Source organism: Pinus tabuliformis, chromosome Q (assembly GCF_031772625.1).
Source record: "Pinus tabuliformis cultivar Carrire ecotype Pingquan chromosome Q, CPIR1, whole genome shotgun sequence".
In the NCBI taxonomy this organism is placed as follows: Eukaryota; Viridiplantae; Streptophyta; class Pinopsida; order Pinales; family Pinaceae; genus Pinus; species Pinus tabuliformis.
This window is the reverse complement of record NC_142296.1, coordinates 1023997054-1024069142: the sequence shown is the minus strand read 5'-3', so window position 1 is coordinate 1024069142 and position 72089 is coordinate 1023997054.

Genomic DNA, 72089 nt, shown 5'->3' with positions numbered 1-72089 from the left:
TTCGGTCGAGCACGAGTCCTTTTGCTTCTTCCGTAGTGTTGGTGAAGAAGAAGGACGACACATTGAGGATGTGCATTGACTACAGGGCCCTGAACAAGAAGACACGAAAGAACAAGTACCCCATACCCAGGATCGATGAGTTGATGGATGAGTTGAGAGGAGCATAGTTCTTCTCAAAGATTGATTTGAGATCTGGGTACCATCAGATTTGCATGAGGGAGCAGGACATTCCCAAGACTGTCTTTAGGTGTCACTATGGGTACTTTGAGTTTTTGGTGATGCCCTTCAGGCTAACCAACACCCTAGCTACATTCCAGTCTTGCATGAATCACATCTTCCACAGTCACTGAAGGAAGTTTGTGTTGGTGTTCTTTGATGATATCCTCATTTGCAGCAGGACTTGGGAGGAGCATCTCTAACACATTGAGACAGTATTGCGCATCTTGGAGGAGCAGTAGTTCTATGCCAAACTCTCCAAGTGTGAGTTTGGATTGATGGAGATGTTATAATTGGGACACATCATAGGGGTGGACGAAGTGAGGGTCCACGAGGAGAAGATCAGGGCCATCAGAGGTTGGCCAGAGCCGAGAAACATGACAGAACTTTGAGGATTCATTGGCATTTGTACTTACTAACGGATGTTCCTCAAGAGTTTCTCATAGCTTGCTGCACCCCTGATAGATCTAACGAGGAAGGGGGCATTCAGTTGGTCGGATACAATGCAGCGAGCCTTTAACAGGCTCAAGGAGGTTATGAGCAGTTGCCCAATGCTTGCATTGCCGGATTTTACGCAGCCATTTGTTTTGGAGTGTGATGTGTCGAGAGAGGGGATCAGTGCAGTTTTGATGCAGGGAGGTGACCCTATAGCCTTTGATAGTCGGAAGCTACTTCCGCACGAGAGCTTGTATTCTATATACGATAAGGAGATGTTGGCCATCATGCATGCATTGGCCAAGTATTGACAATATTTATTGGGTAACAGGGTCAGGGTGAGGACTTATCACAACAGCCTCAGGTTCTTTTTGGAGCAGAAGTAGCTACAAGAGAGGAAACAGAAGTGGATCAGTAAGATCTAAGCGTATGACTTTGACATTAAGTATGTCAAGAGTAAGAACAATGTGGTAGCAAATGTCCTTTCATGTAGACCAACCACTTTGTCTCTTATGAGCTTGGACGCAGACTGGAGGGCTCGACTCTTAGTAGAGTACTCTAAAGACAGATTTGGATGTGAGGTTCTGGATGGCAGGTGGCAGATGACAGGTACAAGGTGGTCGATGAGATCATCTATTACAGGGACCAGATCTTCTTGACTGAGAAATCCTAGCTCAAGAAGAAGATACTTCAGGCATCACATGATTCGCCATTGGCAGGCCATCAGGGGTTTACCAAAACCTACAGGGCCATTAGAGAGAGGTTCTCATGGAAGGGCCTCAAGGAGGACGTACTCCAGCATGTCCGAGAGTGCAACGCTTCCCAGAGGAACAAGGGGGAGATGAGCCATCCGGCAGGATTATTGCAACCTCTTCCCATTCCGGAGGGGAAATGGGAGTGTATTTCGATGGACTTCATCACAGGGTTTCCCATGGTACAGGGAAAGTATTGCATCTTTGTCATCGTTGATCAACTGATGAAGTACTCACACTTTTTCGCCATATCTGCATAGTACACAGCAGCACAGGTGGCCGAGCTGTTCTTCAAAGAGATCTTTATGTTACATGGTCTTCCCAAGACCATTACCAGTGACAGAGACAACTGTTTCATGGACGGATTTTGGCAGGAGCTTTTCCGGTTGGTGGGAACGGAGTTGACACCAAGTACCAGTTATCACCCACAGACGGGCAGGCAGACAGAGATAGTTAACAAGTGGCTGGAGGACTACTTGCGTAACTATGTCAGTGAGCAGCAGAAAGCATGGTTGAAGTGGCTACATCTAGGGGAGTACTGCTACAACACTACACATCAAATTTCCATTGGTATGTTACCATTCTATGCTTTGTATGGATATCATCCCTTATCTTTTGCTAACATGATTTTTGGTGCTAGCAAGGCTCTGAGAGCCAAGATTTGGATCTAAGAGAATCGGGATATTCTCGAAGCTCTCAAGGATAATATCACTACATCATAGAACCAACAGAAGCTATATGCTGACAGGGGTCGGGTGGAGAGACTGTTTGAGGTAGGGGACTTGGTCTACCTATGGTTACAGCCATACCGACAATCGTCACTGAAGCAGAAGGGGGCTGAGAAGCTCAAGCCCTGTTTTATGGGCCATACAGGGTGATACGCAGGATTGGACAGGTTGCGTATGAATTAGAGTTGCCGCAAGGCAACAAGATTCACAACATCTTTCATGTATCATGCCTGAAAAAGGCATTGGAGCAGCATGTGTCAGTGACAGATGCGCTACCACCCATGGATGATGAGCGACATTTGGTGTTGTAGCCAAAGGCTATTATTCATACAAGGGAGAGGTAGCTGTGGAGCAGGATGGTCTGGGAATTCTTGGTGAGGTGGAAGAATTTACCAGATGAGGATGCCACTTGGGAGAGTGAGAAAATTTTGCAGCATCCATCACCTCAGTTGCTTGAGGACAAGCAACATTTTTCCAGGGGAGACTGTAATCTTCCTAATTAGCCATGGCTAATTGGAATATTCGATTTTGCTCAATTTTGCCTTATATAGTTATTAATAAATAAAAAGGTGAGGAAAAGAGGGACATAACTCACCGTTAGAATAAAGTGACTCCCTAGTAGCACAACGTTGTGACTTAAAGGGGAGCCAAGGGGGCCAAAGGACCACACAGAGATGGGGCCCATGCAGACACTTGGAGGGACTACACAGATGGAAAGGAACACGTGGCAAGAGAGGGACTACGTTGGAGGAGGTGAGCCTTGGGATTGAGAGAGGCCAACGATATAAAAGAGAGGGGAGCCTCCTCATTTTTTCATTCGATTATGTGCATTTCAGCTAGTCACTTCAACTTAGGGCACGCTGGCTATTTAGCTAGTTTGCAGCACTGTTTAGTGCACTAAGTGTCTCCGTTCGAAGATCTCACCCTCAGCCCCGGGGGAGTTTGAGTGCCTACTCGGGCAAGGTATTTTCAGCAGTCTTTTTGCAGTAGTTTTGATCTTTGGCATTGAGGTGGAGCTGAGCATTGGAAGACTGCGCAGTCTTGAGAGAGAGGGATGCAGTTCTTCTAGGACAGTTCCAGGTTGAGGATTTGTGGAGGAGTTGAGCTGGGATATTGAGCAAGGGTTCAGCACTTGCATATCGGAGGGGTTTGGCAGAGTCTCAGGTAGTACTTTGGAGGATTCTACTCAGTGGCAGCGTAGGACCTTGAGGGATTGCGTGATTCCCCAAGGAGGCGATTTTTGGGGGTCGGCCATTTTAGAAAAGCTTTCTAGGTTTTTCTGGGTTTTCTAAGTAGGGGATGATTCTAGAGTTTCAGCCTTTTCTGAGGAGAGCAATAGCCCCAACTCCTCATTTTATTTCCAGCAGTAGCAGCAACATGGCAATTTTCTAGCAACATCCATGCAGAGGCCATTTCTTTGTTATTCCGAGTGTATTTCTTCACTTGCTTGGTGCAAGTCGAGGTGCCATCCTTCTGATCACCTCCTGTACTCATTCCATTACTCATAAAATGGCTTAGCATTTCTCTCTGCATTTCTCGAGTATCTACTTATATTTCATGCTTATATTATTATATGTTACACCATTGTTATTTTTATCATTTTGAGTTTCCTGTTTATTTTATTATTTGTGCATATTTGGTTGGAGATTACTGGGGTTTGGGGGAAATCTCTGAAACGGGATATTACAAAGGTTCTCTTGGCTCTGTGGCGGGAGGCTCAGATTCCCCCCTGGAGGGTACTCCATTACGAGTACTCTATTCAGCGCTTGATGTTGGTGCCAGTGCTTGCAATTGAGATGTAGCAGGGGCGCAGTAGTCAGAGCAGGTTTGCCGTTGCAGAGTTTGTCGAAACCGTAAGTCGCCATTGCTTCCGTACTCCTCATCCAATTTTTCTCTAAGGTTACTGCTATTACTTCCTTCTAGAGGATCATTTTTTCACATTTCAAGTGTATTAAGTGTAGTATATTATAAAAATAGAAGTATATTAAATGTATTACATTTAAAGTGTATTAAGTATATTATGTTATACAATTAAAAGTATATGACGTGTATTAGAAGATAGAATTAGTATAATCATATAAATTAAATGACTAACAAATATTGATAGTGGTTAATACAAATATGTACCATTTGTATCACAAAAAATATTTTCACATTATTGAAGATATATTATTCATAATTTTTATAAGAAATTTTGGAAGGGTAAATTTAAACTATATAATCTCCATATTACAAGTGTCATAAAAATTTGAAAAACCTTTAAAATTATTTATGTCTTCCCACACACATTTTAAACGGAGTTGTCTATAATGCGACTTTTTGGAGATTCCGATGACGGAATCCGGCGGAATAAATTGAGGTTAAATCTTGATTTGTTGCAGTTAAAATGGTTTTTTAACTGCATATTTGGATTCAGCACCCTGGAAAACCCCCGGGACGCTTTCATTATGCAGAAACTAGCTATCAAACTTGCGATTCCAATAAATTCCTGCCGGATTTCGACTGGAAAATCCTGCCGGAAAGGCTTTCAAAAAGTCGCGTTATAGACAACTGCAAAAATAAATATCAAATAGTATGTGATTTTTTTTTATAAATAAAATAAAATGTTGTCTATAATCACCTCTCACATTTAACTCAGGACTGAATTACATTTTCCAAATATTTCATGATCTTCTTAATTTTTTTGGGTACAGTCAGATCGCTGACATTAATGATATGTGGTACTTAATTTAAGTAATTGGAGAAGTTCAGTGAGATGCTTTACCACTTTGGGATTGGCAATTGGTTTTAACAAGTTAATATTTTTTCTTATAAGTTGATCTAATTTAGGTACAATATAATATATTAATTTGAAAGAATTAATCATAAATATAATAAATTTATATTTAATGAATTTAGGCTTCTGTGATCCATATTAAATTTTTGAAGATTTTTCGGCAAAAATCACATAGAGATAGAGATACTTTTGTCGACGTGTTTCGAACCAACCAGTGTGGTTCATCGTCAGGACAAGTTGAATGAGCAGATTTTGCTTTGCACATTAAATAGACAGGGCAGAATATCCAATGACCTAATTTTACTAGACAAGGTAATGGCTAAAATGGCAACAGCTAGATTTGACCAAAAAACCGCTAATTTGAATATGATAAGGGGTAAAAACTTTATTTATTTAAATAAGTTAATACAATTATAAATGTAAGAGGACCATTATAAATATATATTAGAATTAATATATTATCATAAATTAAATTATTTTCAAAACTATTGTGAACCATATATATATATATTAAAATAAATTAAAATAAATTAACTTAAATTAGTTAGAATAAGTAAAACAAAAATACATTAATTTAAAATTGTTAGATAAAGTTCTTATATAAGTATTAGTTAGTTATAAAAATCGAGTAATAGTTAATTATATTTTAATTAAAAAAGAAGTTAAAATAAAATTATATATATATATATATATATATATATATATATATATATATAGCGAAAGAGTTTTTATAATTATAGGCGTTAGACAAATATAAGAAAATAATAGTATATTAGTTTTAAATAGATTAATTTTAAATTCATTTCATAAATCAATTATAAAATAAATTACGTTTAAATTAATCCTCAGAGAGTTTTTTTTATGTTATGTTGTTAGAAAAATATTTTAATAAATTCTTTTAAAATACAATTAATTTTATATTAATATAAATATCAAGAGTTAAAAATATTACAATATTAGAAATTAATTAATAGTCTATCTAAATGGTATATTAATTAATTATAAAATAAATTGATTCTAATTTAATTCTATCCATTAATTATAAAATAAATTAAGTTTAAGAGTGAATAAATACTAGAGAATTCAAAAAATATTAACACATTAAAAATTAATTAAAAGCTTATTGAAGGGAGGGGAAGAAAAGGAAGAGAACAACTAGGAGGAGAGGGCTGGGACACAACGACTGCGTATCTTCCAGCCATCCTCTCTATTGAGATTGTTTAGCCTTTTTTCAATCTCAAGGGCTTCCCTAAACTTTCAATGATGGAATTGTGGCACTCTAGCAATCACGCTAGCTTCCTCGATGTAGATATGATGAATGGTTTTCTCCACATGCTTTACTAAAGCGGAAGACTTGGTCCTCATACGCTTAAGGTCGGCAGCATGCTCACTAATCCTTTGATTAATTGAGCGACCAGTCTCACCAATATAGGGGGTCCCACATGAACAAGGAATAATATAAACCCCTTTCATGTCCTTGGGGTCAATAGGATCCTTCACAGATCTTAGGGACTTACGAATGATGTTAAGAGGCCTAAATGTTGTGGGGACATCATGCTTCTTAAGAACCCTCGCAATCTTGTCCGTGGTCCCTTGAACAAATGGAACATGTACACCAGGAATCCGATCTTTACGTCCTCTTTTGGTTAATGAATTTTTAGCAGCTTTAAGGAAAGCCTTTTGTCCCAAGTGTCTGCTGTAATAGTTCTCCACAAAAACATTAAGGAGATGGGATTTCTCCTCCTTGAAGCTCTTTTCATCAGAGATCCTTGAGACTTGAGTCGCAAGGGTGTTAAATTAAGTTACATTTTATTTCAAATGACATGTGATTTAAGTATGAATGGTTTGTAAACAATTTTATAAAGGAATAAGTTAACACATTCAATATATATTATATTTATTAATATATGTAATCATATTATATTTATTAATATATATAATCATATTAATATAAGGAAATTATTTTATATTAAATAGTGAAATTTAGTTTAGTTTTTATGATTACATTTTATTTAAAATTATAGATGATTTAATTTGTGAATAATTTTATAAAGAATTAAATTTTTTAGATAGAACAATTTTATAAAGAATTAAAATGGCTAGATAGAATAATTTTATTTTTTTTCAAAATAAGATTTATTATTTTCTATTTATTTTAAATAATTTATTCAATTTTTATAAATTAAAACTATTTCGTTTTAAAAATGGTTAAAAATTATGGAAATTAGATAAAATACTAAAAAATAGATATTTTTGCAAAAATATTATCAAATATTTTATAATATATATTATGAAGTGGTAAGATTAACCAAGATTTTTATACTATGAGTTTTTATCTTTCAAAATTTCCCTACGAAGAGATATTAACTTTCTTGTAAAAAGTATTGGTTAAGAGACTCACTTATAATACATATGCTTGGTTAAAGTTTATTTTTATTGGGCATAAGGAAATAGCTTAACAACCTAAGACCCATAGGCATCTAGCAAGAATGGAAGTTTGTCACCATAGAAACTACCAATGGATTATTTTAGATGATTAAGTATTAGCTATATCAACTACATTATGGTTTTAAGATTGTATGACCAACACCCTCTAAGTCAATAGTCTTGAGTGAGATTATATGACCAATATAGGCTAGGTTGATAATCTTGAGTATTGTAAGATTTTCCCTATTTTGGAAGGAAAAAAATTAATATAACCACTTAACTCATTTCTTAATTGCTTATATCAACCCATAATATCAATGTTAAATTGCATCATATTGAGCATGTGTATGTATGTCTTGAATAGGGATATTCATGTTTTTGTATATTTTCACAAATATTATGTGATTTTATTTAAATTTGAAAAGCAATGAAAACTCTTATCAATAATTTTTTAGTTATTACTTGATAATATTTGTTACATGATTAAATGATTTAGTATAATTCTTAGTATAATTTTTAAAATTATAATAATATTAAAACAATCACTAATATAATAAATAGATATTTGGGTAAATTAGAAAGAGAGAATATATAATATGATCTTTTATATAGATTGATATTACGCATATCAAATAAGTATGGAGAGAAACCAAAAGAAATAGAGATCTAATTATCTAGATGTTTAAGGGATCTATTAATTTATTGTATCAAAAGGTGTTCTACAACCTAGTGTGATAGAGACGTTGTCACATGGTCAATGATTGAGCCATCGTATGTAATACTCTTTTCCAAAAAAATCAACCATAGCTATTAAAAATTGAATAAAAATCACCTTGTACATTTACATGATATAGTAACAAAGTTTAAAATTCCATATCACTATAAATTAAATTTGTGTCTCATTGAGAAATAATACTCAGATCCTACCTTTTTATCTTTTCTTCTTTTCATCCTCATGTTATCCTTTAGTGAATATTCCACAATAAATAATGTTATTCCAAAATTTGACAATTAAGACTTATAAGAGGAATTATTGTTCAACCTTTGAATGATGTACCATTTTTTATTATCAAAATTATCACAAAGATCAAATTCATAAGTTATCTTCGTTACTTGGCTTCATTTGCAATGACCCCACCTTAAGTATTCTTGTATTATTCTCTATCCATTATACAAATAATGTTTCCTCAATTCTACTTTACATTACCATTGCTATCTTTCCTATAGTCTATTGATTTTTTATATTATGTTTATATTCATCATTTGAGATGTTGCTAAAATAATTACTATTTTTTGGTTTTAATTTATGTCATTTTTTCCTTCTTAGGATAAGATCATGTGTAAAGATATGTATCATTCAAATGTTTTTCCTTAACAAATCTAGTACTAGAATGTCATATTTTCATAGTCTACTTCCTTATCCACATGGAAACCCTCCTCTACAAACCTTTAATAATGTTGATATCCACACATATATGTATATATGTGAAAAAGCTAATCTTAATGTGCTTATATTTCTTTCTTGTTTACCCAAAGTATTATTGTCTTTAAAATAAATATCAACTCCCAAAAATCTAATATTTATAACAAATATTAATTATAATATTATATATTAGCTAAAAATAAATGCAATAGAAACAAAATATCTCTATTTCGAAAAATTTGAAAGATCCATTATTTTCAAGTGTGGTTGAAACCATCGTAAATTTTACTAATCATTAAATGTTTCCTTAAATTCTTGTTTATATTTTTGTAAACATATTCAAAATTGTAAGAGTTATATATAATTTTTATAAAAAATTTAAATATAATATTTTTATTTTATAAAAATATTTTAAATATTTAAAAAAAAATTGATGAAATTAATATTAAAAAAAAAAAAAAATTAATCCATAGACAAAATTTAATTTTAAAATTTTTTCCTATATATAAAATAAATAGATTTAACACATGCCTATAACATTAAAAAAATAATATATAAAAAAATTAAAAATAAATTTATTTTTAAATTTTTTATTAAAATATTATAAATATAATATTTACATTAAAAAAACCATATTACTACGCATAAAATAAATACATGGACGAAAAAACCCTAAAATTTTTAAATAAAAAATTAATTAATCTATAAATTAGAAAATACCATATCCATAATCACAAACCAATTCTTTTAACTCATTTGAATTACATTCTCGAATATTGATTTTAGAGGCTAAGGCCAATTCCTCCCATTTATAACTCCATTCTCTACCATGTCTCTCCTCTTCTACGTGCATAATCTTAAGTCTTAAAAGAGTCTAGTGGTCATTGACTATACTTTTTAAAAAAATCAATCGTTCCCCTCACACATTTTAATATTCAATGTTACTATTTAGTATCCAATAATTTATATCATTTTAGTATTCAATGTTACTATTTAGTATAAAATAATTTATATTATTGTAAATGTTTAAAGTGTGCAATTTGGTACGAGTATATAGTAAATTATTATAAATTCGAGGAGCATGATATTATGAACATTGTATTCCAAGTGCAACATCATAATTCAATAATAATATCACTAAATATGTTTTTAATTTGCAAACCACTACTAGCCATTTATGATAATTTTTACAAAGCGATGAAATTGAATCATCATTCACTCATGGTTTTTTTTTTTACTAATATATTATCATATTCAGTCATAAATGAGATATTTAAAATTAAAAAATATAGCTAATTTATTTTGGGGTTTTATGATAAAGTTTATGGATATTTATAGTCATAAAAGTGGTATTTGGTAAAAATAGGAGTATCTAATAAAAATACATGTTTCATTAGAAATATATATCAAGATGAAGATTTAATAAAAGGATTTTGGAATGTATTTATCAATATCTAATCAAATTATAGATATTCTTTATCCTACAAACACAAATACTATTTTATGGGTTGCATGAGTGGAAACCATGTGCATGTAACCTACATTCATTCTTACTTTACAACTGCCAATCAAATTAGAAAACTAATTTCCACAAAAAAATCTGTAATAGTAATTGTAAGAATCAATAATAAGTGACTCTCCAATAGAAATTTTGACATGTTTCAATGTGGAAAACACATTAAGATGCACAAAAATGTTGCATACTTCATTTAAACGACATCAACATCTTTAGGGCACTCAATTCTAGAAAATCCCTCTTTTATGCTTTTAATTGGGAAATATAAGTAATTTTGTAGAAACGGGGAAGTGTATAAAATTTGTCAAGAAATGCTTTTAGGTGTATATAAACAAAAATGATAATAGAAAACAATTTCTTTCATCATATTCCATTGTCAAGAAATTTTTAGGGGCAAAATTTTACCAATTCATTTTTTTTTTACATTTAATAAAATAATGTTAAATTTGCCATATATATATATATATATCTAGAGAGAGAGAGAGTTCCATGTAATAAATGGGCATCATAAAAGGAAAAAAATAAAACCAAGGTCATGGGACATGTTAATTTGGCAGCTCAGTGACAAATTCTAATCATGGAACTATATTCCTCTTTTTGAGAGGACACAAATTTAGCTTTGAAGCACTTTATTTGGATAAGGGAAAGTGTAATTTTTGAAGTGAATCCCACATGTATACAAAAGGACAGGTCGACCCTAAAAGGAAATTGGACACCTTTGGAAGCATGTAAATACAAGTCAAGTGACCCTCATTTAGACATTATCATCAAGCATCTTATTCTTCTCCTTTATTTGGATTGGTTCACATAGGTATGAAGTGAGTTTTGGGAATTTGGTTTGTACAGGTATGAAATTGCAGGGTCTGAAGCTTGCACATGTGATTAGGGATTTTGTTTCTAGCCACAAGGTTGACATAAGATTTTTTTCGCCTGTAATCACATGCATACAAGATTATCTGTGCGGATGGAAAGCTTCAACCTCACACATTATTCTCCCTCCATGTAGCTAGGAATTAGAGTTTCATTTTTACAGGTGACCGTATTTGACCACAATTGACCACATAATAGGAAAGTTAACTCTAATCAATATTGTTGTTGGGATCATATTTCTAGATATTGTTTGGTGGAATTCTTGATGGATAGTTTTGTATTGGCTCATTGTACTCTTTGCTAAACATTTTATGACAATCTAATAGAAGATGAATTTCAAAGGGTTTTCCCCTTTGTGGGGTTTTTCCCTGGTCGTTGACCAAATCAGTGTTTCTTGTTGATTGTATCCTATTGTCATTGCATTATTGTTCTATATTTAGTTACTATTGATTGATGAAAGAATTAATTGCTATTGAAAATATTTCTAATTGAAGAACAACATAGAGCAGTGTAAAATTAACATGGTATTAGAGCTAAGGTGAAGGACAAGCCCAAAGAGACAAGAGTTGAAACAATTATCTTTGAAAAAAAAAGTTGAAGGAGCCTATCTAACCAAGCCAATATGTCTACTTCCTTGAAAGATAAACTGAAAGACATGAAGATGAATAAAGGACATATTGTGCAATCCTATATCATGAGGATATCTCATCTTAAAGATCAATTGCAGAGAGTTGGAAAATTGTGCTTGATAGGGACATAGTAGTGGTAACTCTTACAGGTCTCCCTCCTATTTGGGAAACCTTCATTACCACCATAAGAAATAACAGTTGTTTTCTATCATTTAATGAACTTGTTGGAAAGCTCACTTAAGAAAAATCCAAGATGATTTCAAGAGGGAGAATTCATAAGCATGGAGAAGAAGATCATGTTGCATTTTTTACTCAAGATACGAAGAAAAAGGAAAAAGGAAGAAAATCTAGTTTGAATAGTTCCTCTCCTAAGTCAAATGATTCTCACAGAAGATCAAGGGATATTGAATGTTTCAATTTTCATAAGTGTGATCACTATGCCCAAGACTGTCCAAGAAAGAGAGATGCTCCAAGATCCAATCAAAGCTACAACAACAACATGTATGATGATAGAATAAGAACAAATGATGGAAGAAGAACTGATAATAGAATAAGGTGAGATGATATAAGAGAGAGAGACGATCGAAGAAGAAGACATATTCTAAATGATCATGAATAATTTCCTTGTCCTCAAAAGAATTCAAGAAACTCCAGGTATAAAAGTAATGTAACTATTGGTCAATCTGAATACATTTTTATTTCATCCCTCTCTAGTTCTTCTCCCCTGGATTCATACAATAGTTGGTTGGTAGATAGTGGGGCTTCTAGACACCTCACTAGGTATAAGGAAGTCCTCTCAAATCTAGTTGAAAGGGAGACAAGTTTGAAGATTATTTTTTGGGACAACTCTACATATCCAATGATGGGCTTTGTTATTGTCAAATTTAATTTGGAATATGGAATATCTATTATTCTTCATGAAGTGATGCATGTTATACAATTAAATAAGAACGTAATATTTATTTCTGCCTTGGAAGACAAAAGAATGATGAATAACCTTCATTAATGGAAGGTACTAACTTGGTTGAAGGGATCATGGATGACAAATGCCTTTATCTTGGGATCTAGATTGGGAGGACTATATAGAGTCACTAGAAGACCTCTTCTAGCAACATTCCATGACACCAATCATCAAAATGATCCATGGAAACTAAATAAAGAAAAGTCTAGGGGACCATTCTTCTCTAACATCATCAATACTAATGATAATTCTGAAAATAATGAAGTAGCTATGAGAAAACAAGTCTGGAAGGATGCTAAGGCCGATGAATGAATTATGAAGAATGATATATGGGATAACACAACTTTAAAATGGCTATACAAGATGAAGTATGAAGCAAATGAAAGCATTGAAAGGTTCAAGGAAGTGGCATGTGTTGCGAAACCTCATGGGTTTGGTGTACAAGACAATAAGACTTACATTTGCATATTGAAAGAATTATGTGGTTTGAGGCAAGCTCCCCAAGCCTAGTATGTCTGATTTCATGGTTACCTATTGAAGCTTAGATTAACGAGCAATAGTAGCAATCTAAACCTCCACTTCAAATTGGTCCAAGGTATGAATTTGATTTTTATTTTACATATTGTTGATCTATTCTTGATAGGTAGTGAGCCCCTAATGATCAAACATAAGAAGGATCGTGGTATGATATATACTTCCAAAGATATGAGACTATATGGATACATCGATAATGATTCGACTGAGATATTTCATCATACTTCGACTGATGATTTTCTTGTAGACACACAACAACATGGATTTATGGATGTGACCCTCCCCAGTACGGGTCTGGGTTGATCGATGACACTAAGATAGCTCTTCCCCCCATATGAGCTCATAGGGAGATGAATTGAGCCATAGAGATCCTAGGGTTGAGGGACCTTTGGATTTGGCATAGTATACTCTAGTTGGCATCTGTCTTTCCCACCCATCTAGCCAATGGGCATTGGCTACTTGGGTTAGGTGTCATCCTTACTATTTGTGGTAAGTGGTATCCTACTCAAGCTAGAGATGCAGGTGTTATACCACTCACTCTTGAGGGTTAAGTTAGGAAGATCGATATTTAATACGATAGGCATGATCCTTACCATATATGGTAAGTGATATCCCTCCTATTATCGCCAAGCAATGGGATAGGTGCAATCCTTGCCTTATAAGGTAAGTGGCATCCCTCCTATTGTATGTAGGTTTCCTAGGTCATAACATTGGCTCCCTGTTGGTAGAGGTTTCCTAGGTCGTAGCATTGGCTCCTTGCTCGTAGAGATTTCCTAGGTCATAGCATTGGATACCCATTGGCGGAGGTTTCCTGGGTCATAGTATTCGTTCCCCTCTAGTAGAGATTCATGGGTAGCAACATTGGCTCCTTGTTGGAAATTATTCTAGGTGGTAGCAGTGGATCCCTGATGGATAAAGGGTGGTAACTAAAGCTCCCCTATGATTCTTCTTCTTTAGATTTGAGAACGTTTCAACATATAGAGTTGAGCAAAGATGGGACAAGATATGATGACAATATACTTGTGATGACTACATTATGCAGCTGGAATTTCTCCCTAGCTGAGAGGGAGTGTTAATTTGACAGCTCAGTAACAAATTTGAATCATGGAACTAGATTCCTCTTTTTGAAAGGACAAAAAATAACCTTTGAAGCACTTGATTTAGACAAGGGAAAGTGTATTTTTGAGGTGAATCCCACATGTGTACAAAAGGATAGGTCAGTCCTAAAAGGAATTGGACACCCTTGGAAACCTATAAATACAAGTCAAGTGACCCTCATTTGGACATCTTCTTCTTCTCTTTTCTTTGGATTGGTTCGCACAGGTCTGAAGTGAGTTCATGGAATTTGGTTTGTATAATTATGAAATTGCAGGGTCTGAAGCTCACACATGTGATTAGGGTTTTTGGTTTCCAGCCTAGGGTTAACATGAGATATTTTTGGTTGCAATGACATGCATACATGCCTATCTATGCAACTGGAAAGCTGCAACCACACACATGACTCTCCCTTCGTGCGACCAAGACTTAGGGTTTCATTTTTACAGGTGACCACAGTTGAACAAAGTTGACCGCATATCAGGAAAGTTAACTCCGATCATTATTGTTATTGGGATCATATTTTTGGATATTGTTTGTTGGAATTATTGATGGATAATTTTTTATTGGCTCATTGTACTCTCTGCTGAAAATTTTACGACAATCTAATAGAAGAATAATTTCAAAGGGTTTTCCCCCTTACGAGGTTTTTTCCTATTCATTCACCAAACCAATGTTTATTGTTGATGTGTTGATTATTTCCTATTTTCATTTCATTAATGTTCTATCTTGAGTTACTATTGATTGATGAAAGAATTAATTGCTATTGCAAATATTTCTAATTGAAGAATTGAATTGGACTAAAGTAACTAAAACAACAAAGAGTAGTGTAAAAATTAACATGACACATATTCCAAGCTGAATGGGGGGGCATATTATGTTGGGATATACTTGTGGTTTATTTATGGCTATGGAAATTGGCATTGACATTGGAAAAGGAAAATGACAATAAATGACAATTAATATAATAAATAAAGGAAAATAAGAGAAAAGGAAGATGAAGGGACAAGAATATGCATGCAAGGGAAAATGAAGGAAAAGTAAAGGAAAAAGAAAAGAAAAAGGGGAGAGAACATTCACACATACTCTTGGACATTCTAGCATTCACTTAGAGAAGAGGAGAGCAAGAGAGAGAACGAGCACTTGTACAGAAGGAAGACACAAGCAAGCAAGCATGGAACAAGCAAGGGAGTGCAAGAGGAAGATTGGACAAGAGTAAGATATGGCATGAATCAAGCAGAGAGAGCAATCACCAAGAGGATTTTTCAAGTAACAAGGTGCATTTTTGGTTATCTTGCTGGAAATTGAATGCATGGTTTATGCATTGGTTTATTGGTCATGTTTGTTGTCATTAGCATGGGATTTGCATGGATTGATAGTGGTGTACAACCTTTCCTTTTCCATTTCCTAAATAGCCATGGTATAGTGGGTTTTCATTTTGGTTGAGCTTTGGATTAGTGGTGGATTTAGATTTGGTTGAGGTGGTCTCAAGAAAATCCCAAGGGTTGAGGGTGGAGATGATTGTCTTTGGGAAAATCTTGACAGGTTGGTGAAGACAAGAAAATTTCTTTAGGTATCGTGAAGAAATCTCGAGGCATCCGAGCTTGTTTTGGTTTTGGTGATTTCTGGACCAGATTAGGTGAAATCACTATGGCTTGAGGGTGGAGGTGGTTTAGCATCTGGATTCCCTAGTTGGTTTTGTTTTGGTTTATCCCATGTGATACCACATTCATGTTTAGAATATGGCATGAGGGAAATTGGCTAAAAGAGAGATTTAGTTTAGCCCAATATATGGTCGGGTAGTACGTGGAAGTCCCTCACTTGGTTGGTACTATACATATGTTGATACATGTTATTCTTTATTGATGATCAATAAAGATAATTGTTGGTTTACTGTTGTTCATATGACTAGTTTTCATGGCTTCATTTTGGTTAAATGTTGGTTACATGCATGGTATATTTCTTATTATATGATGTGCTCTTGATATAGATCTAATTCATGGTTTAATGGCTCATGTTTGATTTATATGAATTCATGTTCTATTATGTGTTTATTGCAACTAGTGCTAGAGGGCAATGAGCCATCTTGATGAATATCTGATGAATTAATGAAAACTGTGAACAAACTAAGAATTCATGACCTTACAAGTACCCTACTTACAGAGTGTTTGCATAAATGAATAATTTGGATCGCCAACTTCCTGGGGTCGTAACTCTGGTGTATGATTTTTGTTTGATTATCAGAATACCTCGTTTCAAAGATCTCCATGAGAGGGCCAAAAAGAGAATCTACTCAACAAATTTTACCACTTTTTGGTTTCTTCGTTTTCCCTGAAAATGCCGTTTAGGCCCTCAAAACAACCTCAGAAGTTTAGGACCTAAAAAACTGCCAATAATAAAAAGTTTTGTTGAATTTAAGGAAATGAAACTAAAAGGAAATAATTTTAAATCAAGTTAGGCTGATAACAGTGTGATCGCGTGTCTCTAGATAGTTTCAATATGTTGGCAATGGACTCCATTTCCATAACTGAATCTTGGAGGTTGGGTCATGCATAATAACTTTTAGCTCATGTTTACCTTGGTGATCTTGTAAAAGTGGGTAGAATTGGGGTGATGTTATATGTGTGTGTGTGTATAAAATATATATGAATTTTGAAACAAAAATAGCAGTATAAAATATTGTACATAGGAATAATATTTGAATCCTTAAAAGATACTATGTCCATTGCTTGGTTATTATTGACCCAAAATGGAAGTCTTTGTCAGATTTTTACATAAATAAATTTTTTATGATAATGATGATCAATGCTCACTAAAACCAAAAATGGTTTATTATACCTTAAGAAGGTAATATATTATTTGGAATTCATTAAAATTTTATTTTTATGCTTGAAAAACACTAAGAGAAATGCTCCAGCATCACCATAGCTTTGCTCAGTTAAAAAGGTTAGTAGTTTGAATGAAAAATATTTTGAAATTTAGATTTAGTCTTAGCAATGATGGAAAATCTAAGAGAAAGTGCTTTTCATCTTCGATGCTCTTAGTGTCACAAAGGTGAGAGACTATTTTATCTCTAAGGGTTTTGGAAATTAACCTTTCGTTCTTATATTAGTAATGTTTATTTTATGCTTTACACTACTAAAGACAAAGAGATAATTGACCAACGTCCAATTTCATTATAAAGCTCAAAAATAATAATTTGTATTTTAATAAATTTACCTTCTTCCTTAATAATGTAAAGAGAAAAAAATATAGGGAGGCTGAAGTGGGAAGGGTAGCCGTAAACGTCGAAGAAAATACAGAAAGAAAGTTTGCATGGGGACTAGGCACCACCACGAACAATCAAGCAGAAACTCTCTCTCGTTGGTAGGGTTTGAATATTAGCATTGCTAATCGTATAAAAAACTTGATTATCATTGGTTATTCTATGACGGTAATCCAAAAATTTTGAATTGCTCTGAGAATGAGTACCTCCTCGATGTTGAATCCTCTCCAATCATTACCAAGATAAATTATCTATTAAAAAAGTTGAAAAGTTTAAAATGTTCCAAGAATTGTGGGCTAACAACCAGATGGCGGATGTGCAAGCCAATGTTGAGGTGGCCTTGGAGCAAGGATCCTTAAGCATCAATCACTCTATTAAAATATGTAACATTCCTTGATTCATATTAAATACTCTAGGTCGACGTCATTCAATTGGGGTACAGGTCTACAACACATCAAATTGGTAGTTATTAAGGCTATATCCCCAATGTTCCTTTGCAGTATGTTGGGAGCTGAGGTGGTTGGTAAGGAGTTATGGAACATGTGTGGTAGTCATAGATCAAAGGTCATGTGATGTGACAGGTGGGCAGTGTGTCCTTGGTTATTTACCTGGTGTTTTAATATAGTTCTATTCGTGGGGTTGGTAGGTACCATCACAATTTGCTCCAAGATAGTTTTGGCGGTGGAGGTTATGGAGGGTAGATGCTACACCATGATGCAGAAACACTTCGCATTTATGAAGGGCAAGATGGGAAGGAATGTCAGAATTAACCAGGCCATTATTTATAGCAGCTAGTTGCGAACAGTAAATCAAAGGATTTTTTCAATACAAGGTAGAATCGCCACAAAGATGGCTTCTGCAAGCAACGGATGTGGTGGCGGAATAAGGTCGAAACGCTACTAGAATATAGAAGGTTTGGCTGACATTTCATGAAAGCAGGTTGTTAAGGAAATTGTTAAATAGATCAATGAGAACATGGCGGTTTTGTACGCCCAGCTGTTGGGACTCGGCAAAGACATGGAACTACTGCAAAATATTATGGAGAGCCTATGCATAGACATGATGAGTCTGAAACAAAAGGTGGAGAACATTGAAATTAAAGTAGAGACTACAATGATCGGGGTGTTAAAGGAAGTTTTCAGATTTGGGGACAGTTTTGTCCCTAATTTTGAAGGTGTTGTAGATGTTGCTATTGTTCGGGACTCAGAACCTGGGGTGGGCGGTGCTAAAGAATTTGTTACAACTGTGGAAGAATCTTCGCAATAAATTGGCCCTAGTAGTAGTGGGTAGATGTTTCTATTAAGTTATATCTATGTTTTGTCTATCTATAGAATATGACGGGGTTTTTTGGAAAGTTTACAACATAGGCTGTGTACATATCTCATATGTAAATAAGGCTGATAGCAATAGGGTCCTTCTCCAATTTAAAACGATGAATATTTATGAGAACTTCCTCTCCAAGATTATATGGGACCTAGCCCTTTCCAGTTTATCTAATAGAAATTCTACCATTTCTTTTTTCCTTTTTTTCTTTAAATGTAAAGAAACAATATACTTTTCTTTCACATTTTAACTTTCTTTTAATTCAATATAGTAATATAATTAATAATTTTCAATATTATATACTAGAATTATGGATACATTTCAGTAAATTTCACTACTTGACTCAATAAACTTGAAAGGAAAAAACAAAAATTAAGTTTAATAGCTAAGTGTAATTCCTTTTATAATTAATAAAATTATATAATATTAAAGCAACTAGTAATTTGTATGTGCTAATTTTCGCAAACTAAGGAGCATGCACATTATGAACCTCCATAGTTGGTTTGAAATATTGAGGATTTTGAGATTAAGATTGACTGCAATTTTCAAAGAGTCCGATTAAATACAATTCAAGCTCTTTTCTGACCACCATTGACAAGCAAATAAGGTCAAGAATCTAGCTATTGTGTTTCAATTGCTGGTCAAAAGTTTTGCATGGCTTATTTTAAGCATACGTTGGTTTTTCATATTTCGATAGGAATAATGTATGCATGGTGGGCCAATTTAAAATTGCATTTTAAATGGATTTGAATACATTTGATTTGCTTAATTAGTTGATGAAAAAGTCATCAATTCCGAGCGTAAGATGTTTTATTCTTCAAAATGTAAATGTTATGTTATTTAAAATTAATACTCAACTTCAAGGTTTATTTACAAAAAGTGTTGTCACTCAAAGAATACATATTTGGGAAAATGTACCTTATATTCAAAAAGTACATCAATGAGAAGTCACCTTCCTCCCTTTAATGTTTTTAAAATTGTCAAAAGTTTCTCTCTTGAAATATAGTATATTTATCTTATTTCTAGACCTTCAAATTCTTTCGAGTTTGGTCAAGTTATCCTATGCGTTTCTTCCTTCCTACCCACATTCATCATTGTCCAAATTTGATACTCATATGTGATTTTGTTAGTGAGTATGGTCTAATCCTCTAATTGAGATTTTAGGGAAATATGGAGTTGGATATATAACCAACCCTCATTGATACATCATTGTCCAAATTTGATACTCATATGTGATTTTCTTAGTGAGTATGGTCTAATCCTCTTAAAACAGCTAATTGACATTTTAAGGAAATATGGAGTTGGATCTATAACCAACCCTCATTGACACTTTTATTCATAACATCACTGTGAACATCCATTGGATTTGTTTTGCCATTAAACATCATATGCTTCTATTATGACTAAAATAAGGAATTAGCGTTAGAAGTTTTTTCTAAACAATTTTTTATTATATTGACATTGTATGAAATGAATACATATGTGGCACTGGTATCCATGGGTCATTACCTACAAATTCCTTGTTATCTTCCTTCATGTTGTCATGGCTCTTAACAAACCTTTGTAAGGAATATTTGTGGAGTTGCACCACAATCTTTTACATTGGTGCAAAGGAATCTCATCAGCCAATCCCAACTATGGATCTTATGGTGAGGTTATTCTAACCCATTCAAAGCTTTTTCTTCATTGATGCATCTACTTTTTACAATCTATCATGAGCTAATATTCATTGTTGATTTGGAATATGGGGTTTATTTGAGCCATTTTTTGTTTTTTCTCATAAAGACCTCCACATTTTACAAATTTCCATGGGTCGATCTCCACCATAGATTTAGTAGGCAAGGTCAGTTTAAACCATTGGTGTCATCCTCATCTCTTTCTTGTATACCTTTTTCTCCTTTAATGGGATGACATATGGGTCATTCATTCTTTTCATAGCTATATATTGAACATTCTTAGAAGTTTTTTTCTTCATTTCTTTGACATCTAGTTGATGCAAGTAAATTACCCTTTAATGTATATGGGTTCTCCCCAATGTGAAGTCCCGAGTAGACCTCACACTGTTTGGTATAAAAGACCCACCTACATTCTAGATTGACTCCCTAAATGAATATGGGGTTATTGAAACGCAATATGTATACTGCAATACAAACTAATCTAGGTACAAAAAGAAAAAATATTCTGAGCTATAATATCTAGGAGAAAGATAAGGAAATAAATACAAGATACATTATATAATTATTACTTGCACATCCACAACAACTAGTTGTTAAAGAAAAGAAGGGGAATATAAATAATGAATGACATGTATGAACAAATTAGTCTAAATCAACAAGAAGTTCATTAATAATCTATTTATTAGTTCAAATCAACAATATTAGAAATGTGACTAAATGCAAAGCTACATGACTCATAGAAGAATAGTCTATCAAATGTGCAATATAAGCTTATAACAATGAAGATGAGATTACAAAAATTGGAAGCAGTTCACAACAAGCACATCACATAACGTTAAACCACTTCTCATCCAAAATGGCTTAGAGGTATTCTTCTCATTAAGAAATTCATAAATATTTCTAAAATAATCACTAAAAACCAAAATCCCATTCTAAGAGGTTCTCTTGGGTATATATATCTGAGATTGTAATTATTTATTTGTACTTATTGATTTCCCATTGGTAGTTAAAACTCTTGAACTTCCCTAATTTTCCATTTTCCTAATTTACACTATACATTACAATTGAAGTAAAATATTATGCACACCCTTTAACTTTATCCTTGAAGTACATAGTCCATACTTCATGATAAGAAGATATTCTCAATATTATCCTAAAAGTTATATTTTCTAATTTCATAGATAGCTTATTCATGGAAAAAGAACGTTGATTTCTTTATTTAATTTGGCCAAAACAAAGATTATCAAGTTGTTATCTTTGGAGGGAATTTCCATGTGTTCTTTCAAGACTACTTTGGTATCTATTTAATCCATTGTTGTGGAGATTTCCGTAGAATGCATTCTTGTTTTCATCTCCATTAGGATTATCTTTGTTCGTCTTTGTTGACCCAAGTATCTAGTTTTGGGAAATATAAGCCTTTTTATTATTATTTTGACAATAATGTGAATTTGAGTTAAGTCATTAATTGAGTCTATCAAGTCCTCCTTTGATTTCTCCCCAATGTTTTAGTAGTTTGTAAGTGTTACATAACTAAGATAGTTTTCTTTGTTGGCCATTCTTAGAATATATTTGAGTGCATATAGGTTCTCTTTTGTCCACGTTTTCGAGTTATACATAGCTTAACATACTCCATGCAATTCTACATTCTTGGTCTTGTCATAGTTCAAAAATATTATGATTTAAGTAGCCAAATCCCATAATTCCTACAAGTTAATGTATAGATTTTTCAAGGTGGCATCTAATTCTTCACATAGTCTGTTAACAAATGCTTTGAATTTAAGGATACTCATTATGTCTCCTTCATTGTATCATCTTTTTCTATGTCCCTAATGTTGGCTTTATAATCATGTACTTCTCTAACCATGTCTCTAATATTTTTCTTAAAGGCTTGAGTGAACACCACTTCTGCTAAGCCTCTAGCTAATGGATCCTCCTAGATATCCACAACCATAGGTATTTTTTTAGTCCCTAAGAATGATAGAGTACCAAAAGTAGGATGCCTCCTTATAATTTGCTTCAAAATTCCACCTTTACCCTTATCAAATATTAAGGAGTTAAGTCGGCTATTTTTTGAGGTAAATTATACCTATAATAGTTCCCCCATAAGTAAGTGATCTCTAGTTAAGGTTGTGCCAAAAGTGGAATCAAGAGGACTAGTGTCCACGGGGTTAGTATTTTGGGCCTATTTTGGGGTTTTCTTATCCTCTTCTTCCTTATTTCTCCTTCCTTCTTGATTACACTTCAATTTTTCTTCATATTCATTTACATTCTTCTATACTTTTGTTATTTATACTACTTCTTGTTGAAGCCTTAGTGCTTCTTCTTTAATTTTGAGCCTTTCTTGATTAGCTATTTCCTTGGTTGGAACTCCTTTTTATTCCTTATCCTTTTCTAATTTGTCCCCTTGTTGGTATCTACCCTTCATCTTGAAAATGTGATGGTGTTTTTATATCATTTTTCCTAATTTTAGGATAGTTTGATAGAAATATGATCATTTAATTTGTTAATCTAGGATTCATTAGAGACTTGTGTGTCACCTAGCTCAGGGGAAATAGAAGTATGACATTTATAGCATGCTCTAAACTAATTAATGTACTAAAAGTAATTGCAACTCTATTGTTTAAAAATAAAAACAAACAAATCAATGTTTTTCCAACTTGCTCATCTGGTTAGCGGCACCTCAGATTTCATAGCCTATGAAACACTTATTCAAAAATTGATGTATAGATCTACATCTGAAGTTTAAATATAATAACAACTTGATTCATTAGAAAATTAATTCTACAACAACATCATAATAATTCTACAACATATAAACCTATAAAAATCCCATTCTACCACAGATTAACAAAATGAAGGAAAACACAAATGAACACAAAAATAAGAAAATATACCAAGTAACAAATAATTAAGATTGTAAAAAGTTATCTAACTATGTTATCTACTATATACAAAACTTCACTTGGAGCGGGCCCTACTCAAGGTGCCATTTGTGACCATACTCGGAAGATGAACATAACAATATCACTATATATTTTAACACATCAAACCAATAGAAAATTGTATTATAATTTGAAAACATAGTTTGAACAAATGTTTTATCTCGTACTATGGAAATCGTAAGTCATAACTCATGCCATAACATCATAAACATGTGTGTGTGTGGGAGAGAGAGAGAGAGAGAGAGAGAGAGAGAGAGAGAGAGAGAGAGAGAGAGAGAGAGAGAGAGAGAGAGAGCCATAACATCATAAACATGTGTGTGTGTGTGTGAGAGAGAGAGAGAGAGAGAGAGAGAGAGAGAGAGAGAGAGAGAGAGAGAGAGAGAGAGAGAGAGATTAACACATCAAACCAATAGAAAATTGTATTATAATTTGAAAACATAGTTTGAACAAATGTTTTATCTCGTACTATGGAAATCGTAAGTCATAACTCATGCCATAACATCATAAACATGTGTGTGTGTGTGTGTGTGTGTGTGTGTGTGAGAGAGAGAGAGAGAGAGAGAGAGAGAGAGAGAGAGAGAGAGAGAGAGAGAGAGAGAGAGAGTTTGTTCCATATATGGAACGACAAGTTCCTCAAATTATGAAATCAATTCAAATGTAGAATTGAGAATAAATTGGGGAGAGAGAGAGAGTGTTTGTTCCATATATGGAACGAAAAGTTCCTCAAATTATGAAATCAATTCAAATGTAGAATTGAGAATAAATTGGGGGGAGAGAGAGAGAGAGAGAGAGAGAGTGTTTGTTCTATATATGGAACGACAATTTCCTCAAATTATGAAATCAATTCAAATGTAGAATTGAGAATAAATTGGGGTTATGCTGATGATTGAATTGAGTGTCCACTCGGGTGGTAATAAACAAAAACATTGCTATTTTATTTAATTAGATATGGCATCATTGTGGTTCCAAATAAATTACATTGATTTTTTCTAGTTCAAAATGATAGGACATAACTATACCTAACTTTCCCTATGGTTTCAATGTTTATGCCATAACAAAGCTAATACCCCATTAGCATATATGGTATGGAGGGGTGAGCACACCACTCAATATTTTAACAATGAACAACAAGAATATTTGTGTATGTGTATGAAGGAATGAGTGTGCTAGTATCCAACTATAGACAAGCTACCAAGATGCCCACAACCTATCCTCCTAAAATCTTCAATTAATGGTGGACTTTCCACATTTGTATGAAAAATCAATTGTGATAAAATTCCTTCTAGTGCTTTGATGATGAACCTTAATCAAATGAATCACCTTTCATTCCATAAAGCCTATTATCAAAATTTGGTTTTTTATCCCTTCACCCAAAGGCAAGAGATAAATAGACTTAGATGCAATAGGTATTTGTAGGAAATGTAAGGCTAATGATGAATAATTGAGTCACAACTAATCATATAGGTATGCATAATATATACAATGGTCTAGTTAAACAATAAAACATATGACACAATCTAAATCATAAAAAGGGAAATAAGAGAAAGACGTGGAAATTTTACACCTTAGAAAAACACATGATAACTAAGACTAAATAGGGGAAAATTGTTGCAGATTATCACAAGAAAAGGAAGATTTTATTCATGAAAACATATTCAAAATGGTGACTCATGATCTCCCCTTCGCTGATTTGGTTGCATGTCATCATGCAATTCAATTTTACTTTGGAGTTCCTACATGGAACTCAACCCAGTCAAATGTTGGGTGTCCATAATCCCCTTCATTGTAATAGATCAGGTTTCTATCTAGATCCAACCAATGTTTTCTTTCATCTTCCTTGTTCCATACCATAGGTGATCTATAGAAATGACTAGGACACCAAATGATAAAAAAGTGGAAACATAACCCAATCCATTTGGAGCCATATCTTAGTAGAGAATTAATGTAGAATATTTCCCTATTAAGGGCCAAGATGAAGTAAGGGTAGCCAATTGGATTCGCATTTCTCAGGTAATTGGAAAAATTCTCTCGTATGTTATGAGAGATCAAAAATTCCTCCCCAAAATGGGTTCTTAAAATTTCTTTATACTCTATAATAACATATCTTTGGTGGTGTTTGATGGAAACAAAGTGCCCTAGATTTTTAATTATGTTGTGTATTTCTTCTTTAATGATGTGATTTAAAGGATATCCATCCCTTACCAACTAACTTTTATCAGTTTCAATTCTCCCATAAAATCAAACCTCTTTCTTCCACTTGACGAGGCCAAGGATATGTGAACTGAAATCTTATGAGAGTTGGACACCCCAAATATAGGGGTTAGGGTTCCAATGAGCATTTTCTTGTAATGAATTTGAAACATAAAATCTCACACAATAAATTGTGTTCTTCTAGCTATATAGCAATAAGCATATTGACAATGTACAAAGATTATTTCACCTCATGTGCTTGTCCAAATGTTGTTTTGTTTATTCTAAAGGTGGTCCAATATTCGCGTAGTTGAATGGGATAAATCCTTAGAGGCCCTATGCAAAGGATTGATTCTAAGGCTAGCTAATAAGCTTTCTTTGTTAACTTTTGGGTATGTTCTAATTGATTCTCGTATTTCTTGATTCTTGCCTCCCATTTTTTCTCTTGCAACAAATACATGGGGAACCATCATTTTTTAATTTCTCCAAAATTTTGCAATAGGACTCCTTATCAATAATTCAAAAATAAAACATTTCATTTTTGTTTCTCCATCGTGGGATGTATGGCTTAAGTTGAAGAAAAGCATATGTATTGGTGATGATATCGGCTAATAGAATATTAATAAAATATTGGGATTCTTTAACATGGGTTTCAACGTAATCATCTTCCCTGAGATTTGGAGCTCCTCTTATTTAATAGATATTAATAGACTTTCCATTATTCCTACACCAGCAAAATATTATACAGCTTATTCCTCAATTTCTTATTTTGTAGCACTAATATTATGCTTTTCTTAAGAAATTCATGGTAACTAGGGCTAGAAAAATGAAATGATTATGGAGCTAAATGCAGCTTACCTTTCTCAACCCTTTTCTTTCTTCTATGTCTATGTTGTGATACTCCTAGTCTTGAGATGAATTGTAATTCCATGAAATATTCTAAGTGATATTGCTAGGATATGGGTTCCTACATCTCCTCTTTGAGTCTTACATCATCATTAGCCTACAATAGGGATTCCTCAAGGTCCTCCTCAAGTATTATATCATTGTCAGTATATCTAACCCTATTATCTAGGTATGTATTAGTTTCTTCTTCCTTATCCTTTTTACTATCTATTTTGATGATAACTTTAGTACTAGCTAGGGTCCCCTAGTTATGCCCTTTTGATCCCTTTAGATATCATTGATGCTTGTGTTTAGTATTGAGATTTTGAAGTTGCAGTGACATGTGGTTGAGGCTAGGCTAGATTGGCTCTGAGTGCTCAAACCTTGGACCAAGGATTACTTGGTCTCCTTTGAGCTATAAATCCCCATGAAAATTCCAACCATGAAATTTCTTAATTTTCTAGCTTGGCTATGATAAAGATGATGAAACTCTTATATATATCCTCCCAAACATATTTAGGAACAATAAGAAGGTCCAAGCCAAGCTCTAACATTCAAAAGCACAAATTTTGACTGGTTGATAAACCCTTTATGATATAACATCATCTCATGGTTTTTCTTCTTCTACACACTTTTAGCCATCTTCATTAAGTTATTTATTATGTATTAGGGCATGTTTAATGTCAAATATCCTCTTAAATGAATCAATATGTAGGTTTAATAATGGTATACTATGTTGTACTACCCGTCATAGGTGATAAATCATTGCACAATGAGTGCAACCTTATCCCATGGCTCTGCCAAAGTAGTCTTTTGCACCCCCTTTTGAAAATTGAGTAGTGGTGAATAAATATTTAAAATTGGAACCTAGTGTTGGACATTGTGTTGACATTGATGAAAAAAATATGTCACTGATGTCAAAGGGGATGCCTAAGGAAACAACACTATCATTTTTCATGCCTAAGGAAGCAGCATGAATTTCTATAAAGCAGTATGACAGATAGATCTGTTACAAGTTATCATCAAGTGAAGTTGAAGGTGCTTGAAGTTATTTGGGGTTTTGATGTAGTTATGGTGCTTTATTGATTCTATAAACTACATGATTGCATAAGTATCATCAATTGCATTCAAAAAAGATATCTTTCTCTGAAAAATCCTCCTAGATGAAAGGTTATATCCATTTTATAATAAACACTAGTTGGAGGCTCAAATTATAGGGAAAAATCCCACAATATTAATATGTTAAAGAGTGTGCACCTTTCTAGTGCATCCATTTTCCATTGACTGAGTCAATGATGGAACTTAGTCGAACATGCATGACATTTAACCTCATTAAATATCAGGCATTTTTATTAGATCTGACACATATAACCAATGGATAAAGAGATTAGAAATGAAGATGGCATGAAAACTTGCACGAATGTTAACCCACCACAGTGACCCCCTTCAGAATGACATGTGGTGAGATAGGATTGAGAAACACATTAAAAAATATCATAGGATACCTATAAATGTACATGACATGTAATTCACTAATGTCGACATGATGATGTGGAATCATTAGAAGATTCCATGTAGCATGGAAAAATGGAAAGTTTTGGTTAGTAGAAAGGCTGAAAATGAGTGACACATGGCACTCCTCATGAGGTGCCTCATGGCATGCTGATTTCATGTTGATGTCATCATGTAGATGACTAGGGACCACTATGGACTAGGTCATAGAGCTTAGTCACATGAGACCAGGGCCCTACTTTTAAGGAGCCAAACTGAGAAAGAACATGGTCACATGGTAAGGGTTAGGGCCTAGTAATATGACGGAAGCGGTTAGGGTTAGCCCCTAGTTTTATGGAAGAATTAAAGTGATAAGGCAAGTGTCAACTCCTAAATATATGGTAGATGCAAGGTCAAGTGGTAGGTCCCAGTCCTAGTCATATGGTTCAAACATTAATGCAAGTCGTCCCCATTGCACAAGATGAATTTATAGGCCTTTGGTTGGCCCTCCAAAATCTTGGGACCACATACCATTATAAATACAAGTCCAAGCCACTTGATTCAATGGTGAAAATGAGTGAACATGGGTAGCTCAGTGTACCAATTTTTCCTTTTGTCTTAATAATGGTTACATTGCTTAATGAAGTCTTAGTCTCAGTGGAGCGAACCATTTTTTTGTTTTGGTCATAACAATGTCAACATTTCTTAGTGAATTCTCAATCTCGATGGAGTGAACCAATTTTATTTTGGTCTTAAAAGTGGCAATTTTTCTCAGTCAAGTATTAATCTTGGTGCAATGAATTGATTTTCTTTTGGTCATAATAGTGGGAAAATTGCTCGCTCGATGAAGTGTTGATCTCAATGGAGCGATTCAATTATCCTTTTATCTTAATAATTGCAATGTCACTCTAGTGAAATAAAAATGTGGTTTGAATTTTTAATTTTCTATGGATTGTAGGCATGAGATTCATTGTTCTAGCCCTTTTGGTTCTTGGTCGAGGTTTAAACTCTAATCATGGATATGGAAAGACACTTATATATTCCAAATTTTATTGCCACAACAAACTCCTTTTAGTAAGCTACATAGAACGACCCCTCACATGTTAAGTTAATTAGTGACACGAAGTAACTATGAGTGTTTCTACACCCTTAGTCTACTTTTGAGTTATATTCATTACGAGGTCAGATTCTTTGGCTTACAAGCCTCACATATAAGTAATTTGGTGGTGCATTAGTGTTGTATTAGACAATACTATGGTTCAATTCCCTATAGTAGTTAGGTCAGTGCATTTTTTTTATATGTCATATACGTTCATTTTCTCGAACAGTTTGTATACAGGTGGTGGAGATTTTTGTCATACCAACAACGAAATTTAGGAATTTTTTAGAAGCATTCCCTTAAAGGGGAATTATATAGACGACTCAACTTAATATATGGTTTAATTTGGGTTTTTGGGCTCATTATTAATCCAAATTGGATTATGAAAGAAGAAATACAATTAATGGTTAGAGGTGGATGATTTTGGAGGGTTGGAAAACTTTGTTGAAAAATAATTGATGATCAGAATCCATATTTTGTGTTTTGAAGGTCTATGAGTAGGTTGCATTGGTTTTGAATGCATGATGAATACATGTTGTGCTAACGGTATGCGTGATCAGATTGATGAAAAAGTTTGGATGACAACATGACATCTAGTGGTTGTAGTTTATATGATAATTTAAAGCAGTGATTAACAGTGGATTGAAGGGACAATGGATGTAGGTTTTGCAATAAGGTTGATTATATCATATGATATATTTTTTAGTGACAAGGATTTACAATGATTGGAAGTTGTGTTTGATTTTATTTTTACTTATGATTAAGCGATTAAAAACCATATATGATGGAAGTGGATCCAGTTTGAAAATGATATGAAATAGAGCTCCAAAAGGGGTTGAAGGAGGAGGTAACTGCCTCCTCTAAGGTTGGATCCTCAATCAGGTTGGAGCCTATAGTAGGTTGGATCTTGCTCATCATCTAGGTTGGATTATAGAGAAGGTTGGAGCCCACTCATCATCGAAGTTGGTGGTTCAATAAGGTTGTAGCATACTAAAAATAGCACTTTGAATATCTTGGAGGTGGTTTCCTCCAACAAGTTGTAGACTACAAATATTTGTAATGAATTGGAGATAAAGAAGAAAAATATTTGTGGTTTTCTCTCATATGGTTTTCCAATAAAATCTTGTGTCTCTCTTATGATGTGATGGATTATTGATATGTTGTTGCTATGATGGTAGCTTGATGATGCATTATTCTAGTTAATGATATGATGCTTATGGCTTTGATTCATTATTATATGATTGTTTGATTATGAAAAGTTTTGAAATCGTTAAATTAATCTCACATTGATTTGCTAACCCCTCTCTCAGTGTGACATTTGGGCCAAAATGTGTGATCATACTAGGTTACCTTTAGAAATAGTTAACTACTGGAAGATTGAATTCAAGGGAAAATAGCCACGACCATACTAGTGGGAAACCCCCTATGTTCGATGGGTAAAACTATGCATTTTGGAAGATAAGGATGGATACATATCTCATTTCATTTGGAGCATAAGTTTGCAAAATTGTGGGGACTAAATATAAAGTTCGAAATACCATTCCAACAGATGCAACATATAGGGAACTCTACACATTTAATGCACAAGCTAAGCATGCTATTCTAGGTGGTTTGACAGAATCATAATTTTCCAAAGTAATGTAGTTCAATTCAACTAATGAGGAATGGAAAAAACTAAAAATTTATTATGGAGGGTGTTAGACTCCGTCTTCTCAAAGTCCTCTATCAGAGTCAAATTGGCAGGTGACTGTAAAAATCTCAGTTCAAATATGCAGGCCAATGACAATTAGCTTTCACCCACTGCTACTTAGATGTTTGCAAAGGAAATCATCTCTGAAAAGTCATGAGTTCATAGACAGCAAGAGTGAATATGTGTGATGCTTGCATTTAGCTCGAGAGAGTTATCTTTTCATTGCCACCAACCTGGGATATCTAAATTGCATCAACTTAAATGTTCCTGGAGAAGAAAAGTGGACAACTATACTCAAAATTAATGACAAGGAGCCCATTGTTTGTTTGGATGTACTGGTCATGGAGTCCCCTGATTCCCCAACCTTACAAGAAGATTGGGTTGCAATGGGTGATGGCAAAGGAAGAGTGACTGTTGTGCAACTTGTATCTAGTAATATTAATCATGAAAACCCATGCTCTTTTACTTGGTCTGCTGAAAGAGAGAGGCAACTTCTTGGAATTTACTGGTGCAAGTCCTTAGGGCATAGGCATGTTTTTACAACAGATCCAAAAGGAGGATTAAAATTGTGGAGGTTGGAGTACACATTTAGAGAAGTCAATGGTTGGAGGGGATCCACCAAAAGAGTATCAGGCATCTTTAGTTGTTGATTTCACATCAGCATTCTTGGCACGCATTGTATGTATTGATGTGAGCCTTGTGGATCAGCTACTTTTTTGTGGTGATTAGTGGGGCAATATCGTTGCTTTTGAATTTCCAGTGAGATTGATCGATCTTGAAAACTCAATTATGCCAGAGAAGTTTCAAACATTTTACTCATTTAAATGAGCTCATGGTATCTCAAGTGTGGTTAGCATTTCAGTTGCAAGATCAAATGGAAACCAAATCTGTATATGTTCGACAGGGAAGGATGGATGCATCTGTGACTTTATTTTTGATAAAGGTGCCATTGGAGACTACTCAAATAAATTGATTTTTGTTGGAATAAAAAATGTCCAAGAAATTACTATGGTTACAGACAAAGCCATTCTTGGATGCCTGCAAGCTTTTGTTACTAGTCATTGACAAATTTGGCGCTGCTATGGCACTTGTGAAGGCTGATGTTGATAGGCAGTCTCTCAATTGGGCGTATGTTATAGACATTTTTGTGCCTTACAGCATGAAGCATGAAATGTCAATAATCTAAGGGAACCAAAGTCCCTAAACATGTTGTTCCTACCTCTAGAGGAACAAGGTCAGCAAACCACAGCACTGAATATCAGTTCTCCACCTGAAAACACTCAAAAACAAGCTAATTCTGGATCATGTCAACTGCTCCACTGAGCATCTGCGCTGAATGTCAACTGCTCCACTCTGTACCTGCGCTGAATGTCAACTGCAAAGAAGGCTACCTGCGCTGGGCGAGTTTGGCCAAGTGGCACAGTCATTCCTCAAGGTGTCAATGCCCAGGAAGCTTCCAAAATGACACTTGGATCAGAGAATTCGCCTAGTGATGAGTAAGAGGGTCTAGACCTCCAAGTGGACTCAAGAACTGAAGAATAACTGAAGTGGGAGAGGACACTAGTCAGCTCCATGCCAAGCTCAAGCTGACTCATCCTTTCTCCAAAACTCCTATATATAGAGCTCTCTCATGAGGTCTAGGGAGGCTGGAATCTTGTGAATGTAAGGAAGTGTTGTTGGTTTGAGTATAGAACTATTGGGTGATTTGCTTGAAGGAGGTGAAGAGGAGATTTCTTTCTGCTGGGAGGTGATGCTGGATTGGGCCTTTTATGGTTGTATCACTTCCTGAACTTTACTTCTTCCATTAATAAAGCATTTGAGGTTCTTCTATATGCATATGTCTCAATGGTGTATTGTTATACTTGTATATTTGATTTATTCTAATCCTTGAATCAATTATGAATGTATGCTTCTTGTAGTTTCCCTCTCTTGTGATTTTGCAGGATCTTGGTCTAGCTGGGCCAGTGAAAGAGAAAGGAGCTGGGAGCAAACAGCAAAGAGAGAAGATTGGATCAATCATTAGCGGAAGACATCGGTTAGTGGATCTCTTCCTCCTCTCTCTTACATCTCATAAAGAAGTAATCTCAAATAGATTTGCTTTGATTGTTGCTGAGGTACTATCGCCCTTAGAGTGGGATAGGGTCATTCCGTATTGGATACTTTTCCCAACAACAAATTGGCGACTCCGCTGGGGATCGTATCTTGTTGGTTGTTTGGGTTTTTGCTATTCATTTCATAAACACAGGGAGTACCGAATCGAACTGCATTTGGATCTTTCAAATGCAAAGTAGAGGGTAGCTACTCTAGCTCAGTTTCTGGGCATGTTTATGATTTGAAGAGCTGATTCAAAAGGACTCTAAATAGCTCTTAGTGATATCTTTTCATCCTCCTTTTCATCCCTTAGTGTGTACTTGACTGATAGCTTCTGATTTGGCCAAAAACTGTGAATTTTTAAGCAATCTGCGACCCAGAAACTGAGAAAAACGAAAGTTTGAATCTTCAGTGCAGGCACTGTGAAGGCAGTCTGCATTTCAGCGCAGTTCCCGAAGGGGCTACCTGCACTGAAGGTCAAACTGCCAGTGTACTACCTGCGCTGAACCGGTTTTGCCTAGTGCTACTAGGGTTCCCTCCTGTTTATTACCCTGTTTTCACCCTTGTTTTTGCAGCCTGTTACCAGTCAATGTACCTATCTGAAACCAACTTTCCTTGCCACTATTCCGCCTCGGTTGTATAAAGAAACTGTGTTTGTTCTTTGTGTATTTCTTGTATCATTTGCAGTTTCCCATAACGAAAGTGAACTAGTCTTGTTGTGGCCTCTTAGATCTAGACCTGTGATAAAGTGTCGTTCTGATCTTAAGAGTTAGTTTATTTGCTGTTCATAGCTGATTGAGCTTTTGCTTTCGTCATATGGTTTGAATTTGTATATTTCTAGTGTCGAAACAAGTAAATCTTAAGGTGTCTTTTGATTTTGGACAAGCTCGTTTACTTTCACTTGAAATTGAATTCAAAATTATACAACAGCTTTCTTTTTGTATTACACCAACATTAAGAAAGAGAAAAGAAATACTTGCATTGTGCATGTGCATTATGACAGTTTGCATGTTGATTTAGGAAAAAGTGCATCAGTGTGTGCTCTATGATCTGTGTGAAAAGATGATGTCTTTCTTTTCCCTCAGTAGTTAAGATTTTCAAAGTTGAAAGATTGAAAATCTTGCTTATCATCTTAGACTACATTTAGGAGTGTTACTATACATCTCGTGGTGATCCATAAAGGCAAACTGCTAAACAAGATCAACCTTAAAATAAATTGAATTTACATAACAACGCATTGAAACATAACGCAAACACATAGAGGTCTAAGCTAGAGACGTGTTCCGACGTCGTTAAACGTGATATCTTAGCGTTGAGTGGTTGGGTGATTCCTCCACGGTGAAGCGATAAGTATCAATACGGACTTGTGCTCCCACGTACCGTCGCGTATATATTGGGAGACCCCTATAGGAACAAAGCCTTTATCCATAGGAAACCGTTTCGGCCGCCCTACTGATCGCAATGCAGTGAACACAACATTCACGAAGATCGACCACTCGTACTGTAAAACGTATTCTGTGGTTTTGTGAAAAGTTTGGCACACCCTCTGCCTAGAACTCCAGAGCAGTTTCTTTTGCCCTTTTTCAAAATCTATAACTGAAAAAGTCCATCCGAGCATTTGTCACTTCCGGCTCGTTAAAACATCGAAGGAGACTAGAGTCATCTTTAGCTTTTTCTCGACTCTTAAAAAGTGAAAAAGCAAGTTGTGTCTAAAGCGTCGTTATAAAATTTATTTTAAACGGAACATAATCACCTCCTATTCTTGCGTTGATCTGTAGGTTGAGAACATGGAACGCCCCAACCAAGGAATTCCACACGATGGAAATCCTAGTCCTTTCTCCTCTTGGGGAGAAGTTGGTGCACCCCACATGGCCACATTGTCGCTTCCAGGACTGACAATTGGCCTGCCAATTTGGTTATTCTCAACCAATGTAGTTCAGAACACCATGGTTCCTGAACAGTCGAGTCAACAGTTAGATCAGTCTAGAGCTACCCACCAGCCTTCTACTTCCTATAACTCTTCCTCCAATCCTTCATCTTCGCAAGGTAGAGCCGGCAAAAGCCAAGCTCCCATGGAGAAGAAGGAGAAGGAGAAGAGAGAAGAAGAAGAAGAAGGAGCCTAAGGTGACTGGGGGCAAGCAAAAGACATCTGACAAAAATCCACACACAGCACAGACCGGGCCTAAATCGCCATGTGTCATATGTAAAGGAGACCACTTCCATAGAGATTGTCCCTGTATTCCCCGGATACTAAGGGACTGGTCCCCTCGTTTGCACAATTCGGAAGCATCAACCTCTGATAGCAATGTTGAATGCTTACCATCAACCAGCGAAAGTGAAGGTTCAAGACAAAGGGGGGGAGCAATATCCCCCTGCAGACTGTGTGAAGGCGATCACGCCATCCACCGTTGTCCCTTCTTAGACGAGGCGAAGAGAGTTTTGGAAGATCACCCGATTTCACCGTTGAGACTTCCTCCTGGATACAAAAAACTCGTGCCAAGTCCTTCGTTGGTTGAAAATACAGCTGGCGCACTCAAGTGGTCAACTGAAGCGTCAGTCATTGAAAATGAACCTACTGAATCCAGACCAGACGAAAGTCTAAAGGTCGATACGGCAGTTGGCCCGGTTCTTCCTTCAGAGGTTTCATCCTCAAATGACACCGTCACTGAAGATTCATCTTCAAGTGACACCCTCACTGAAGAGAATAAGGATGACACCATCCAGATTCTTTTCATCAACACAGATTCTAATGAGCGTCAGGGCAATGCGCCCATTCCTTTATCGCAGGAAGGAACATCGTCAGGATCATATCCGGCCGTGTATTCGGTCCCACCGCCAAGCAACCTGGTTGTGTCCTTTGATTGGAACCAACTAGGCAGACCCCGGTTGCCAGCCAATATACCATTCAAAATCATAGTCCAAATTTATAGAATGGTAATGGCTGGCACTATCATTGACGAAGGGGCATCTGTGAGTATCCTTTCCTCTATTTCTTAGAAAGCACTGGGTTCCCCGGCGCTTTTACCTGAGATAAGAAATCTCTCGGGTTTTGATAAAGGAACCAGTCGACCATTAGGGATCCTCCCCAATGTACCTGTTACATTGAAAGGGAAGACCGTTCAAATGAACGTGATGGTCGTTCAAGGACCCTTGGATTATAACCTACTCCTTGGATGAGACTATATATATTGCATGGGAGCTATAGTCTCCTCACTCTTTAGAGTAATGTGTTTTCCACACGAAGGAAGAATGGTCAAGCTCGTAGACCAACTTTCATTTCCGGGATCACGCATCGCAAATAGTCATATACCAACCCTCAATGGTCTATTCACTCAAGAAATGTCTCCACCCTCAGTCCTCCTTCCCGATGAGTGTGAGTGATTCAGAAAGATGGGACTGGAACCCAGGGGGCATGCATCCTGGTCTGCTTCCGGCAGAGGAAACCTTGGGTATAAGGTAGAATTTCCGCGAAAGAATATGACTAGTCCGTACCCCGTCCGTGGTTGGAAGAGGGGTTGTTCTAGAATAGGATTCTTTTGTCAAGGTTACTTGTTTGCCGAGGAAATGTTTTCGTTTGATGGTGTTAACAAAACAATCTTTGGGTAACCAGAAAGAGGCAAGCCTCCCTCAATAACACCAATTTTTTGTCTTTGAGTAGTGTTCTTCTGTTGTCGCAAGTAGCTGTTCTCTTGCGATCTTGAAAAAGATCTGTTAAAAGTTGGGCTGACGGGAAGACAAGTACCGCATAAGACCCGTTAAAAATAACGAGAAGACAAGTATTAGACTAGCAAGACGACAAGTAGCTGTGAACACCCAAAGAAAAGCAGAGGTGGGGGAGAGGAGGGCCAGCCTTGAAATTGTATTTTATACCTGGGGGCATGCAAACCTTTTGGAGTGCAAGCTAAGAGCGGTTATTTATCTGTTTTTGGGATTAGTCGTTTCCGAACTTGCATAAAGAAAGGATGAGGGAGCAAAGCTTAGTGAATATGAAGCTCCATAAAAAATAGAGATCTCACAGGAGACATTTCTTATCTTATGACTGGTATATCGAGCAATTTTACCGCGGAATTTATGCTCGTTAAAAAATAGAAAAGCGAGATCCGAGTAGTTTTAGCACATAGTTCATGCTTGTTAAAAAAATAAACATAAGGTTGAGCAAGAGTTTCCTCCAGAGTTTAAGCTCATTAAAAAATGAACCTATTCCGGTGAATAACCATTGTGTTCGTAAATTTATTAGCCATAAAAAGCCTTGGTCGTGTTTGCACCTGCCACCTCCATTCCATTTGGCCGATCGTTCACCTCCATATGATTGTTTACCTATTTTTAGGAACAGCTGTGAAGAGTGATTTCACCTAGCCATCCTTGTGACACTGCCGTGATTGGAAATTCCAACCTGTACCTGGAATCTGCTGCTATCCCTGTTTATCACTCGTTCCTCAAAAGACAAGTCTTCTTTGAGCTCTTTTCAACTGACTCGTAAAATATGAAAAGTTTGCCGAGTTTTGGCCTTCCAGCTCGTTAAAGTGACCGGAAGAGCTATCCTTCCTCTAGATTTTAATCTTTTTGGACCTGAGGTATTATTACTCAAAAAGGTCGAGCGCTTGTTTTATTCGGCTCGTTAAAGTTATCGAAAACTCATCCGTTCTTTATTGTTTTATACTTTTTCGGACTTAAGGGATTAGATGACGAAAAAGGAATTTTGGAGTTAACTTTCTGTACCTTTTCAGACTCTATAAAAATGAAAAGGACCGAGTTTTCCTTGTCGTTAGACTCGTTAAAATGATTAAATAGCGACAAACTTGTCTTTAGACGAGAACGAGTTTCCCTATCGCTAGGCTCGTTAAAACATAGCGATGGGCTTGCCCGAAGGGCAGGTTATAGAAAAAGCATATGTTATCCTCCTCAAGCTTGACAAAAATAAAGAGGTACTGGTCAGAAATGACTGGGGAAAAATTGGGAGAACCTCAAAGCTTTAATGGTAGCAAGTCGCTCTTGAACATGACACTTTTCCTCCGTATCACATCGGGTTGGGTTGTTTCATTGACCGGTCTCATCACCATGGTCCTCGCCAAACCATCCACATTTGGGGTAATGCTACCGATCCATCGCATCAGTGTCGTTATATGTTCAAGAGATGTTGTTCAGAAAGAGTCAACCGTGTCCCATCCACTGCCATACATTATCCTTCATCCACCCATGATCGCCACCCTGAATCATATTTCACAGATTGTTTTCACCTCCACTAAAATCATTAGCTCCGTTCCGTGTCACTGATGTGGGATTCATTAAGGCCCTCCTTTGACGGATCGCTTCTTGTCGACTTCAGCTCATTATCCAAGAAGTTGATCTAGGAACACCCCCCTCAGTACTTTGAAGCTTGCATGCCTCAATGGCAAGTTTCTCACTTCTGGCGACAGGTATACATCAATGACCTTCGACCAGAAGATTTTGTGTGGTGTTCGATGCCAAGTCCTATATTCACACCACGTGAATTGTACTGCAGTACCTTGAGGGTCATTATCATTATCGGTGATTCCTCTCGCGCTTGTTAACGGTTTACATCATTGACCGGTAATCAAGCGATGTCTTTCCATGTTCGACTTCAGCGTAATTCTCACATGGATCGACTTGTACTTAGAGTGAAGATCAAACGAGTTTGAAGACCCCGGATCTAGTTTCATCCATCCGGGCTGCGATATATATTCAGGAAACATAAAGACATTTGACATGTACATCATTGCAGCAGATGATCATCCTACTCAAAGGATGATAATTTCAGCAGAGAGTTATCAGTCTATCATCAGACGATCGTCTGTTCTATGTACTAAAATGAATTTATAAAGTTGAGCATGGGAATGCCCGCCTCAGCTAGATCATGAAAGCAGAATGAAAAAATAATGTATTGTATTGTATTTTATTACAGGTCGCCTCTCAGCGATTGAATGAACTTCGGATCCTCCTGATAAAGCATTTCACCCGATAAACGACCTCATACTTTAGGGGGCAACTGTTATAGACATTTTTGTGCCTTACAGCATGAAGCATGAAATGTCAATAATCTAAGGGATCCAAAGTCCCTAAACATGTTGTTCCTACCCCTAGAGGAACAAGGTCAGCAAACCACATCACTGAATATTAGTTCTCCACCTGAAAACACTCAAAAACAAGCTAATTCTGGATCATGTCAACTGCTCCACTGAGCATCTGCGCTAAATGTCAACTGCTCCACTCTGTACCTGCGCTGAATTTCAACTGCAAAGAAGGCTACCTGCGCTGGGCGAGTTTGGCCAAGTGGTACAGTCATTCCTCAAGGTGTCAATTCCCAGGAAGCTTCCAAAATGACACTTGGATCAGAGAATTCGCCTAGTGATGAGTAAGAGGGTCTAGACCTCCAAGTGGACTCAAGAACTGAAGAATAAGTGAAGTGGGAGAGGACACTAATCAGCTCCATGCCAAGCTCAAGCTGACTCATCCTTTCTCCAAAACTCCTATATATAGAGCTCTCTCATGAGGTCTAGGGAGGCTAGAATCTTGTGAATGTAAGGAAGTGCTGTTGGTTTGAGTATAGAACTATTGGGTGATTTGCTTGAAGGAGGTGAAGAGGAGATTTCTTTCTGCTGGGAGGTGATGCTGGATTGGGCCTTTTATGGTTGTATCACTTCCTGAACTTTACTTCTTCCATTAATAAAGCATTTGAGGTTCTTCTATATGCATGTGTCTCAATGGTGTATTGTTATACTTGTATATTTGATTTATTCTAATCCTTGAATCAATTATGAATGTATGCTTCTTGTAGTTTCCCTCTCTTGTGATTTTGCAGGATCTTGGTGTAGCTGGGCCAGTGAAAGAGCAAGGAGATGGGAGCAAACAACAAAGAGAGAAGATTGGATCAATCATTAGCAGAAGACATCGGTTACTGGATCTCTTCCTCCTCTCTCTTACATCTCATAAAGAAGTAATCTCAAATAGCTTTGCTTTGATTGTTGCTGAGGTACTATCACCCTTAGAGTGGGATAGGGTCATTCCGTATTGGATACTTTTCCCAACAACAACGTATACTCTCTGCAATTTGATACACAATATGTTGTCTTTGCGTTATGGTCACAGTGATATGTATGGAGGTATCAACGCTGTTCTGCGATGGGTGTATTGTTTCTACATATCTATGCTAGCAGCTATATTCATATATACATATAGAATAATGTCTATGGTCAGCGGTACTTATATGGTTGGCAAAAGAACTCTCCCGACATCCCTATAGTTTCAGCGTCACTATTATATTGACCTGTTTCAGCACTAGATGAGTCTCGACTCTGTCATATTGTAGGAAATAATACTGAGAGGGGGGGTGAATCAGTATTATATAATTCTTTTAATAAATCTTCTTTATTTGTTCTTTGAATTATTTTTGCATGTCAGTACCATAAAATAATGAGCATGAACAAAAGAAAACAGATGGTCACACCAGAGAACACAAGATGTAAGGTGGAAACCCAATGTGGGTGAAAACCACCTGCTGCAATATGTCTCTATCTTCTTTCAAATTAGAAACTCCTTTTTACAATGGTTTTGTACTGGTGCAGTCCTTTACCAGTATGCAGGCTGCAACCTGCAGAGAGCTACAACTCTCTCTCGTTTTCCAGTCTCTCCTGGAAGGGAGCTACAACCCCCTACTTCTTTTCTTACAAGGACCACTTTTCATAAATTTTCAAACTGGATCCTTTAGCATCAAATGATCATCAAGTATAAGAGAGTCACCCAATCAACTGTAGTAACCAGATCAACAATAATAGGACCAAACCCAGAGCACAACAATGATAAACAAAGATTTTAAGAGAAGTAAGCACCCTACTCAACTGCTTGCCTGCTTACGTAAGCACCCTGCTCAACTGCTGGCCTGCTTACTGTACTCACCCTGCTCAACTGCTTGCCTGCTTATAGTACACACCCTGCTCAACTACTAGCCTGCGTACCGTACGCACCCTGCTCAACTGCTAGCCTGCGTACCTCGCTCTGAGTCTATTGAACTGCCTGCGTATGTACGCACCTGCAACCCTTTTGTGCCTGCGTACCAGCGCACCTACATCTCTTATGTGCCTGCGTACCGGCGCACCTGAACCCTTTCTGTGCATGCGTACCGGTGCACCTGAACCCTTTCTGTGCCTGCGTACCGGCGCACCTGAAACGCTTCATTCCTGCGTACGTACGCACTTTTCTCTTACTGCACCTGCGTACCTCCGGGCATAGATGATTTCAAGACTTCAGAAGTAACCCAGACAGTCAGATCTACAGATCTGAACATACGCCGAAGAGATCTCGGTCCATCAGTAGATTCGCCTTGTTTAGATCTAGACCAGATCTAGCCCTCATAAGATATTCAACCCAAAACATGCTCAAGCCAAATGATCTCCTTTTCTTTATATAGGAAAGCTCTTCCTTAAAACATGGATCAATACCACGAGCCGACACCATAATAACACAATACCGTCGGCTAAATACCAAGAGTAAAACATAAGAAAGCCCCACATGTGAATTTCTTTGCCTTGAAATGTGTGCACTGGGGGTACGCACCTCCTGAACTGGATAACTGCGGGTATGTACGCACTTTATGTAATGTTGACCTGCGTGTATGCACCTTATGCAAGGTGTACCTGCGTACCCCTTATTTTCTTCAATATTTGATAGCTGATCATCAATCTCTGCTGCTGACTTGAAGTACTGTGATCTATCGCCTGAATGGGTTGCCATCAAGGACAACACTTTAGCCATAATGCCAACAATCTCCCGCTTTGGACTTGATGGCAACCTCAAAGCTTCAGCTTCATTCTCCCCCTTTGACATCAAGGGCAAAGGGTTATGCTCCCCCTAAGAACATGCTCCCCCTGAATATGAACCAGATTTGCAACGAAGAACCATAATCCACCATGAAAGAGATAGAGATATATTGCAGCTATTTCCACATCCTCCATAATGCCAACAATGCATTATATGCTCCCCCTGAACCTGTACCACCAATCAAAAGAGGTTCAGCAATAAGATGATGCATCAACAACCCCCAACTTTTGCCTGAGGTATTCAAAAGTGTCCCTGGGCAATGGTTTGGTGAGAATATCAGCAACTTGTTCCTTAGAAGGAACATACTTCAACTTGACCTTCTGTTCAAGCACTTGTTCCCGGAGAAAATGATACTTGATTGGTATGTGCTTGGTTTTTGAATGCATAACAGGATTCTTTGAGATGCTGATTGCACTTGTGTTATCACATAAGATGGGGATTGGTGGTGTACAAGTGATTTGAAAATCTTGCAAAGTCTGCATCATCCAGAGGAGTTGGGTGCAACAAGATGCAACAGCAACGTATTCCGCTTCAGCTGTAGACAAGGCAATCGAACTCTGTTTCTTGCTGAACCAAGATACCAGTTTGGAACCCATAAAGAACGCACCACCACTTGTGCTTTTCCTGTCATCCACGCTTCCGGCCCAATCTACATCTGTATAAGCATGAAGTGTAAGATCTGTATCTCTAGGATACCATAAGCCATAATTTTGAGTCCCTTGAAGATATTTGAAAATTCTCTTCACTGCCTGAAGATGAGTCTCCTTCAAATTTGCCTGAAATCTTCCAACTATTCCAACTGCATGCATGATGTCCGGTCGGGTACCTGTCAAATAAAGTAAACTTCCAATCATAGATCTGTAGGTTGGTTGATGTACTGCTGCAGATTCATCATTTGCACTGAGGCTACATCCTGTGACCATGGGTGTACATACTGGTTTTTCATCTTCCATACCATATTTCTTCAAAATCTGTTTGAGATACTTGGTTTGAGATAAAAAGATTCCTCCTTCTTTTTGTTGGATTTGCAAACCAAGTAAATATGTCAGTTCTCCTAGCAAGGACATTTCAAATTCTTTCTGCATGACCGAGGCAAAGTTTTGACTCATAGCTTCTTTATTGCTCCCAAAAATAATGTCATCTACATATAGAACAAGTATTAGCAATTTGTCATTTTCAACTTTTATATAAAGATTGCTATCTGCTGATCCTTTTGAAAAGCCTTGTTGATGAAGATATTTGTCCAAACGGTAGTACCAAGCCCTTGGAGCTTGTTTGAGACCATAGAGAGCCTTTTTCAATCTACATACAAGATTTGGATCATTTCCAAGAATGAACCCATCTAGCTGTTCAATGTACACTTCTTCTTCCAAGTCTCCATTCAGAAAGGCTGATTTCACGTCCATTTGAAATACTTTGAAGTTTTGAAAACTTGAGAGAGCAAGGAACATTCGGATGGCCTCAAGTCTTGCAAGAGGAGCAAAGGTTTCTTCAAAGTCTATTCCTTCTTGCTGCGCATACCCTTTACAAACAAGTCTGGCTTTGTTTCTAATTACTTCTCCATTTTCATTCAATTTATTTTTGAAGACCCATTTTGTTCCGATAACATTCTTATCTTTTGGTCTAGGAACCAGCTCCCAAGTGTTGTTCTTTTCGATCTGCTCAAGTTCTTCATCCATTGCTTTCACCCAACATTCATCTTTGCATGCCTCTTTCACATTTTGTGGTTCAGTAGAGGAGAGTAATGCCAAATAGCTTGAAGCTTCTACAACTGTTCTTCTTGTTTGTACACCTGCTTCTTTCTGCCCCATAATCTGAGATTCTGGATGATTCTTCTGAACATATCTGGATGGAGTCTTTTCTTCTATTCTTGTTTGCTCCTCTGGTTCTTCTTCTTGAGGTTCTTCTTGAGGTTCTTCTTCTTCATCATTCTGTCGTTGGGGGTAGCCTTCATCTTCTTCGATGTCTTCATGATGTACTTGCCTAGGAATGTATCCCTTTTCATCAACCACTACATCAATGCTGTCAACAATTCTGCCAAGTCTTTTATTGTAGCATTTGTATGCTTTGCTATGTGGAGAGTAACCAAGAAGAATGCCTTCATCTGCTCTAGGTTCAAGTTTGCCAAGCTGCTCATCCGTATTCTTGATATAGCATTTTCTCCCAAAGATTTTGAAGTGCTTTACCGAAGGAGTCCTACCACTCCAAAGCTCATGAGGAGTTTGAGTGCTGTTCACCCAGACATTTGTTTTGTTGAGAATAACAACCGCAGCATGTGCAGCTTCACCCTAGAAGGTTGCGGGAGTTCCTGACTCATCAAGCATAGCACGAGCCATTTGTTGGAATGTTCTGTTCATCCTTTCCACAACTCCATTTTGCTGAGGAGTTCTTGCTGTAGAGAATTCTCTTCTTATCCCATGTTCTTCACAGAAATCGAAAAATTCATTTGAAGTAAATTCCCCACCTCTATCAGATCTGAGGCACTTAATTTTGTGACCTGATTGATTTTCAACCAAGGTTTTGAAGGATTTGAATTTTTCGAATGCTTCATCTTTGTGCTTCATAAGTCCTAACCAGACAAACCTGGAGAAATCGTCAATGAATAATATCAAGTATTCTTCTCCTCGAGGTGTTCTTTTCCTGAAAGGACCGCATGTATCTGTATGTACTAGCTCAAGAGGCATGCTAGCTGATCCTTCTTTCTCTGGAAAGTTAGTTCTGGTTTGTTTTCCAAACTGACATGATTTGCATATGGTGTTGTCAGGAATTTTGATATCTGGAAGATCACGAACTGCCTGATATTTGCATGCTTTCCTTATTTGTGAAAAGCTTAAATGTCCCAACCTCCGATGCCATAACCAGTGCTCATCATCCTTGCTCAGATAGCATTGGTGTTGTCCTTCTTCAAATATGTACAGATTATTTGGAGTTCTTTTGCCTTTGATCACTGTTTTACCTGTATCAAGATCACGAACAAGACATCCATTTGATCTGAATATAACCTCGGTTCTTTGATCACACATCTGGCTGACACTTAGAAGATTATGCTTCAATACATCAACATACAAAACATTTCCAGCCTTGACCTTTTCTTTTAACTGAGCAATGCCTTTTCCTTTTATAGTTGCAGGAGTATCATTTCCAAAAGAGACTTTCTTTCCCTTTTCTAGAGTAGAATAAGACTCAAGTTTTTCTTTATCACCTGTCATATGCTTCGAACATCCACTGTCAATGTACCATAGATTTTCCTGTCCCTCTGCATAAAATGCTATCCCACATCTTTCTGTTTGAGGTTCCTTTATTCTCCATGTTTTGGTGCTTGAGGTTTGTTCCTTTTTCTGCTGAAACCTGCTCCTGCATTCAGAGTCTTCATGACCAAAGTTATTGCAAATAGAACATTCAACTTCATTTTCAAGAACCGAAAAGTTGTTATAGGTCCTTTTTGTAATCCCCGTCATACTTCTTTGTTTTTGAGCTTCCCTAGTCATGATCGTTTTATATGCAACACATTGAGCTGCTTTGTGACCAAAGTTATGGCAAGAAAAGCATTGTCAAACTTCTGCGGTTATCGAATCTACCAGCTAATTGATTATAATTTCTATTGTCATCTATTCTTGAACCAAATTGAGAAGATTTTACCTGTGGCTGGTTGTAGCTTTTGTTCACCCTTAAGATGGATTGCCCCTGATAGTTTCTGTTTGTAATTTGTCCCTGCTTTACCTGATGATCTTCATTGTGCTTTTGCTCATTTCTTCTTGCTGCATCAAGATAACTTTTTGAGGTGGATGCTTGAGAAGTTTCTCCATTATAGCCCAGACCTATCTTGTTTAGTGGAGACCGCTGCACACTGATAATCTCATCCAAAGTTTCAGATCCTTTGACAAACTTGAGATTAATAGCTTTTGTTTTCTCAATCTCTTTTCTAAGACCAACAATTTCACCTTCTAATTTTTCAAGATGTTTTTCCTTTTCATCAATTTGAAATTGTAGAGTATCAATGATCATGTTCTTTTCTTCTATACATCTCTTGAGTCTAGTAATTTCATCATAAAGGTTATCCACATCTACAGCATCCATATAATCATCATCTTCAAATGCCATTAACAACTTATATTCATTACCTTGTTCATCTTCATCACTATTTGATAGACCATCACTATCTTCATGAGTGTAGTAGCTTTTCTTATTTGCATTCTGTTTCTTGTTCCATCTAGCAGGTTCCTTTCCTTTATCCTTGTAAGGACATTTTGCAGCATAATGACCTACTCTTCCACAAGCAAAGCATTTAAAAGGTAACTTACCTCTGAACCTTCCAGAACCCCTTTGAAGATTTCTGACAAAATTTGATTCTTCTTCCTCTTCTTCTGGGACGTGGCTTGCTTCATAATAATCTCCTTTGCCTGATGCCTTGAAAGCAGCTTCTCTTCTATCTGATGGACCTCCCTTTCTCATTTCATAAGCAGTTAGAATTCCATGTAGCTGAGACATAGTAAGAATTCGTAGATTTTCCTTTTCTTCTATTGCAGATACTTTAGATTCAAACTTGGGGGACAATGATCTTAGAACCTTTTCAACCACAATAGCCTCTTTAATTTCTTCACCCAAATTTTTCATACAGTTAACAACCTCATCTACCCGAAGAAAATAGTTAGCCACACTTTCATCATTATACATTTTTAGAGTCTCATACTGAATTCTAAGAGTTTGAAGTTTAGCACGCTTTACCTGTTCATCTCCTTCATAGCTCGTGACAATTTTGTCCCATATCTCTTTTGCGGATTTATAGTGCATTACCTTCATGAATTCTGATTGAGATATACATCCTAATAGAGTACTGACTGCTTTCGCATTTGTTTCATACTTCTTTTTCTCGGCTGTATCTATAGGAGTAGCTGAAGGAAAAGCGTAGCCTGTTTCTACAATGTCCCAAACTTCTGTACCAAGAGATTGAAGATAGGCAGTAACTCTTACCTTCCAATAATTTAAGTTTGTCCCATCAAAAACCGGTGGCCTGATTGATGCTTCTCTTTCGTAGTTGCTCATGATGAACGATCTACCTTCAAGCGATCAAGCTTCTCTGAAGGACCTGCTCTGATACCAATTGTAGGAAATAATACTAAGAGGCGGGGTGAATCAGTATTATATAATTCTTTTAATAAATCTTCTTTATTTGTTCTTTGAATTATTTTTGCATGTCAGTACCATAAAATAATGAGCATGAACAAAAGAAAACAGATAGTCAAACCAAAGAACACAAGATGTAAGGTGGAAACCCAATGTGGGTGAAAACCACCTGCTGCAATATGTCTCTATCTTCTTTCAAATTAGAAACTCCTTTTTACAATGGTTTTGTACGGGTGCAGTCCTTTACCAGTATGCAGGCTGCAACCTGCAGAGAGCTACAACTCTCTCTCGTTTTCCAGTCTCTCCTGGAAGGGAGCTACAACCCCCTACTTCTTTTCTTACAAGGACCACTTTTCATAAATTTTCAAACTGGATCCATTAGCATCAAATGATCATCAAGTATAAGAGAGTCACCCAATCAACTGTAGTAACCAGATCAACAATAATAGGACCAAACCCAGAGCACAACAATGATAAACAAAGATTTTAAGAGAAGTAAGCACCCTGCTCAACTGCTTGCCTGCTTACGTAAGCACCCTGCTCAACTGCTGGCCTGCTTACTGTACTCACCCTGCTCAACTGCTTGCCTTCTTACAGTACGCACCCTGCTCAACTGCTAGCCTGCGTACCGTACGCACCCTGCTCAACTGCTAGCCTGCGTACCTCGCTCTGAGTCTATTGAACTGCCTGCGTATGTACGCACCTGCAACCCTTCTGTGCCTGCGTACCGGCGCACCTTCAGCTCTTCTGTGCCTGTGTACCGGCGCACCTGAACCCTTTTTGTGCCTGCGTACCTGCGCACCTGAACCCTTTCTGTGCCTGCGTACCGGTGCACCTGAAACGCTTCGTTCCTGCGTACGTACGCACTTTTCTCTTACTGCACCTGCGTACCTTCGGGCATAGATGATTTCAAGACTTCAGAAGTAACCCAGACAGTCAGATCTACAGATCTGAACATGCGCCGAAGAGATCTGGGTCCATCAGTAGATTCGCCTTGTTTAGATCTAGACCAGATCTAGCCCTCATAAGATATTCAACCCAAAACATGCTCAAGCCAAATGATCTCCTTTGCTTTATATAGGAAAGCTCTTCCTTAAAACATGGATCAATACCACGAGCCGACACCATAATAACACAATACCGTCGGCTAAATACCAAGAGTAAAACATAAGAAAGCCCCACATGTGAATTTCTTTGCCTTGAAATGTGTGCACTGGGGGTACGCACCTCCTGAACTGGATAACTGCGGGTATGTACGCACTTTATGTAATGTTGACCTGCGTGTACGCGCCTTATGCAAGGTGTACCTGCGTACCCCTTATTTTCTTCAATATTTGATAGCTGATCATCAATCTCTACTGCTGACTTGAAGTACTGTGATCTATCACTTGAATGGGTTGCCATCAAGGACAACAATTTAGCCATAATGCCAACACATATAGTATGTATGGCATGATCAATTGCAGAGCATCACAGATGTATGATAACAATATTGTATATATGGTTTAGTTCGATATGTGTCTCAGTTCAGTCCTATGAATAGCAGCATTGGCATTCTTTTCGTTGAAATCACCATTACAATATATGTATGGCGTTATTGGCATCACAGTTCAAGAATATTATTGTGAAAACCAATAATGACCAAAAAATTCATGTCAACCTCACTCAGGAGAATCCAAAGCCGCTTATTGCTGGGATTCAGTCCATTGGGTGGAGACCAACATAACCTTTGCCGGTTGTTCTGATATCTACTTAGAATATCCTTTCTTTGAACATCAGATCCATTGGTTCTCCATCTTCAATTCATTTATGATGGTTATTTTACTCACGGGTTTAGTCTCAATGATCCTGATGCAGACTCTGAGAAATGACTATGCAAAGTATGCTTGCGAAGAAGATGATTTGGGTAGCAATGGAATCCTGATGGATGGAATGGACTGGCAACATGGAGAACGCTATATGGCATGGATATCAATTCAGAGAAAGATCTTTTACTAGTTGCGGATAACTTTGGGATTCTTTACCAGATAGACATTCGCTCAAATAAGAAAACAGAGGAACCCATTCTAATCCACAAAAAGGGTTCTAAAGTTGTGGGACTTCATTTCAATCCATTAAATTCAAATCTTCTGATCAACTATGGCAATGATAATTTTGCTCGTCTTTGGGATATTCGCCAATTAAGAGCTGGGACCTTCCTTGGAGAGTTGAAACACCCACGTGTTGTGAACTCTGCTTAGTTTTCGCCAAAACCTGGCAATAAAATCATGACTACCTGCCAAGATAATCAGATACGTGTATGGGATTCTATCTTTGGTGATTTGAGCTATCCAAGCCATGAGATCATCCATAGTTATGATTTTAATCGTCACTTGACCTGCTTTCGTGCCGAATGGGATCCAATGGATCCCTCTGAATGCCTTGTAGTTATTGGTTGTTACATAAGTGATAATTTCAATGGCATAGCTTTGCATCCAATTGATTTCATCGATACAAGCAATGAACAGCTTGTCACTGAAGTAATGGATCCAAATATAGCAACCGATCTCCTACTAATGTCTTCAGTTAATAATTCAAAGGGATCTGCGCTCCAGCTTGTTGGCCACCAGAGGATTTTAAGGGGAACGATCTTCTGTTTTAGAATAAAGAAATGACTCTATCTTTATTTTTGTAACTGCAGGTGAAACAACGCCCCTGTTTTTGGTCGATCTATTTTCTCCTACGATAGTTTTATTTAATGTATTAAAAATCACTTGTAAAGGGGAGAGAGTTCTGAGCGCTGGTGGAGAAAAACAGAGCTTCTATTGTACAGTTTTGACAGAGATTTTAAATAAAAATGCAGCTCTAACCCCTGAGATTCCTGTGGTATGAAATTTAACATTTGTGTCATCCTTTGTTTCATATGTAGCCTGTTATGTGTTCATTTCATTTCATGATCGTTTCCAATTGAACAAATGAAGTGTTAAGGTAAAATTCATAATTTGTATGCTCTGCCTTTAAGTTTGTTCATATTTAATGTTTTCTTCTGTTTGACAAGGATTCATCTTCTATGCCCTGGTCAACTCCTCAGCAGTCTTGCCGTTCCATTTAATCTCAATTTGATGTTAAAATTTCTTGCCTACCTTGCCTCAGGAGATAATCTGTGTTTTTTATTATATTTCTCTGTTCAAGCTATTTCTTTGCCCCATGCAGCCCAAAAAACCCCATCATCCATTAAAACTCCTTTTTCTATCAATTTACTAGCATAAAATCAGTATTCCTTATTGGTCATCTCAGCCCCTTTGAATACTTTTCTGCCGAGATAGACCCGGAGAGAGCCCTCTCCTGTCCTCGTAGGGCTAGCTACAAGGCTGAGCTTGGTTTGATGTTGCCTTGAGTTTTTCCTTCTTCAGCCTGAGGCACAATTTGAATGCTAACATAGTGGCGACCATACTGGGGAAGATGGTTTACTATGGATGTGACATTCGACTTGTTGATTGTCTTGTCCTAGTACATGAAATCAAATTGCAGATCTGATGCTGATGGTGGACAACAGTCAGACACATATGTAGGCTGAAGCATTCACCTGGCGACTCCAACTCAATCCAGACAGTCCAGTGCTTGCTGATCTAGTCATGCAATGGTGGGGTATGTGGCAAACCCTGCCCCGTGTGAAGTTGTAAAAGAAGTAAGAAATCAGTTAGCAGATTCTGAAATTAATGAAGAATTTTTCAGTGCCTTGCTTCAATGGTTGAAATCTCCAAAGTTCCCTTTTGAAACTAAAACTAGATTTTGTGAGTTAGTTGTTGAAAGAGTTGAGAAGGAGATTCAATGTTTAGATGAGCAGATCCAATCATATGATTTCCAAGACCCTAAAAAATTCTTGGAAATCCTTCCTCCATCGAAACAAGAAATAACAGACTTGCCTACATATGTTTACATTGACAATGTGCAGCTGGAAATATGTATTGCGGAATTGGGGCGGCCAGCAGAGTCTGGCTTTCGCGATCATATGGCAACATACATGGAAATGTTTTTCAGTTTGATTGATAGATCAGGCTGTTTTCTACATGACCAAGATCATTACGTGTATGAAGGACTGCCAGCAATTACATCTGTGTCCTCGTGGAAACATTTTCAGGTGGCATCATTTTCAGGTTTACTTGAATGGTTAATCTGGCATTTTAGTATTACCTGATCTATTTTATTTACAACAAAGTAGGGTAGATTTTGTAAATAAATAAGCAGCCAAAGGGCAGCATCTTATTCCAGTTTCATTGCAGCTTTAGTTTGAAGTTAGTTACGCTAGTTTTTCAGTCATTACAGTCTTGAGATCGAATCAGTTTGAGTTCAGTTTCAGTTTGAAAATTGAGTCAAGAGTTGTGCCGATTTGTTGGAATGATGACTCCATCGCCCATTGGACGGAGGCACTGTCTGCTCTCCCAAAGTTCTGTGGTTCTTGGCACCTCCAAAAAGTGGCAGCTGCCATCCCCATTGGAGCCGATGTTAGACTCCGTCTTCTCAAAGTCCTCTGTCAGAGTCAAATTGGCAGGTGACTTTCAAAATCTCAGTTCAAATATGCAGGCCAATGACAATTAGCTTTCACCCACTGCTACTTAGATGTTTGCAAAGGAAATCATCTCTGAAAAGTCGTGAGTTCATAGATAGAAAGAGTGAATATGTTCGATGCTTGCATTTAGCTCGAGAGGGTTATCTTTTCATTGCCACCAACCTGGGATATCTAAATTACATCAACTTAAATGTTCCTGGAGAAGAAAAGTGGACAACTATACTCAAAATTAATGACAAGGAGCCCATTGTTTGTTTGGATGTACTGGTCATGGAGTCCCCTGATTCCCTAGCCTTACAAGAAGATTGGGTCGCAATGGGTGATGGCAAAGGAAGAGTGACTATTGTGCAACTTGTATCTAGTAATCTTAATCATGAAAACCCATGCTCTTTTACTTGGTCTGCTGAAAGAGAGAGGCAACTTCTTGGAATTTACTGGTGCAAGTCCTTAGGGCATAGGCATGTTTTTACAACAGATCCAAAAGGAGGATTAAAATTGTGGAGGTTGGAGTACACATTTAGAGAAGTCAATGGTTGGATGGGATCCATCAAAAGAGTATCAGGCATCTTTAGTTGCTGATTTCACATCAGCATTTTTGGCACGCATTGTATGTATTAATGTGAGCCTTTTGGATTAGATACTTGTTTGTGGTGATCAGCGGGGAAATATCGTTGCTTTTGGATTTCCAGTGAGATTGATCGATCTTGAAAACTCAATTATGCCAGAGAAGTTTCAAACATTTTGCTCATTTAAAGGAGCTCATGGTATCTCAAGTGTGGTTAGAATTTCAGTTGCAAGATCAAATGGAAACAAAATCTGTATATGTTCGACAGGGAAGGATGGATGCATCTGTGAATTTATTTTTGATAAAGGTGCCATTGGAGACTACTCAAATAAATTGATTTTTGTTGGGATAAAAAATGTCCCAGAAATTACTATGGTTACAGACAAAGCCATTCTTGGATGCCTGCAAGATTGTGTTACTAGTCATTGACAAGTTTGGCGCTGCTATGGCACTTGTGAAGGCTGATGTTGATAGGCAGTCTCTCAATTGGGCGTATACTCTCTGCAATTTGATACACAATATGTTTTCTTTGCGTTATGGTCATAGTGATATGTATGGAGGTCTCAACGTTGTTCTGTGATGGGTGTATTGTTTCTATAGATCGATGCTAGCAGCTATATTCATATATACATATAGAATAATGTCTATGGTCAGCGGTACTTATATGGTTGGCACAAGCACTCTCCCGACATCCCTATAGCTTTAGCATCACTATTATATTGACCTATTTCAGCACTAGATGAGTCTCGACTCTGTCATATAGTATGTATGGCATGATCAATTGCAGAGCATCACAGATGTATGATAGCAGTATTGTATATATGGTTCAGTTCGATATGTGTCTCAGTTCAGTTCTATAAATAGCAGCATTGGCATTCTTTTCGTTGACATCACCATTACAATATATGTATGGCGCTATTGGCATCACAGTTCAAGAATATTATTGTGAAAATCAATAATGACCAAATAATTCATGTCAACCTCCCTCAGGAGAATCCAAAGCCGCTTATTACTGGGATTCAGTCCATTGGGTCGAGACCAACATAACCTTTTCCAAGTGTTCTGATATCTACTTAGAATATCCTTTCTTTCAACATCAGATCCATTGGTTCTCCATCTTCAATTCATTTATGATGGTTATTTTACTCACGGGTTTAGTCTCAATGATCCTGATGCAGACTCTGAGAAATGACTATGCAAAGTATGCTCGCAAAGAAGATGATTTGGGTAGCAATGCAATCCTGATGGATGGAATGGACTGGCAACATGGAGAATGCTATATGGCATGGATATCAATTTAGAGAAAGATCTTTTACTGGTTGCGGATAACTTTGGGATTCTTTACCAGATAGAAATTCGCTCAAATAAGAAAACAGAGGAACCGATTCTAATCCACAAAAAGGGTTCTAAAGTTGTGGGACTTCATTTCAATCCATTAAATTCAAATCTTCTGATCAGCTGTGGCAGTGATCATTTTGCTCGTCTTTGGGATATTCGCCAATTAAAAGTTGGGGCCTTCCTGGGAGAGTTGAAACACCCACGTGTTGTGAACTCTACTTAGTTTTCGCTAAAACCTGGAAATAAAATCATGACTACCTGCCAAGATAATTGGATACGTGTATGGGATTCTATCTTTGGTGATTTGAGCTATCCAAGCCATGAGATCGTCCATAGTTATGATTTTAATCGTCACGTGACCTGCTTTCGTGCCGAATGCGATCCAAAGGATCCGTCCGAGTGCCTTGCAGTTATTGGTCATTACATAAGTGATAATTTCAATGGCATAGCTTTGCATCCAATTGATTTCATCGATACAAGCAATGAACAACTTGTCACTGAAGTAATGGATCCAAATATAGCAACCGATCTCCTACTAATGTCTTCAGTTAATAATTCAAAGGGATCTGCGCTCCAGTTTGTTGGCCATAAGAGGATTTTAAGGGGAATGATCTTCTGTTTTAGAATAAGGAAATGACTCTATCTCTATTTTTGTAACTGCAGGTGAAACAACGCCCCTGTTTTGGGTCGATCTGTTTTCTCCTAGGATAGTTTTATTTAATGTATTAAAAATCACTTGTAAAGGGGAGAGAGTTCTGAGCGCTGGTGGAGAAAAACGGAGCTTCTATTGTACAGTTTTGACAGAGATTTTAAATAAAAAATGTAGCTCTGACCCCTGAGATTCCTGTGGTATGAAATTTAACATTTGTATTATCCTTTGTTTCATATGTAGCCTGTTATGTGTTCATTTCATTTCATGATCGTTTCCAATTGAACAAATGAAGTGTTAAGGTAGAATTCATAATTTGTATGCTCTGCCTTTAAGTTTGTTCATATTTTATATTTTCTTCTGTTTGACAAGGATTCATCTTCTATGCCCTGGTCAACTCCTCAGCAGTCTTTCCGTTCCATTTAATCTCAATTTGATGTTAAAATTTCTTACCTACCTTGCCTCAGGAGATAATCTGTGTTTTTTATTATATTTCTCTGTTCAAGCTGTTTCTTTGCCCCATGCAGCCCAGAAAACCCCATCAACCATTAAAACGCCTTTTTCTATCAATTTACTAGACTAAAATCAGTATTCCTTATTGGTCATCTCAGCGCCTTTGAAGACTTTTCTGCCGAGATACACCCGGAGAGAGCCCTCTCCTATCCTCATAGGGCTAGCTACGAGGCTGAGCTTGGTTTGATGTTGCCTCAAGTTTTGCCTTCTTCAGCCTGAGGCAATATTCGAACACTAACAAAGGGTATACGAAAGTTAAAGAAGTCAGGTTGCAATCTCTCAAAGGTTGATTCAAAAGTTTGAATATGGAAGAAGATGAGGATATTGCTTCATATTTTCCTTGAGTATACAATATTGTCAACTCCATTGTAGGTCTTGGTGAAGAATTAAAATATAGCTTTGTTGTTCAAAATGTTTTGAGAACCCTTCTACCAGGATTCAATCCCAAAGTATCAACCCTTGAAGAAATATTAGAACTAGAGAAAATGTCCATAGATATGCTTCATGGAACTCTTTCAGCATATGAGTTAAGAATAAAGGAGGAAAAATTACGGTTCAAGGAAGAAAATTTTGAGGCAATATAATAAAAGAAAAAGTAAGAATATCAAGCAAACTCTAACTTTGATTAAGAACAAGGAAAGTTTGTCTAAAAATTAAAGAGAGGAACCAACAAGTTCAAAGGTAAGCTGCCCTTCAAATGATTTGAATGTGGAAGGATAGGCCATTTTGAATCAAAATGTCCTTATGCCAAGCTGAATGATATTGATGATGAGTAAAGATTCAAATCCAAAAATCAAAAGAAGAAGCAAGCCAGTAAAAAGAAGAATTTCTACTCAAAAGAACAAAGCGATAGCGAAAGAAATGGAAGTGTTACAGATGAAGAAAGGGGTGAAATATTGTTCCTCATTAAGGCTTAAGAAATTCAAGTAGAAATAAACTATGACGGAGAACATAAAAGTGCACTAAGAGAAATAAAGATGATTAGAATGGATGAATCTCAACTAATGCAACAATTTCAAGAAAAAAACCCGAAATGAAGACACCATCCTTGCTCTCAAAATCAAACTAGAAGAAGAAAAAAGGAAAAAAAAAAAAATCTTTCAGAACAACTAAATGAAAAGGAAAAAAATTGCAATAGATTAGAGGATGAGGTTGTACTCTTGAGATAAGAAATGGAGTAGCTAAAATCAAAGTTCCATAAATGGAATGAATCCCTAGATCACAATCTCAACATGCAAAGGTCTCCTCTTTTTAAGATAGGTCTTAGATATCAAGGAAATTATGAGGCACCCAATGGTCCCAAAATCTCATCAAATGGAGATCATACTAAGAAGCTCAACCAAAAATTCATAGCATTTATCAACAACTCTTTTGAAGATCCAAAGAAAGTGATGCACTAGGCCAAGCATGTTAATTTCAATGAATCTCAAGATAATTCCAAGAAGGAATACAATACAAGAAATCAGAATGAAGGGAAAGGATCCACAAGCAAAAATAAAGAAGGTGTTGAAAATCAACAAATAAATATGGCTCCTCACAATGCATCCACACGAAACAATCAAGAAGGTGTTTAAAAACAATAAGGGAACATGGCTCCTCCAAGAAGTAAATTTAGAGGGTCAAGATATCATTTTCTATGCAAGTATCCAAGTAATTGTTTTTGGTTATCATTTTTCATCCACAAAGTTTGAGCACAAAGCACAAGATTGTAGGACCAATAATGTTGTGAGATATAGAGGACTTGATCAAGTACCTCTATGGAGACATGTGGATCAAATAAAAAGAATGCTCCAACCATTTATATTAAAACCAAATGTTAAATGCTACATATGTCACAATGAAGGTCATGTAGGAAGATATTGTAGACTCATCTTGAGATGGTGAAATAGAGAAGGATTTCCTACCAATATAAAGATTGATTCTATAAGATGGAGAAGAGGTCAAGAAGGACCTTGATTAGATCTGACTCCTCAGATCTAATCCTTTGGTGAAATCTTCTTCAATACCACCATTTTTTGAATCAAAACTTGAAGAAGAAACTCCATCTATGAAGATAGTATGTGGACTATGACATTTACCTTGATTAGTATGACTTGATGATGATATCTCATATGTAGAGAAAGGATTGGTTAAGTTGATAGTAGTTATGCTATATTATAATGCAAGTATCAACAAATGGAGCATATTTATAGGGGGAGGCTCTTTGTTGCGGGTTTGAAATAAAATTACCATCAATGTCTAGCATGTTTCCATCAATGAAAAAGGGGGAGATTGTTGCACACCGTGTTGTCAATGATGAAAACAAGGTGTCATTGATGTCAAAAGGGAATCCTGAGACGGTTGAAATATCATTTATGATGCATAAGAAAGCATCAAGGCTTTCTATAAAACAATATAATAGCTAGATCTCTTACAGGTTCTCATTAAGTGAATTTGAAGGTGCTTGAAGTTAGTTGAGTTTTTGATGTAGTTATGACGATATATTGATTCTATAAACTACGTGATTACATAGGTATTGTCAATACCTTTCCAATGGTAAATCCTTCTCTAAAAAGTACTCTTGGATGAGAAGTTATGGGAATTTGAAAATCAAATATAGTTGGAGGCCCAAACTATAGGGAAAAAACCCATAAAATTAATATGTTAAAGAGTGCACACCTTTTAGGTGCATCCATGGTCCATTAACCCATTCAATGTCAGATCTTAGTAGAACACACATGACATTTAACTGCATTAAATATAATTCATCTTTCCAATATCTGACACATATAACTGACACATAAAGAGATTGGAATTTAAATGACATGACAACTTTCATGACAACTAACCCACCACCATGACCCCTCTCAAAATGACACGTGGAGAACTCAGATTGAGTGACATGTGGAAAGTGATCATAAGCTACTTGTACATTCATGGATGTCACTATGTTGATGTGGAATCACCATAAGATGCCACATGGCATGGAAAAATGACAAGTTTTAGTTGGTAGAAAGGTTGAAAATGGATAACATGTGGCACCCCTCATGGGAGTGGCATGATGTTGTCATGTTGATGTCATCATGTAGATGATCAAGGATCCCTAAGGATCCTATCACATAGCTCAATCACATGGGACCATGGCATTATTTTTAAGGAGCCAAAATAATAAAGAGGTTGGTCACATGGGAAGGGTCATCCTCGGTCATATGGTGAAAGCAAGGTTAGTCTCAACCCTCGATGGAAGAAAGGCAACATGGTAAGGGTTAAACCCTAGTTTAATGGCAGAATCAAAGTGACAAGTTAAGGGTCGGCTCCTGAATATATGTTGGATACAAGGTTACATGGTAGGGTTAAGCCTCAATCATTTGGATAAAACATTAATGCAATTCAAACCCATTACATAGGCCAAATACATGGGCCTTTGGCTAGCCCTCCAAAATCTTACAACCATAGACCATTATAAATACAAGTCCAAGGCACTTGATTCAATGGTGTGAGTGAGGGAGCATTGGTATCTTAGTGAAGTATTAATGGATCATACTCATTTTTTTATGTCTTAACAGTGACTACGCTACTTGGTGAAGCTTTAGTCTCAGTGGTGAAGATGATTTTTTTTTCATTTGGTGTTAACAATGGCAACGTCGCTCAGTGAAGTCTTATTCGCAATGGAGTGAACTAATTTTATTTTAGATTTAACAATGGAAATGTAAATCAGTGAAGTTTCAATCTCGGTGGAGTGAACCAATTTTCTTTTGGTATTAATAATGACAATGGCCCTCACTCAATGAAGCCTCAATCTCAGTGGAATGATTCAATTTTCTTTTGATCTTAACAATGGTGATGTCACTCTAGGTAAATAAAAATGTAGTTTGAATTTTTAATTTTCTATGGATTGTAGGTATGACACTTGTTTTTCTAGCCATTTTGATGCTTGGCCAAGATTCAAACTTTGATCGTGGGAGTGTTAAAGACAATTATATATTACCAAGTTTGATTGCCATGAAATACCTCTTTTACTGGTTTGGTTTGAACAACCCCCAACACTAAAGTTAATTACCGACACAAAGTAATTGTGGGTGGGTCTGCACCCTTGTTCTAATTCTAAGTTATATTCATACAAGGTCAGAGGCTTTGGCTTACAAGCCTCACACATATCTTAGTTAGTGGAGCCCTAGTGTTGTATTTGTCTAGACCCTAGTTCAAGTCCCAATAGTAGTAAGATCAACACAATTTTTTTTATATATCATATAAGTTTATTTTTCGTATGGTGTGCAGACCAAAGGTGGGCATTTTATTGCACCAATGCTGGAATTTGGGCATTTTGTAGAAGTGCACCTAGAGAGGGGCATTATGTAAAGTGCTTAAGTTTATATATGATTTAATTTGGGTTTTTAGGCTCATTATTGGTCCAAATTGAATTATGAAAGAAGTAGCATGATCAAGTCTTAGCGGTGGATGCTTCTAGAGGCTTGGAAAACTTTTTAACAAATATTAGATGATCGAAATCCATAATTTTTGTTTTGAAGGTCTATTAATAGGTTGTATTGGTTTTGAATACATGATGAATACAGGTTCTGAGAAGGAGTATGTGTGTTCAGATTGATGAATAAGCATGTAAAGCAACATGAAAACTAGTGGATGTACTTTATATGACAATTGTAGTATTGATTGACAGTAGATTGTAATGATAGTGGTTGCAGGTATTGCAGTGATAATGATTGCATATTATGACATATCTTTAAGTGATAGGGACTGACAATGATTAGAAGTTATGTTTGATTTTGTTTTTACTTATGATTCAATGATTATTAACCATGTATGATGATGATGGATCTAGATTGAAAATGATATGAAATAGAGGTATGCAAGGAGTTGAAGAAGTAGATGGGTTCCTCTACTACGGTTGTAGCCTCAAATAGGTTGGATCGTAGAGAAAGTTGGAGCCCGCTCATCATCGACATTAGAGACTCAATTAGGTTGGATTTTATAGTAGGTTGGATCCCACTCATCATTGAGGTTGGTGCCTAAATTAGGTTGTGACATATAGTGAATAGTTGCTTGCATTCTTTAGAGGTCGATGCCTCAATCAAACTATAGCCTACCACAAGTGGAATCTTGCATATCTTTGGGGTGGTTTCCTCCAATAGGTTGTAGCCTGCAAATATATGTAATGAATTGAAGATAAAATCTTGTGTCTCTCTTATGATCTAATGGCTCCTTGATATGTTATTGATATAATGTTAGCTTGATGATGTATTTTCCTAGTTAATGATATGATTCTTATGGTTATCATTCATAATTATATGATTGTTTGATTATGAAAACCTGTTAAATGGTTCAATTGAAGGCTCACACTAATTCAAACCCCCCTCTCAGTGTGACCTTTGGGTCAACACCTAACTCTCATTTTAAATATGGAAGTTCTTGTACCACCTATCACCTAATGAAGGAAGTTTAGTAACTTGATTGGTAAAACCTTTTATAACTTTAATTTCCATTTGTTTCACTCTGCTGGGGGTTCCATTAAAGATCTTGGAGAACTCGAATGAAACTACAACTTCTAAGCTTTGAAAACTTTTGGGGAACCCTAACCATCCAACTTTGGCAAGAATTTCTCTTGTTGCAAGACTAGTTTTGGTAGCCGTAAAGCTATTTTGTTTACTTTTGTTTATGGATCCTTCCATGTTTGTGTCGTAAACTTAGAATGGAAACCTTGTTTGTGCATAATGTAATGCTTGTTACATGGTCCTTCTAATGCCTATGAAAATAGTTGGAGCGTCAAAAAACGTTTGGGTCATATAATTTTCATGCATTAAGTGTATAATTTTGTACCTTTTGGCTATAGATAAAATGAATGTGTAATAATTCTAGTAAGCATTACATAGTAAATATTCTACATTTTAAAAATTAGGCATATGGTAAATTTTATAACAAACATGTGATGATGCATATAATAAGATATGTGAGATGGTGTACGATAAGACCTATTATAAGATAATTACCATATGACACCTAAATTTATTTTATTTATCAAAGGTATGGCTAATACCTTTATAATGTTTCGATGTTCCTTTATGCAAAAGTTCAATATTTATAATGGACCAATGTATTTTTGGGTTAATAAATACAATGTTAACTTTGTAGTACCTCCAAATACCCTTTGGGCTACTATTTGGTAAATGGAAAAGAGTTGAACTACTACTAATGTTTTTGGAAATGATTTATTAGACTTCTCATCACAAGTTTCAAACCTTAAAGATGCCCCTAATGAATATTTGTTTACTAACAACAATTTTGCAGTGTTAAAGTTCCTCTCCTTTGTTGCAAGCTTCCCATTGTGCTCAAGGTTTAATAGAGTTGGACATGATGGGTAATCTTATATTATCTTAGGTTTTGAAGTAAGGCTTTGAATCTGGTACTGATAATTTGATTAATTATGTGTGTCGAAGGGAAAGAATTAGAAACAAGATGAAACGTTTCATATGCAAGATGGTTATACGATTCTTAGTCATAGAGTCCATAGTTTAAAGAAGGTAGGGGATAAGCAGTCTTGTGGTCCTACACATTTCCATTTCAATCTCCTAGATCCCTATTTAATGGGGTGAAATAAAAAAAAAATGCATTTAGAGAAAACCTTAACCACTATAAAATATAATGTGATCTCAATGTCATTGCTACTCCCTTATTTTGTGTTTGTAGTATTTATAACTATATTTTTTCTTTGCTTATCAATTTGAACTGATTAGGAAAGGGAAATTCCAGTTTGATCCTCAAAAGGGGGCACCAGATGAAATTAAAATATTATCATTGGATGCCTTATTATATAGTGTGTTTTTATTTCCTTTTTTTCTTCTTTTTTCCTTTTTTTTTCCAAACCTTGCCTATTGAGAGTCTGGTTTTCAAGTAGGAGTTAGTCCACCTAGGCCTAAAAAGAGGATTTCACAACTTTAAGGTTTCATTTTTATTTTTTATTTGGTTCCATAAACCAACAGGTAGTTTTCTAATATCACCAAGGTTGGTGGCCCCCGAAGTCAAGTTTCCACCACTAGATATTTATTTTTTTTCCTTCTTTTTTTTTTCTCTTTTGCTGGACTAGAAGTGGAAATATTAGTAGGTTGTAGGTGTTGGTGGAATAACAACCTTTCTCACAACTTCTATGTTTTTTTATTGGAATACATCCTAAATAAATTATCCTTAGACTTGGTATTTTGGTATAGCATTAATTGATGACCATTTTCCATTACTGGGATCCTTGCTTCATTAATGGTGTGAAGCTTGAGTAAGACATTATCATAGACAATGCCTATTTCGTGTGGCCCCAGTCAATGAGTATAAACTTTCCTTTAAAATATTTATAACTTGAGTCAAATAGGAAAGCCCAATCTCCTTCTTGAAATTTTTTTCTTAATCAATCATCCATACCACTTGGATCTTTATTGTTGGACTAGAATATTCTATTGTAATGCATTCTGACAGATTTCATTAAGTTCATTGATTTGATCAAGCATATGTTGTTGGGCCTCTAAAAGATCCATGCCCACTTGTAGTGAAATACATGATGTTTTAATTTCAAATTGAACAAGAAGAACCACACGTTTTCCATACAAAAGATCATAGGGAGTAAATCTCATGATGTTCCTCCCAGTGGTTATATAGGTCCATAGAGTTTTTGGGAGCTTACCAACCCAATATTTATGATGTTTCTGAATTGTCTTGGTCAATACAGTTTCTAGTACTATATTTGTGACTTCTACCTAGCCATTTGCCTATAGATGTTATGGTGTTGGAATTCGATGATTGATCTTAAATTTCTTAGTAATATACTGGATGAGTTTAGAAGTGAACTGAGTCCCTTGATAAATAATGATTTCTCAAGGGAATCCATAATGAACAAAAATTCCTCATACATAAAATTAGCCATTGCTCCTTTATAGTCTTAGGCAGAGCCTTCACTTCAAGCCACTTGGTTATATAATATATGCTTACTAGAGTGTACACCTTCTACCTTGATAGGGGGTTAATTGGCCTTGGAAAATCGAAGGCCCACTTCTTAAATGGATCTATCAAAATATGATAATGAAGTGGAATCTCATTAGTCTACATAAGTCGACCAATTCTTTGACATTTGTTACAAATTTTGATGTATTTCTTGGCATCCCAAAAAATGGTGGGCCAATAATACCCCCAAGTGTAATAATTTATTTGCAGTTCTCTTGTCTATAATGTGACCTCCATAAGATTCATCGTGATAGGCCTTGAAAATTTCATAAGTTTTATTTTATTTGAAATGAAACTAGATAATATGATCCAACCCAATAAGAAAGGGATACCATTTAATCCATGAGTACATGGAACTTTGTTGAACAACCTTTTGGAATTATTTGCAAAATAAGTGATTTCGGGGCTTTTTTGTAGCTGGATAGTTATCTATATATGCAAACCAAGGAGTATTAATAGATAAAGAAAATAAATATTCATCATAAAAGGTATCTTCCAATTGGATAACTTCCTCTTCATTGTTAAGCCTAGAAAGGAAGTCAAAAACCACATTTTATAATGTAGGAGCATCCTTGGTATCAGTTCATCATCATAAACAAAAAAAAGTTTATGTTGAGTTTGTAATCAATGTTTTTACTCCCATGTGTTTTAAGTTGTTGATACACCCAATCAGTAGATTTATTACTCCCATAGGTACATTTTATCAAATTTTTGTTTACTCTCGAGTTGTTGACACTCACGTGATTGTGTGCTAATACTCCTGTTGGGTGGAGTTGCTGACACATCTAAAATTGATAATTATTTAGTTGTGTTTCTACGAGATGAACCTTGCTAGAAACGTTGCCAGAATGAGGTGTAAGTTACAAATTTGGTTTTTCTACATGCGGAGAGGAGGTGAATCAATTCAATTTTGGAAAATGAAGAGGTTGATGACATGGGAAGAAATCTATTTCAGTTGGAATGTAAAAAGTTCAGCGGTGTGAAGATAAATTGCAAAAACAACAAAGGAAATGGACTTTCTTTTCTACATTCATTATTTTTCTTCTGTCTTTAGGCTCTTGGATACGTGGTCATTGGACTGTTGGAATTGGTTGGATGCTACATGATTACCAAAGAGCATGACTGGTTGTTCTGTGAGTCAGGAAGGTGTCTAGTTGTTGTGTATGGTCTTGTGTAAAATGTAGGAAATTCAAGTGCCTTGAAGGATTTGTTATATAATCTAAGTTTTTCTTGTAATAACACATTTTGAATTAATAAAAATATACTTGAATCCCTTATTGTGTTCATGCTCTATGATTTAATTCTAAATTAATTAATTTAGTAGCCAAACTCCAATGGCCTGGGCTATGCGCTCTGTAACAATAATCCAGATTATGTAGGTGTTGTGAGAGCTATAGAACCTAGACTGTGTCAAGTGGTATCAGAGACAGATTCGTTTTGGGATTTGCACCTTGAATTTCTTCATGTAATAGGGTACCTAGAAACCTTGTTCAATGATTGCACAACATGAGTGCTAAAGGTACAAGTTGGGCCATATAACCTAGGTTGAGGTATGTGGATGTTGGTGAGAATTTTACAAATTGTAAGGATGCCAGTGTGGAGAAGAGGAGTACGATGAGGACATGCAGGAAATAAAGAGCTATAAAAATTAAGAGGGAGAATGGAAGAGTTGGAGCATAGAAGAAATGATGATGCAAAGGTAGATTCCATGCCTGAAGAAGAAATAGGTTAAGAAGAGGTTGATGAGAGAGACCCCATAGATGTGTGGACCAAAGGATGGGGGGTAGACCCAAAGATGGTGGGAAAGCCTACCAGTGGTTTTCTGCATGTTTTTTCACATGGTTTTCGGCATGATGGTTATTTGCCCATGGTATTTTGTAGATTCGATCAAGGGAACTACAATTATTTTCTAATCCAGCGTTAATAGATTGGGGTTTATGAATGCTTCAACATGTGTATATATGTATTATAACATTGGCAAAAATCAATATAATGAAAAATCAATCTGGTTGTCCTGGTTTTGGGATCCAGGGTAAAATATCTATGTATATTTGTTTTTTGTTCTCTCCATTTTTTATTTTCTATTTGAAGAATTCATTTGCATGTAATTTTTGTATAGGGTTAAGACCTACAATCTGGTGAACAATGTAGTGATAGTACTGGACATTGTGGCATAAGTGGAATAGGAAATGTAAGTTATCAAGAAGAAGATAAAGACAACATATGATTGACAAAAAAATTATGTAGATTAGCGTAGGAAATTTAAGGAGTTTCAGGTTGGGGAGAACGTGTACTTTCACTTCAAGCACAAGAGGAGTTCTTTGAGGATTGGGTCATGTGCTAAGTTAGCACCTCAGTATTGTGGGCCTTTCAAGATCCTTGAGAGGATTGGACCAGTTGCTTACAGACTTGCACTACCTCTGACAATGAGAGTCCATGATGTTTTCCATGTTTCATTGCTTAAAAGATATGTGAAAGATGTTGATCATGTGATTGATTGCTATTTATTACATGTGGAGCCTGAAGGAGAATTCTAGCCAAAACCTCAATGCATATAGCAACAGAAATAGATCATGCTCTAGAACCAAGCAATCAAGCAAGTTAAAGTGTAGTGGAAACACTTCGGGCCAAATGAAGCTACATGGGATATAGCTGATTAGATACGGGATATATATCCTTCATTGTTTGTCAGTTAATGCAAAAGATTTTTGGTATATGTATATATTTTAGTTATTGTTGTAAATGCCACAAGAAGTTGTGTTATAATACTCCAATAAGTGGTATGGTTGTCATGTGTCGTGTTTGTCATGTTGGTTTTTCTTTTCAGCAAGTTGTTCATTGCCAATATTGCATCCAACGATGTTATAAAGCTCCATGGGTAGTATGTTTTGGGTTTTAGTAGTTTTTTGGTCATAGGTTTCATAGAACATCGAGGACGCTGCTCCCGTAAGGAGTAGGGATCTATAACAGCCCCGGGTTAAAATTTCATGCAATAAATTTAATAAAGGAAAAATAAGACCAAGGTCATGAGACACGTATTCCGAACTGAATGTTGGGGAAAATATCCTAGTGGGTGTTCATTTGGTTTATTATGGCTAAGGAAATTTGAAAAGGAATTGGCAAACGATTTGGAAAGGAAAAGAGGCATTAATTGGCATTTTATTTATGAAAATAGAGGCCTCAATAATAAAAGGGATTTTGAGGATCAGTTCACAACTCTTGTGAGTTGAGCTTTTGGCTGGTTAACCTTTTGTTAGTTTTAGCTTGGAGCTCTCTCTATTCTCTCATATTATTTCACACTTGGAGCAATCTAGCATTAGAGAAAGGAAAGAAATGAATAGGCGAGGAAAAGTTGCATCAAGAAGCTTTAGAAAGAATTCTTGCAGATAACAGGTTGCATGCATGATTTCCTAGCTGGTTTGTGAATGCATGGTACATGCATATGTGTATTTGGTTCTCTTGTTGTCATTTGAATGGGCTTTTCTAGGTTTGATAGTGGTTTCAGCCTTTCCTACCACTTTCGGATAACCATGGTGTGATGGGGTTCTTTCCTTGGTTGAGATTTGGATTATTGGATGGTTTTGGAACCGAGTGAGGTGTTCTCAGGAAAATTCCCATAGGGACTAGGAATCCCTTGACAAGTTTTGGTGGGATGGCAGTAAAGCTTTAGGGTGGAGACAAAAAAATTCCTCAAGGTATTGGTCAATAAATTTTGAGGCATCAAAGCTTGTTTTGGGCCTTGTAATTCCCTAACCAGTTTTGGTGAGGTTGTGGTAAATCTTGAGCATGGAGGTGGTTTAATGTCCATAAGTCCTGGTTGTCTATGTATGGTTTTTCTTATGCGATCTCTTGACTGGTTTTGGTGAGATCATGGGAGCATGAGGGTGTAGGTGGTTTAACCTCCAAGAAGCCTTGATTGTTTTTGTCTTGAGTCCCACATTCATGCTTGGAATATGGCATGGGGGTGATTGGCTGAAAGAAAGATTTGGTTCAGCTCAATATATGGTCGAGTGGTATGTGGAAGTCCCTAACTTGGCTGGATTTTACATATGTCAATAATATCTCTTTTCCTCTTGTATTTTGTTATGGCCTAAATATACCTCAAGCTGAGAAAGGCAAGATCTAGGGTAACATCAAACCATGCTTAAGCTGGTAGCTAGCCCTATCAGGTCGGGAGAGGGCTCTCTCCTTGTCAATCTCAGGAAAAGATGGAAAATAAATCTTGAGATGACTAATGTAATGACTGATTTTAGGCTAGGTATGAGTACAAAGGTGTTTGATTGAATTTGATGATGTTTTGCTAGCTCAATTGTGAAAGGTAGATTTGGGTCCAGGGATGAGGCTCAGTTTTGCACAAATCTCTATGGGGCAAGGTAGGCAAATGGTTTGGTACTTCAAATTGAGTGAGATGGAGAGCTTTTAGACTGGTGAGGAGTTGGAGAGGGCATGAAAAAACTCAGGGATCCTCTTCAAACAGCCAAAAATGTAGATAACTAAACAAACCCTAGGTAGAGCACTACACTTTCAATGTATTCTACCTTTTATCCATATTTGATTTAGTTAATATGAAGCAAAGAGAGATGATGGCATACATAAAACACATGTAAACTTACAATTGCAGAAGGAAACATAGTACCAAAGCAAGATGCCACAAGAATCCCCTAAATTGCTGCAAACCCTGGAATATTCCTTTGCGAAACTGCTAAAATGAGTATACAATGAAGCTCCAAGCTTTCCCAAAAGTCCAACCTTCTCAAATGACTGAAAAATTACAAGATATAGGAAATCAAAAACTCATCCTAGCCTCTAGGGGTTGAGATCATAAGTTTAGGAGTTGTTCCAACAAAATCTAAACTGAGAACTAAAAAGTAGGCAGTGGAACAAATTGCCTGTAAAAACTAGGAAACTGATTCATTCAGTTGCAAACTACCTTTTGATGGATGAATGTACCTCTATGAGTGAAAATTTAGCATAATTACATAAAAATCCATCATGTGACATTAAATTACATCATTATTTTGAAAACTAGAAGGGGAAAAGTCAAACTGTGAAGAAACTAGGTGAAAAATAGAGTTTTTGGCCGAAAATGAGCAAAATTCCTCCAATGCGCTGCGCTGATTTCCCTATGCGTAGAGCCTTGAGGCAACTGATTTTGGAGGCCTTCCCGGTGTCAAAATTTTCTCCAAGTGGGCTTGTTGGAAAGGTCTACCTGTCTAATTTCTAATATAAGTGGAATGTTTGAATTTTTCCTCCATTTTCCCCTCCAAAATTGAGTTATCCCAACACTTCTTCATGTGTGTCCAAAAAGGGACAGAAAGGTCATTTTTGAGGTGTTTTTGACCTTTTTGGAAGCTCAAAAATTGTCAAAATTTCTTGGCCATTTGTGAGCATGCATATTTTCCCATGAAAATCCAAAAATTCTGAGTTTTCCTCAAAAGGAGGTCCCCATCAAAAGCGAGCGCAGGTGGCGCGATGCATCAGGCATAAAAGCCTGTTTTTTAAGGCAAAAATTCCAAAATTGAAAAAAGTTTCCCAAATTTTTTGAAATTTGGGCTGAGTTTCCTCCATTAAGTGTTGTGTTTGGCCAAGGAAGCCTTAGCCAAGATCTGAATTCTATCTTGCTCTTTTCGCCTCCGTGATGCCTTCTTCAACTTGGCCTTCAAGTTTCTAATTCTTGCCTTGCACACTTTGTTTCTTGCCAAGTAATGATGGGCCATGTGCCTCAACATATTTTTCTCTCGGTTGGCCTTCTCTAGCATCTTTTCCAAGTGGATATTTTCCCTCTCCAACCAAGATTCATGATCAGCATTGATTTCTTGTTCAAGTGTTGTGAGCTTGACTTTCCTCCTTTTGGCAGCTTGCCGGTTTTGCCTTCATGTTTTTGAGCTCCATGGATGAGTGGGACTGATGAGGGGAGGATTTGATGCTAGATGTAGGGTTTTAGGAATGAAAAGGTTTAGGGGATGATATTTAGGGTTTGGGATGGCAATTGGGGTTTTGGGGATATTTGACTAGGGTTTGGGATAGTGGCAATAGGGATTTAGGGTTAGTTGATTAGGGATATGGGAAATGTGGAATGGGTAGATGAAAATGTAAAGAGAGGGAGAAAATTATTGAGGGAATGAAGGAGTGAGGGAGTGAGAAATGGATAGGAGTGGAATTAGAAGCAAGAAATACAACTCATAAACCCTATGCAATTGTTTTTTAACAAAAAATGCAAGGAGGTAGGGTTTTAATTTTTATCCATTAAATCACCATAAGCACCAAGAGAAATTCATTCATTGGTCATGGAGGGATGTTAACTTACTTGGGAAATGAAGAATTTAGTAATTTGAGAGTCTTCCGAGGAATATTTGAATGGATTTCAGGCTTTTCATCCCAATGCGCCTCGCCACTTCAAATGTGTAGCACCAGTTATAAAATTACACTATAGAATGTTGCCCAATGCACTGCGCCATATCAATGCATAGTGCCTTTTTTCAGACAAGTTTTGGAGGCCTTCCTCGTGTCCAAATTGGGCGTAGGATAGCTCGTTGGAAATATTATTGAGTCTAATTTCCAACCCAACTTGAATATTTCAATTCGGAGTTCTTTTTCCCTATCAAAGGTAAAATCTCCCAAGATTGGTCAAAATGTGCAAATTTGCTCAGAAACATCATTGGATTAAAACCTATCCCGATGTGTGGAACAAAGGATTTGTCGAAATGAAGTGAAATGAAGGAGATAAGGGGCTTCTAAATTCTTGAGAAAATTTTGGGAAGTAGGGAGGGATGTTATGAAGCAGGGGAAAGTGGAATTTCAAAGATTGAGTGAGGGGAAGGGGTCCAAAAGGGCAAAACATAGGCCTAACCTAGAAAATTGTCAAGTTGTATCAAGAAACTAGGGTTTGTGCGACAATGAGGAATTTTAGGGATATCAGTGATGGGAAATGTTTAATAAGGTATATTAATGATAGGGGAAGGTGTATGAACATCAGGATACAATTTTCGCTGATGATTTGACCATCTAGGAGGAATTAACTTCAAAACCCTAGGAGAGAGAAATGAACCTTACCTAGGCACAACTGAAACATGAACAAGGTGTAAAATGACCCATTGGAACTTGGCATGATGATGAAAACGCTCTGAATGATGATACATTCAGCTGAAAGGTGACATGGACTGACATTTGGACAACTTTGAAAGGAGTAAAAGCAAACCATAGACCTAATACCTAGTGACCAAATTTTACTTGAAGACTCACTGAAATGATGAAATTTGACCTTGACACCTTAAAATCACTTTGTAAGAGCATGTTTGATCATTGGAGGAAGGCTGCAAAGACTGACACTAACATTGGCTCCAATGGGGATGGTAGCTCCTTGGAGGTGCCAAGAACGACAGATCTTTGGGAAGCAGACAGTGCCTTCTCCAATGGGCAATGTAGTAAAAAAACTCAAACTGAAATGCATGACTAAAAACTGACGACTTGACGACACAAATTGACTCTCACTCAACTAAAAACTGACTCAATACTTAAACACAACCAACAAACTGGAAATGATGCCCAAAGTGTAGCTTATTCAATACAACCTACTCTAGTTGTTCCATTCATCACCTGATCAAGTGAAATGAAACAACTACTGCAACCAAGTATGTATTCCAGCTGCTATTTGTATTATATGCAAGTGCTTTCTTATCAACAACAAGAGAGAACTACTAAAAGGAAACTCCCATGAAAATTTGGAGAGAGATCCGTTGAATGATATGGATTCTCTATCCGCCTCCAAAAACACTACATAAGGATATTGAAGTTCATGCACACTGGGACTTAGCTCATCCAATGGATTACTTCTCTTCTCCTCGTTCCATGAATGCAAACTGTCATCTAATCTTTATGATGAGACTCCTACTGAAAATGACAAAGAAACCAGCTGCCGGATCAAGTTTGTATCAATACTTTCTTCAAGCTCACAGGTGGCTAATGGAGAAGGACTTTGACTGCAGACATCATCCAACACATCAGCTATTGGATCGTGAAAAACTTGAAAATATTGCTTCAACCCATTTTCTATTATTTCTGATGAGATTACATGATTTCCTACAGGCTACTCATTTGAAGATATACTATGCAATTTACCCTTCAGAAACTGAAATGATTCAAAACAAAAAGGTACGCAATCATCTTGCATCATTTGATCATATTTTCCAGCTTCCAAGTCTTCATCTGCAACTTGACAATCAATGGCATTTGGGGGTTGCAAATCTGGATATGAGAAGTCTTGAACAAGGTTTTCATTTCCCTTAAAAAGGTTTAAATTAAGACTTGTCGACAGTTGATTTTTGATTGCATGCATGTTGTCTCTGATGAATTGAAACGAAGCAAAACAAAAAGGAAAAAATCCTTCACTTACTTCAAAATTTTTTGCACTTTCCCCATCGTTTCCATAGCTAATATGTGATGGATGAACATTGTATTTGAGCTGCTGAAAGTGAACTTCTTTCTCCCACAAACTAGTTGCAGATTCGGCTACAAGATTAGCTTCTGTTTGGAGAACATAATCATCATCATACTGATCAAACTGAGGCAAATCGTCAGTAAAAAATACGTCATCAAGCATACATGTCATATCAACAAATCTCTTTTCTCCAAGATGATCTATAAAACAATCATTATTAGATCTATGACAACTGGGATAAGAGAAAATGTTTTGGAGCAACCATTTGTTCTTATTCAATCAATCAATGAGCCAAGGGCTTGAACATTATACTCATTCCTTGTGGTGATGCTTTGCATCATCTTTTCCACTGCACTTGCCAAAATGTCGAGCTTTACCTCTAAAGATGTCGATTCCTTTGGATCTATATTTTTCATCTCTTCTTCCTTCAACTTTGCCCTTCGGATTAGCAAATGAGCCTCTACATCTACTTCACTGTTCTACATCTCTTCAAGTGTTGCAAGATATCTTTCTCTCAGCTGAAACTGCATTTCCGGATCAAAGGCACCCGGGTAGTGCAAGAGAGCAGATCCAATAGGAGGTCTTATATTAACCGGCATCGAAAAATGAACTTGGTTAAATCTGGCAGAAAATTATTGTACTATCTCCCCTGGCAATCTTTTCAGCTGTTTATACTCTTCTATAATCAAGAAAGGGTTTTGTCTGATCATCCACCTACCAAGGAAAACTTTGACGAATCGCTGGAAATCTAAGATGCTCACATCAGGCAGGGTTTTGAACCAACTCTTGACTTTGCCTTGCAAAGAAAGAGCAAAAAGCCTAATTCTGACATCCTCTTCATCAACTTCAAAAAGGTTAAGGAAAGACTCAAACTTCAGGACATGTCTCCCAGTAGTGATATTGTTGCATTCACCATCAAATCTTGGTAGATATAGGTCATGATTTTTATGGAAAGCATGGAATATAAGAGGTAAAATCAGAGGCTTGTATCGATCTAGAATTTTACAAGGTATAGGGGTATGTACAAAAGGTGTAGAATCAGTATTGGTCTCTTGAGGCTCATCAGTTTGAAGACGATCATCACA